Source organism: Miscanthus floridulus, chromosome 19 (genome assembly GCF_019320115.1).
Source record: "Miscanthus floridulus cultivar M001 chromosome 19, ASM1932011v1, whole genome shotgun sequence".
In the NCBI taxonomy this organism is placed as follows: Eukaryota; Viridiplantae; Streptophyta; class Magnoliopsida; order Poales; family Poaceae; genus Miscanthus; species Miscanthus floridulus.
Genome location: NC_089598.1, coordinates 92088083 through 92159136, shown reverse-complemented (window position 1 = coordinate 92159136; position 71054 = coordinate 92088083). Strand labels below are relative to the sequence as shown.

General features: G+C 46.3%; 4 protein-coding genes, 1 non-coding gene and 1 pseudogene across 7 annotated transcripts; 1 reads left to right on the top strand and 5 right to left on the bottom strand.

The window, feature by feature from the left end:
* Positions 1-30843: 30843 nt before the first annotated feature.
* LOC136529770 (E3 ubiquitin-protein ligase GW2-like) lies at positions 30844-33113 on the bottom strand. 3 transcript variants are annotated; one of them, XR_010777410.1, is made up of 6 exons: positions 32690-33113; positions 32512-32563; positions 31874-31919; positions 31489-31570; positions 31323-31429; positions 30844-31231 (listed from the first exon to the last, which is right to left on the bottom strand). XR_010777410.1 is itself a non-coding variant. In XM_066522840.1 (6 exons), the coding sequence occupies exons 1-5, from the start codon at positions 32903-32905 to the stop codon at positions 31341-31343; spliced, it is 474 nt and encodes a 157-aa protein (XP_066378937.1). In that variant the 5' UTR covers positions 32906-33113; the 3' UTR covers positions 30844-31231; positions 31323-31340. The 3 variants fall into 3 exon arrangements, 2 of the variants coding, with proteins under 2 accessions (XP_066378937.1, XP_066378938.1); XM_066522840.1 differs by having other exon boundaries at positions 31323-31418; XM_066522841.1 differs by having other exon boundaries at positions 30844-31429.
* Positions 33114-33231: 118 nt separating this feature from the next.
* Positions 33232-33304, bottom strand: TRNAE-CUC (transfer RNA glutamic acid (anticodon CUC)). Its single transcript has one exon. It is a non-coding gene; the product is annotated as a tRNA-Glu (tRNA).
* A 1151-nt stretch (positions 33305-34455) lies between these two features.
* LOC136528012 (probable GDP-L-fucose synthase 1) lies at positions 34456-35831 on the bottom strand. Its single transcript, XM_066520902.1, has 2 exons — positions 35700-35831; positions 34456-35615 (listed from the first exon to the last, which is right to left on the bottom strand). The coding sequence occupies exons 1-2, from the start codon at positions 35719-35721 to the stop codon at positions 34651-34653; spliced, it is 987 nt and encodes a 328-aa protein (XP_066376999.1). The 5' UTR covers positions 35722-35831; the 3' UTR covers positions 34456-34650.
* A 2343-nt stretch (positions 35832-38174) lies between these two features.
* On the top strand, positions 38175-39464 carry LOC136528870 (putative GDP-L-fucose synthase 2; annotated as a pseudogene).
* A 1080-nt stretch (positions 39465-40544) lies between these two features.
* On the bottom strand, positions 40545-41781 carry LOC136526362 (hydroxycinnamoyltransferase 4-like). The gene has a single exon (XM_066519054.1). The coding sequence runs from the start codon at positions 41451-41453 to the stop codon at positions 40545-40547; it is 909 nt and encodes a 302-aa protein (XP_066375151.1). The 5' UTR covers positions 41454-41781.
* A 16594-nt stretch (positions 41782-58375) lies between these two features.
* Positions 58376-59621, bottom strand: LOC136526361 (uncharacterized). The gene is made up of 4 exons (XM_066519053.1): positions 59556-59621; positions 59095-59475; positions 58784-59008; positions 58376-58498 (listed from the first exon to the last, which is right to left on the bottom strand). The coding sequence occupies exons 1-4, from the start codon at positions 59619-59621 to the stop codon at positions 58376-58378; spliced, it is 795 nt and encodes a 264-aa protein (XP_066375150.1).
* Between the last annotated feature and the right edge of the window lie 11433 nt (positions 59622-71054).

The window sequence follows — 71054 nt, the reverse complement described above, 5'->3', positions numbered from 1 at the left end:
ATTGATAAGGCAAGCTGATAAATTCAAGCGAATAGGACGAGTTGGCTTGCTAGTAGTAGTAGTGTCTCGTTGTGAAATAGTATTGTCAGTGAGAGAAACAGAAGGGTTGTGCATACTCCCTCTATCCCAAAATTGTCGTTCTATGAGAAGTATTCTTCTCGCTTTTTTTATAAGTCAAACGTTTTTAAATCTTAACCAAATATATAAAGAAAATATTAATATTAATATTTATAATATAAAATTAGTATTATTACATGAATTGTTAAATCTATTTTCATAATAAATTTATTTAAAAATATAAATAAGTTTAATATTTTCTATAAATCTAGTTATTTAAGAAAGATTTGACCGGCACGCCTATAAACAACAACACTTATTAGGACAGAGGGGGTACAGATCAATTACTGCAGTGGCAGTGCCGCTTTCTCGTCCTTTTAGTTTTTACCCATACTAATGCTTCTTTTCATGACAAATATCAAAGGGAATCATGCAGAGGGGGTACAGATCAATTACTGCAGTGGCAGTGCCGCTTTCTCGTCCTTTTAGTTTTTACCCATACTAATGCTTCTTTTCATGACAAATATCAAAGGGAATCATGCATTCTCATGCAAAGGTTGCATTTGCTTCAGTTGTCATAGTCGTCTAGTCGATCGGCGTGACCCATATGCAGATTCCTCAGGGAGTCTCGTCTTTACTAGAAGGCAGCTGGTACGATGAGACCACAAAGAGACGCTGTCTCCAACGGGAAGACTAGTTAAAAGAGCTAAACTTAAAATAACCTCCAACAGAGTATCTATATGAAATATTTATTTTAGATGTAAGGAGAGATATAACCTAAATCTGAGTATCCTCTTTCTTAGAGACTCATTTACAGATAGAATTATCTTTTGTGTCTTATTATTAGAGAAGACCAAAAATAGGTATTAAACTCTTTGCCTATAACGCTACCCAAACGTAGAATGGGTCTTGTATTTTGGATAACAGTTGTCGAAGACAGTCTTAGTGTGGGGTTTTGCTGAGGTGCCCGTGACTGTTATATTACCTCGTTATAGGTAAAGTTTATACCTTAGCATTGCCCATTAGTGTGTTAATGCTCCCTGAGATAGAAGAAAAGAACAGTATGCACATTGATATGCCAATTCATTCATTCATGATATAAGAGGTGTTGTTAATCAATCATGTATATTTCTAGAAAGAAATATAATTTTGACACCTCTAATGACATGCTACTAAAAGTTGAGATTGCATCTTATTAATTTTCTGCATAAATAGTGGCACATGTTAGTCTATGTAAAGGTTTAGATAATTTGAGAGTAAGGAAAAGCTAAAGCTTGTTGCTTAATTAAGTTAATGGGAAAGTTACATAGACGTCTGATTAGAAAAAGCTAAAATGCACGTGAAAACCTCAGTCCTTTGATAAGTTATATTAGGAAGAATCATGAAAGGAACAATCAACATACAAAGCGAAGGCTTAGAGCTTTCAGTGAATAAAGGCTACAATAGGTGAACTAAGAGGGCTAAAATGACAACAATTTCGAATCAGGATTTTTATTTATAATTGAAGATGAAAAATGCATTTGCAGGGAATTGGACTAAAAACATTACAAAGCTCGAATCAGCTTTGGATGAATACATGTGAAATCAAATTGACATTGTTTGGTCGTTTGGGAGATTTTGTCAAGCTAAACTCTGAACTCTATGATGTTTAGAATTTTCGAATCCATGTTAGCCAAACATGAGAACCTATCATTATTTATGGTTAAAGGGACCGTGACGTCTAAGAGGAGGGGTGAATTAGGCAATTTAAAACTAATTCTAACTATTGCCTCTAATTTCAACCTAAACAAAACCTATGCAAAGATAAACTATCTAAATATGCAACTATTTATCAATGAGAAAATTAGGGCACCTAGGTCTCATGTAATAAAATTATCTCATCCATCCTCCATCCATTCCCACCCACCTCCATACACCTAACCAAACACTACTGAATGACCACATAACCAACCAACAGGAAGGAGACTAACTATACTTTACCATCAACCTGCAAAAAACAAGATTAATAGCAATCAATTAAGGCCTCGTCCGAATCTCTTCGGATTATGAAAATTTGGATAAAATAATCCATAGGCAACCAAACGGTAGAGATTATGAAGGAGATAATAAAAATCTAGGGTCTGGTTTCTCAGAATCCCGGAATCCGCAACTGCCTTGATAATTTCAGATTCAACCCTCTCGCAACGTGAAAAGGCAATGTTTTGCCCACTTCATTCGCATCTAGCAGCATCAGCCATCGTCGCCACGCACCAACGAACTGCGCCACCACCTCCGCCCGAGCTGCGCGCTACTCTGCCTAGGCCGTGCAAATGACGCCGCCACCGCCACTGTTCCGGCCATCTCGCCCTCGCAAGCTGCGCAGGAGCTACGACAGCTATGGCCACCATGACAAGCTAGGAGTCGCCACGACACCGCCGCCTCTGCATCGCAGGTAGCAAGCTCCAGGCGGATCCTGCCACCATGGCCTTCGACACGGCTGCTCACCCTCGTTGGCTTGTACCCGTACTCCTATGCCTCTTGCCCGCATGGACCATGGAAACAGATGAGGGACAACAGTGAAAGAGGTATCAGAGAGTACGGAGATAGATGAGGGTGAAAGACATTTATCTTTCTCTATGTGTTGTCATTTCTTTACTACATCTAAACAACGTTTTATATGAACTAATATAATTACCAAGATTAAACTCTTATCAACACAACAGGGCTACAAATGTTCAAGACTAAACTACATAATGTCTCTAAACATCAAGGCTAATTTCTTGAAACATCAGGGCTATGTAGTCAATCATAAACCGAGAAGGAATTAAAATACAGGTCCTCATCGAGAACATGAAGACCCAAAAGAGATATATACAGATAGAGAACAAGTAGAGAAACCAAGTTAAAACAGAGAGAGGGGACTTGTTTGTACCACGAATACCATCCATGGAGTGATGGATCTTGAATGAAAGTTCAGGGGGCTGAAGTCGTCATCATCAACCTCCAGCTTCTCTTCCTCAAAGCGGCCATGACAAAAATTCTTGGAGGAGCTATAGGGGGCTCCATTGGATCATCAACAGTAGGGGCTTAAGCCCCCCTCCCCCTGGCCCACCTCTAGATCCATCCCATGGGGGCTCAGGGGGTGCCGATTAGTACCACCAGTACCACCCACGGGTCGGGGCTACGGGTGCAGGGGCTCGAATCTGAGCTTCGACGTCATCTTCCACGATCATGATCTCAGGTAGGGCGACGGTGGGATAGGTGGCTCGTGAGGCGAGCACCCTCGCTACTAAGGCAACCGCCACCTCCTGGGATTTCTCGTACCTTGCCTTATCAGCTTCCTCTCTGTGGCCGTCCTCCTGAGCCTAACCAACCAGGTTGCACCCAGTATTGTGTTGATGCCATCGGTGGTCGAACAAAACCCGCCCATCACCAGCCTAAACCTCCCCTTGATTCTCGCGGCTAAGGCGTAGACGGTGGTGAGGTGGCCACAGGCTGCCCCGAGCACCCAGGCACCAACTAGGCTCAAGCCGAGCATGCCGGCTACCAGCGAGACAATGTTTCCCATAGTAGTACGAGTGCTCCCCTTCTCGTGAGGTGAGAGGGTTTGGGGTGAGGGGATAGCCTCTGCTCGTGAGGTGCATGTTGATATCGTCCCTCCATTGATATTCTAGGGATGAAGCTTTGCCTGGCGACCTTTTCCATTATCGGGGCCTGATCAGTGTAAGGTTGAGCTGCATCAAAAGGAGTCGTGCATGAGAGGGGGAAGGAGGCGGGGCTATAAGAAAAATGTACCCTTGGCCCATTTAGTTTGGATTTTGGTGTTTGATGATCAACATGATCATTTGGACTAACAATATTTGCTAGTGTTTTCTGATATAGTTCAAAGGGTGCAAAAGTGGCTTGGACTTAGGCAAAGTGGTGATCCGGATGATCAACACCTCAAGCAAGACATTAGAAGACATATTCAAGATCTATGAAGACAAGCAAATGTCCAAGGCACAAGATGGAACCAAGCCGCAAAGGTCACCAAGAAACAAGTCAAGAAAGGGAACTTCAAGGTGTTGGACCCAGAAGAAGTGAGGTGTTGGACTATACTATCGCACTGTCCACTAAGGGCAGCATGTACAACAGGCATCGGACCCTAGCTACAGTAGAGTCGTTGGACCATTTCAGCAGGGCCCTATGGTGTTACAGAGACAAAAGGGGCATCGTACCATTTCAATAGGGTCCTACGGCGTTCTAGAGACAAAAGGGGTGTCGGATCCTAGTTAGAGTAGAGGCGTCGGACCATTTTAGCAGGGTCCTATGGTGTTCCAGAGAGGAAAAGGGGCATCGGACCCTAGTTACAGTAGAGGCGTCGAACCATTTCAGCAGGGTCCTACGAAATTCCAAAGAGGAAAAGGGACGTCGGACCCTAGCTACAGTAGAGGCGTCGGACCATTTCATCAGGGTCCTACGGTGTCCGTAAGGTTCCAGAGAGGAAAAAGGGGCATCAGACCTGTTCGGTGCCCCTCCAACGGCTATTTCAACGGCTATTTTCAAGTAGCCATTGGAGGTCGCGGTCACCGGACAACGTGTCCGGTAGCTGCCAAACGCGAAGATCAAGTTTTTGTCCCTCTCTGGATTTTTAGGGTGGTGCACTGGACAACCTATGTGGTGACCCCTTTCTCGTGAAGTCCCGTTTCAGCCGGTCTCGGAAAAATTGTGGCGGTGCGCGCAGCGGTGCACCAGACAGGCAGTCTGGCGCCCTGTCGGGCGCACACCGGACACGGCAGTGCCAGGACGAGGCACGCCCGTGCAGCAGCAGCACTTGGACCCTGCCCAGACCCACCGGACAAGTTGTCCGGTGCCACCCAGGTGGCAGCACTAAATGCCCGAAAACGCCCTTGCAAGCAATGCTAACTCTCAAACAATTTCATAAACATGTTTAGAGTCAAGTTAGTATTTCCAAAATAATTTTCACAATCATTTTCGTTTGATCACCGTTTGTGCACTATGCCTATATGCAATGCATAGTTTTCCAACACATAGTGCACTAAATGACCGAATTGTCTAGTAAAGCTCCCTCTTGATAGTACGACCATCTATCCAAAATTCGATCACGCACTCTATTGCGTCTCGACCGACAAAACAAAATTCCTATTTATACCTTTGCCTTGATCTCCACATGGTTTTGTTTTTCTCTTTCTTCTTTTCCAAGTTGGAGCACTTGAATTGCCATCTTTTGGCCACCTCCATCACTTGAGTGCCATCTTGCTCCAACACTTGGACTTGGACCAATCTATCTCAAATACACACTTGGAACATAGGGTTAGTCCAATAGGTTTCATCAATTATCCAAAACCAAACTAGGGCTTTCAAGCGTCGGCACCCCCGTCACACGGCGGGGAGCGTTCGGCCCTCGGCTCCAGGGCACGTGCACGGCCGGCCCCCGGGCGCACTCGACTTCTCCGGCGCGGATTCATTGGGTCCTCGGCATAGGGCGGCTCCACCAGCGCAAACGGTTGTTGTCCCGACGTGGTGGAGCACGAGCCTCAAGGCACTGGCACGACCACAGTGGAGCCCCGGTGTGGGATCCATCCAGACGGACACGGCCTCCGTCACACCCCAAAATTTTGATTTTGGGCTGTGAATAGAAAACACTAAGTAAAATAAATGATTTTATAATGTTTATAAATTTTTTCAAGATTTTAATTAGGCTGGTTACAATTTTGAACACAACAAAATATGAATTTTAAATCTTTTGGAATTTAATTTGATATGTTTGTTGCATTCATGCCTTTGCATTTAATTTTATTGTGTGAAAAATGAATTAAAAAAATTCGTTATGCCACAAATAGGTTTTAATCTATTTGTCAAAATTAAAGTTTTAAAATTTTAGTTCCATAAAAAATGTTTTGGTCTAAAGTTAAAAACTTCAATCTTAATTAAGATCACGATATCACATCTTGCCCCTCTATAGCTATCTACAATTTCCAATCTAATTTCCTTTCTTCATATATCTTCATTTTCCTTTGAGCCTTTCATTCCTTTGCACGTGATTTGCTAAGCATGCAAAGAGGAATCAGCCCAACACAACATCGTAGCCATGAATGCTCTGCTCCTTTCTTCTATCTGACAATATGATGTACGTTCCTCTCTTGTCCTCCATGGTCAGCTGCTCAGGCATGCATGCTGGTGCATGCGAGTATTGAAGAAAGGCCTCACCATGTATCAGCAGAAACCGCTATCTTCACTAATAATAAATCCCACCATTATTCATCCGTTTCCTTCAGTACCACATGCAGTGCTCTGTGCTCAATATTCAAGCCTGCCATAATCGTCTGGCTGTCCATGCACCTGTGCGCCATTTTTCCTGGCCCTCCTCTCTATAAAAATGGCACCCGAAGGTCCAGAGCACCCCATCGGCCACTTCTCCTTCTTCCTCGCGAACCTGCAGCAGCGGCCGGGTCTCCTTCAGTGCCATAAGACCATGTGGCCGTGCTGCTGATCCTTGCCATCAGTTGATGGCAGCAGACGCCATTCCGTCACCTGCTGCCAGCCTGGCTCTGTTCTGGTGAGGTTTTCACCATGGCCCTCTCTGTATAAATTGTTTCAGTTTGCTTCCATGGCTGATCCCACGTTCTTGGTTCATGGTGTCTGATCGCTGGGACTGATGCTGCTACCATTCGTTGGAGCCTGTCGTCGTATCAAGCTGTTGTCGGCACCAACGAACTGAACGTGATAATCATCGAACCGTATCCACGTCCATGCAATTCTGCCTCACTTTCAGCTTCCTCATCATTGTTTTCCTTGGTGAGAAAAATCTCCACGCTGCAATCTTTTGTTCTGCACAATTGTGTAAATCATGCTACACTTGTGTCTTGTCAGAGCGTGTCTTTTTATTCGTCGCTGACCCCTTAGAATTTCATATCAGCAGCAGCAAATGCAGGCCCGCCTGCCTACAAATCCAACTTGCATGTGAACCCAGTAAACAAATCAATCGGCCAAAGTCCAATGCATATCTGGAACATTCATGCTATTCAATTCCATACATTCTTCTGACGTTATATGCATGAAGCTACAAAAGCATGTTTTCTCTCATTTGTAAATTAATAATCAGAACAATCACATCATCTTTTGGTTAGAAGTTCAACGTCCATGAATTCACTTATTCACGGATATTCATGTGGCTTTATCTCCATGTTGACATCATCATGCTACTAATTAGCCTTTTCAATGCACGTTATCTGCTACCAGCATTATATCAATTTTGATGCCATTTATGAATATCTTTTCTTTCAAGATAATCTCAGTATATTCACAAATGCCCTTGCAGCACTATGCCTTGAACATTCTAAAGTTATCTCACTGTTCATCCTTGCGACTCGTCATGCTAGTCCGTGTCCGGTCATAATTCTCATTTTATGATTTAAATTATTTCCAAAATGTTTATTTTATTAAAAATGCTACTTTTACAATTTTAGTCCATAAAACTTCAAAAGCCCATATATTTTAATCCGTAGCTGTTTTAGGTGGTTTTTACGCTCATGCGATTGTAGGAACAAGCCGTACACGTGAGCAACCGTTTATAGTATATTTTCTTATGATTGATGTATTGTTTTTAGGTTCTTTTATTATGCTTGTTCCTGTGGTTGCTGGCTGTGGAAGAACGGTTGATCAAGGTTGACCCAAAAGGAAAGATCAGTTGTTTGAACAGCTTTTGAGGCAACTGTCCTTGACCATATTGCACCTGTATTTATTTTATTTTGGGTTAGAGTAGTTAGACCATTAGTTGCATGCTGAGTCTAAACTTCAATCCCATGTTAGGGTTTACTAGAACTTGTGATATCATCCTTGAAACCTGGTTTGGATGGGTAGTTGTCATGCTTAGTTTGCAGTCTTGGGTTTGGAAAGGTTATAACTTTATTTTGATTAATGATCTATGCCACGTGGGAATGGTAATGGTTTTAGCACCATGGTGACTAGGAATCAGGCAGGATGGTTGGAAATGGTGGTGGTATGTTTGTCTGAATTTGGTAAATATTTTTTGGTGGATGTTGGAATTGGTGGAATGGATTGTGCTGGTTCCTACTTGGATTCTAAGGACCGGTTCTCGGAGCATGTAACCCGGCTTAACAGCGCAGCCACGAGGGCTACATGGCTCTGCCCCTGGCTAAGTAATTAGCTGCCCATTTCTGTGCATTGTGGATAGTTTGGTGGCACAAGAGGGGGCCTAAATCGGCGAATCCTTAGTGAATGCACAGGGGTGGGAACTACAGCTTTGTAAAGGCCTTGTAGTGTGACCCCGCTAAGCACCTAGGTAGTGTGAAGCGTGATGGGGAAAGCACGACTCGTGGTCAAAGTGTGCAACCTCTGCAGAGTGTAAAATTGATATATCCGCCGTGCTCACGGACAAGAGCGGCCTGGACTTCTTCGTGATTAGATGGCTCTATTTCGTATGGGTGGTTTCCTTGATAAGGGAATGGCTGGTTTGCTCGGATATGATCCGTGTGTTGGTTCAGATGGTTCTTGAGGGTGGCTTGAGTTCTTTCGTGATAGGCACTTGCAAGAAAATACTTTAAAGGGGACCACCCATCTTTTCTTTGTTCTTCGCCCATTTTTCTCTTTCAAGTTGTCAAAGGAGAGTTTCTTTTTCCACCTTGTAATGGGAATGTAAGCTCTGACTTTGCCCTCATAGAGTGGGGAAACTTATAGCTACCTGCTCTTTCATTGAAATGAAAGAATTGCTGCCAGTAATCTGAGAATTCATTGGTTCAAGGTGATGACACACCGCCTTTTGGCTTGGTTCAAGCTAGCTTTCCAGCTATCAATTACCGTGAGAGCTCTTGGACTGTTAGACCAAGTAAAGGTATTTGTCCCTTCCCCTTACGAGCCTGTGGGTGAAAGTGCCCCTCTAATTGCACAAGTCTCTCCAATCCCAACAACCTACTCAGATCAGAACAAAACTTTTGGATTCTCTTTCGCCTATCGGCCGGCTTTAAGCAACCTTCACATTTCCTGTTGAGATCCCAAGTCTCCAAGTGGGCCCTGTTGGGCAGATTTCACCTAGTAATTAGGTGCTAAGGATTTAAGAAAAATTAGGATGTGTCGCTTAAGCGCGTGTGTCAAACCTTGTAAGCCTTTCCTTATGTTAGCCCTCATGTCATAATTTTCCTACACTTGCGGAGTACATTTCGATGTACTCACCCTTCCTCTTTGTCCCTCCTACTACCCCATCTAGACGCGGGTGACGGCGAGGAGTACGTGGAAGATGGTGCCTTCGACCCCGACGACGTGTTCTAGGCTGGTGCTTCCCCCGGTCGACTTTCTATGAAGATGGTGTCCTTTTTCGCTGGAGTTAAATAAAGTCTATGTAATTTTCTTTCAGACCTACGGGTCATTTTGTAATGATGGTATCGTTAAAGTAAGAACATTGCTATGATACTATAATGAAGTCGATATATGTATGAATAAATTAATCCTGACATACATATGTTGTGCATTCGATTTTGTCAATAAAATCGGGTGTGACAGCCTCGCGGAGTGCCTCTGTGTGCTTGGCTTTGGCTCACCGCGCCGCCTCGCCACGGTGCTCCGGGCTCCAGCATCAGCCTCCCTCACCTCGTAGCAGGTCTCAAGTTCAATGTTCCCAGGAATGACGCTATCTGCAACTTGTTGAGGGTGGTTTGGTTGCCTTTGTGGACGCACGACAGCTAGAGCTTGATGGTCTCATCCCAGACCATGGAACTCTCGTAATCTCGTAGTCTCGTGCGATGCCCGCACGCTGGCCACAGCTGCCGCACACCAGTCGCCGTCCGCATACACAACCGCGTATTAGAATAGTGCTTGAGCCGTCCCATCAACATTCGTTGAGGAATTCCTGCTGACGTTGCTAAATCCTGTGCGAAACGAGATTGGTGCATGTTTTGTCTTACAGTAATATACTAGGATAATGCCCGTGCGTTGCACCGGGTTAACATTCTGGTGTAAAATAAGAGAAAATTTGTTTGAGCTACCGGTTACACAGGGTAAACAATCAAGTTTTTGAGTTGTTGTTTCGGAACCCGGGTTCCGAACGCCGACCCCGTCCCCCGTCCGTGCTCCGCATTATTCTATTCTGTTGTTGGGCCATCAATCGTCGAAACGCACCGGCCCATATAAAGTAGTAGCCCACACGGTAGTACGGGAGCTAGAGCAGATGGAGACAGCAGGCATAGGCTTATTCGTCCACGTACAGTGAGCGTGCCACGTGTGATACATATCTTTCTTTTTTCCTTTCTTCTATTCTATTTTTATTTCTTTTTCCTTTTTCTTTTTTATTTTTCTATGTGTTGTTTTCTTATATTTTTTATTTTCCTTTTTATTTCTTTTGTGCATTTTTTCTTTTCGTTCATTTATTTTTTTTCTTTTTCTTTTATTATGTTGCCTTTCCTTTTTGTTTTTTCCTTTTTATTTTTCCTTTTTTCTCTCTTTTATTTCTTGTTGTGTTCTCTTGTTCTTGTCATATTTTATTCTATTTTATTTTTCTTTTCATTTCTTCTATTTCTTTTTTCCTTTCCTTTCTTTTATCATTTTTCTTTTTAGGTGGTCTTCTATTATTTTTTTGTTTTCTTTTTCTATTTTCTGTTTTTATTGTATGTTTTCCTTTTCTACTTTTTCCCCTTCATTCGTTTAGTTTCCTTTTTCTTTTTTTCTTTTTCGTGCACTTTTGTCATTCTTTTCATTTTCTTTATTCTTTTACTACTTTTATTTGACTCTACTAATTTTTATTTCCCTTTTCTTTTTCTTTTTTATTTTCTTTCCTTGCTTCTATTTAGTTTTTTAGTTTTCTTTTTTTAGTTTTCTTGTTTTTTTAACATTTATACATTTTTTATTTCTTTTTTGACAGAATTAGTAATTTTGTTTATTTCATTTTCTATTTTCATATTTTTTTATTTTTGTATCTTTTCTTCTATTTATAATTTTATGTTTCACTTTTTATTTATAGATACACGTGATGTTCTTGTAGTATACTTCCTCCATACCCGAAATTCTTGACGTTTAGGACATAATTGTGCTTACCAAGGAGTGATTAATTAGGGGGTAGTTTTCCCTGTCTGCCCCTATTAAATATGGTTGCGCGTACATCTCATACGAGAAAGTTACCCATCTCAGATGGCTAGTGCATTGAGGCGTGAGAGTGGCGAGCTAGGGTCGATTCCTAGCGGCCACAATGTTTTTGCTGGGGGCTTCATTTGCATGGGATTTTTTGCATGGCACTGTTGGGCCCTGCGTGGCGCGTTTTTTAGGTCAATTTTTGCAAAGGATTGGTCGTGGCGCGCGCTGAGTCGCAGAAGTCGCTGGGCGCGTTTGTTTTCTCATTTGGGCGCGTTTGAGCGCATTTCTTGGCGCTACGGCCGTGTTGCACCACAATTTTTTCGTTGTTTGCGTTGGCGCCATGGGATTCTAATTTTAGCGCTCGCCAGCTCCGTGGTTTGAGTTCCACGGTGCGTAATAAAACTTAGTCTTTCCCCCGGCCTTGCTTGCTTGCTTGCTTAAACGCCTCATCTCCTCACTTCGTTGCTTGCTTGCTTGCCATGCTAGCTTGCTTCCTCACATTGCTTAGCTTTTTTCCTTCCACATCTATGGCGCAATGGCTGAGTCTTGCTTCAGCTTTGATCTAAACGTCCGTTTAGAGGATGATGACGACGGTAACCTTCCCTTGGATCTCAACGAGCACGAAGGTGACGACGACAACGCTGGATTTGATTTGAACGAGCCTGAAGATGATGAGCATGGCAACGGTACTACCTCTTCTTGTCTTATGCATGTAAAACACCATTTTTTTCTCCTACTGCATGTTCTTCTTCTCTTGTCGCTAAACGAGCATGTTCTTCTTTTTTTATAGGATTCGATTTGAACTTGCCACTAGATGAATTTGGAGCTGTTGATTTTGATTACGGTCAAAACCTAGCTAGTAAGCATGGCCATTATTTTGATTATGTACTATTAAAATACTTGTTTTATTCCTATATTTATATCATGCCGTGAGTACTATGAATAAGCTTGTTGTTTTCCCTATATTTAGATCATGCCGTGACTACATTTTACTATGAATAAGCTTGTTCTTTTTCCTATTTTTACATGTTAGAACAAGATGTTGAGACTCGCATTCAAGTACACCTGCCGAAGCATGACTATCCTGAACATGTTAGAAAACAAGTGTACCAAGCATTGTTGATGACAAGCAAGAATGGGAAACCAGGCAAGCAAGATACAACAATTGTTGCCGGTCAATTTGGAGTAAATATTCGATCAGTTCAGCACATATGGAAGCAAGGTAAAAACCAATTTGCTCAAAACATTCCGGTCATGGTTGCTAGTCTAAAGAAAGGTAGATGTGGCCGTAAAGCAACCCCTCTTGATTTGGAACAACTGCGCAACATTCCTCTCAAGCAAAGAATGACCATAGAAGATGTGTCTAGTAGACTTGGTATTAGCAAATCTAGGATACAAAGGTATTTGAAAAAGGGTTTGCTTAGGCGCCACTCTAGTAGCATAAAACCTTACCTCACTGAAGCTAACAAGAAGACTAGGTTGAAGTGGTGCATGGACATGATTGAGCAAGGTTTGGTTGATGATCCAAAGTTTAAGGATTTGTTTGACTTTGTGTTTATTGATGAGAAATGGTTCTACCTTTCTCAAAAATCTGAGAGGTACTACTTGCTACCCGAGGAAGATGAACCACATCGCACTTGCAAAAACAAGAACTACATCCCTAGGATCTTGTTCTTGTGTGTATGTGCTCGGCCAAGATTTAGAAATGGAGAATGTGTGTTTGATGGCAAAATAGGTTGCTTTCCACTAGTCACTTTTGAACAAGCTATTAGAGGAAGTCACAATCGTCTTCGCGGAGAGCAAGTAATCAAGCCAATTCAATCAATCACAAGGGAGGTGATAAGAGATTTCATGATAAATAAAGTGTTGCCTACAATTAGAGCCAAGTGGCTAAGAGAAGATGTGAACAAGCCGATTTTCATACAACAAGACAATGCTCCTTCTCATTTAAAAGTGGATGATCCTCAATTTTGCGAGGTTGCTAAGCAAGATGGGTTTGACATTCGGCTTATATGTCAACCACCCAATTCTCCAGATTTTAACATTCTAGATTTGGGTTTTTTCGAGCTATTCAAGCTATTTAATACAAGAAAGATGCTAAGACAATGAAAGATCTAATTCTAGTAGTCGAACAGGTAAATGATCATCCATTCCATTGTTTCAATATAAGAAAGATTGTTTAAAAGATCTAATTTCTTGAACACATGTTTTGTAGGCATTCTTGGAGTACAGTCCATGGAAAGCAAATAGGATTTTTGTAACACTACAATCTGTTTTGAAGGAAGCAATGAAGCTTAAAGGTTGCAACAATATAAAAATTCCTCACTTGTAGAAACAAAGACTAGAGAGGGAAGATAGGCTGCCATTGCAAATCCCTTGTGAAGCTTCATTGCTAGCCAAAGCACTTACTAGTCTTCCTGAAACAAATTAGAAGATGCAAGTTAGTTTATGCAAATTATTAGATGCGTGTATCTTAGGTTTGCAATGGCCAAATTGTGAGATGCATGTACTGTACCTTAGTGCTCTTTGTTTGCTGCTTCTTAATATGCCCATCCATCTTCTTCAAAACTTCATCAGTGCACATGATTCTAGTACCATCCATCTCAAGTTTAGCCACATCAGGAATGTAGAACTCGCAATCGAACCTGTCCATTAGATGGAGCCACTTTGCTGAGATGTCGTAGTCTTCATGTAGAAGGCCACAACGTGCACACCTGCGAGCGTTCCGGCGAGCTTGGAAGCAAGCATCTCCGAAGACGCCGCTAGCGTGCAACGTGCCGCAGCGAGGACAGTGCACGACCTCGTCGTCGTCTGGGACGTCCTCGACGGAGTCCGGCACGAGCTCGACGGAGTCCGGCACGACGACGTCGACGGAGTCCGACACAACATCGACGGACTCCATGGCCACATCAGAGTCTAGCGCGTTGACAGAGACGAGCGCATCGACGGACTTCATGGCCTCCAAGTCCAGCGCACCAACGGAGTGCTACGCCTTGACAGACTCCATGGCCTTGAGCGAGCAGGAGAGCGTGGCGGCGAACCCTAAACGCGATGTCGGCGCGGCCAACCCTAAACGATGGTGGTGAGGAAGCGAGCAGGAAGGGAGGCGGGTGCTGCAGAGTGGAAGGGAGGCGCGTGTAGCGGCCTTTACTCGTACGCGAGAGCCGAGAACGGGCGGCGACCAAGAGAAACGAGGCATCAAGCAATTAATGCCGAGTCCAGTGGTGAGCGGAACGGATGCGAGCGCCAGGGGTAAACCCATCCGAGCGCGGCCGAGTGAGCGTAGAACGTTAGGTTTTGCGAAAACATGACGGGATCCCAGGACGTCAAGAATTTCGGGTACGGAGGGAGTACATGTGATGTTCTATGTCCATGAGTAGAAATGTGATGTTCTACGATGTAATTTGTGATGTTCAGTAAGCATACATTGATGTTCTAGGATATATTTTGTGATGTTCGGTACCTTTTTTTCTTTTTATTTGACTCTAGTTAAATACTTCACTAACTTTATTATTTTATTTTATATTTCATGATATTTTTACGATGTTCACGTAGTATACATATGATGTTATATGATATATTTTTGTGCAGTTCGTATAGTATTAATGTGATGTTCTACGATGTTTTTTGTGATGTTCAGTAAGCATATATTGATGTTCTAGATATATTTTGTGATGTTCGGTAGCATCTTTTTTTCTTTTTATTTGGCTATAATTAATTGCTTCACTAATTTTATAATTTTATTTTATTTACAATGTTCACGTAGTATATATTTGATTTTTTATTCTATACTTTGTGATGCTCAAATATGATGTTCTACTATGTGTTTATGGTGTTCGGTAGTATTTTTTCTTTTTTGTATTTGACTATAATGAATTACTTCACTAATTTTATTTTTTGATTTTTTTATTTCATGATATATGTGATGTTCATATAGTATACATATGGTGTTCTATACTATTTTCTGCGATGTTCGTGTAGTGTTAATGGCCCTATTCACTTGTCTTATAATCCATACTTTTTGGCTTGTTTTTCAGCCGAAACAGTATTTTCTCTCACAACAAATCAGCCGGAACAGTGTTTCAGCTTGTTTTTTCAGTGAAGCGAACAGGGCCAATGTGATGTTCGATAATTATCTTTAAATACATGTTTATCATGAGATAAATATTCGCTAAATTTTTTTATCAAAATATATCCATGTGGGGTCTTGTTTTGAAGAGTTTATTTAAGGAACGCGATGGTGCAACCAGATTTTAATTAGGATACTTGGTTTAGGGGCTGCGACTTTTTTTCACTTCAAAAAATATGGGAATATGCTGACGTCATCATTTTTGTCTTTTACTGTATGTCTATTGCTTTGGCTGGCTGCGCGTGCGTGGAAACTGTCCTGGCGGTCCAATACAATCGAATTAGGCCTGATACTAGTGTAACGCGTTAGGGCATCTGATTATTTTCCTGCGGGTCGGCCACGAGATATCTGCCACCTAGGCCCCTGAGTTTTTTTGGTATGGGTTGAATTCACCGGACGCTCATTAACTTGTTAGGAGGTTTCAGTTAAGTCCATCAACTTTTAAAGTGGTTTTTTAGGTTATAAACTTTATATGGCGTATCACTTAGGTCCATATCTCTTCATGTAGGCTTCTTATGCTGACATGACCTGCTGACTTGTCTAACTAAAGCAGCTCTTGACCATTCATTTCGTCAAACACGTTGTGGACACACGAGCGGGAGCCACCGCCACCGCTGCGGGCACACGAGCAAGTCGCCGCCACGGCCACATGGGTGCGCGAGCAGGCCCATGCGTTGTCCGAGTTCTCGGTGAGCCTACACAACACCCGCGCCGCCCTCTCCTTGGCCACCTTGCTGCCGGCACCCGCGTCGAGGACACAGACCACGGGCGTGATGTGACACCCTAATATTTTGACCTAATTTAAAAACCACTAAAAATTTAAACCTTTTAAAATTTTGCATAATAACCTAACCACCTAAATAAATAACCTAGTAATTAGTAATAATAGGCCAACCTAGAAATAAAACCCTATAGTGTAGAAATGTGAGCTTGAGTGCTTGCTTGTTTGCTTGAGCATATGGTGGCATACCTTGCATACATGCATGTTCAAATTTGAATTCAAATTGTATTTAAACATAGAATAGGAAATCTGGGAAAAAGGAAAACGAAAGGAAAATGGAAAATAAGCACTGGGCTCATTCCTCCCCCTCGGCCCACGGCAGCAGCGGCAGCAGCCCACTCCCTGCTCCCTCTCCTGTCCCTCCCCTCCACGACTTGGGCCAGCCTGTCACTGCACCCGCCTCCTCTCTCCCCTCTCTCGCTCGCTGACGCGTGGGACCCAGCCATCAGGGTCGTCGTCTACCTCGGGCCAGCTACGCGAATACCGCGTCGGCGCCCGAGCTAGCCAGCCCTAGGGCTGGACAAAATACTCACGGCTCGCCAACTCGCTCGACTCGACTTGACTCGTTTTAACTTTTTCACGAGTTGAGCTGCAAGTCTAGCTCGCTATTTTAATGAGCCAGCTCGCGAGCTGCTCACGGAGCTGAAAACGAGCTAAGGCCTATCAGCCCACAATCATGAATCTAGAAGATGATGATGCTAACCTAGAAGTGTACACCTTTCTATTGGTATGTAATTCTTATTTTTAGTTGTTTCATATGAATTTTAATTTTATAATTGTTGTGGTACTTAAATGTTGATTTTATGGATTATTTTGCAGGGAGAAGATGATGATTGTGGGGGGTATAGCCCCCGGTATCCACAAGACAAGACATGGGCCGCACCATCAGAGGTGGCCCAGCCCACAAGATCAAGGCGTGCACGGCACTGATTAACATGCACCACAAGATACTGTATAGTTCCAAATATGGTACTTTCATTGTAACCCTACCCCTTCAGAGTATATAAGGAGAGGCGGGCGTCATCTACATATATCTCATATTCAATACAATACACCAAAGACACAGGTTGTAGGGTATTACGTCGATCAGACAGCCTAAACTTGTCTAAATCACTGTCTCTACGCCTTGTGTCACCATCTGGTTCCTAATTACGTGCACCTCCACCGATCAATCTACCTTTATGGAATACCCCTTGGAGAACTGTTGAACATCTTTTGTCGACAGTTGGTGCACTAGGTAGGGAGTGTGCGTGCTGATTCCATGGCGAACCAGATGGGATCTTAAGACTTACGCCTAGGCTAGATTGACTTTCATCTTGCTTGTGACGTCAACACGGAGATTTGCTGCCAAACTCAAGTCGCCGTGAAAAGACCAACGGCCCAGATCGAAGACTCGTGTGGTTGTGCAACAATCGAACCCAACTTCTACTCCCATTAAGGTGGGGCCGGTAGGTTTCCATTAACTTGGTGAAGGCATCGGACGAGTATAAGAAGGCACCAGATCCAGGCGAGTCCATGCACCGCATCTGCTACATATCGCACTGCCTAGAGCCTCTTTTTGTCGCTGCCATTCTATTTTCCGTGGAGTCCGTTGCTTCCCCATCGCCGAGGAGCCTTTCGCTGAGTCCGTGAGGCCTGATAGATTTGGTATGGACAAGTACGTACATGATTATGTGCCTTTGCGTCAGCCGAACGACAACAAGCCAGCAAGCTAGATCATCATGCAAGCCAAGCCAATCAATCTATACATGCCTCACGTACATGCAAGCCAAACCAAGATGCGACAGATCAATTTGCATATACGCGGACTGACACCACCAAACTCCGACTACGTCCCTCCTACTTCAACACGAGATCAACTCTGTTCCGGGCGTCAAGCGAGCTGCCTACGTCGTCGACCAGATAAGACCATACGCCGCTGACCAGACGTTATGTCTAAAGCTAATTCACGCTTTAATATTTTTCTAAATATTCTCTAATCTTTGTTAATCACTATATTATTTCTCTGAGCTATTTTCGTCATGTTTGCTCTCCAAACAATTTTCCGAACCCCCGAACTGTCATGTTGATGCTCGGATGCCTCCAGAGACGGCCATGTCTCCGACTTCTCCCTACACGTGCTACGGGCTCCACGCTCTGCATTATGAGTGGTCGGCTACGGTTCCTTGGTGACGCCGGTTCCTCCTACACGTGCACTTGCTACGCGCTCGACGTTATGGACTATGGGCTACCTAGGGCTGGAGACTCAGCTACACACTAACTGGTCGGGCAGTTTATATTAAATATAAATACATCTTCGCTCCAACTGATCGCCGAGCTACATACGCTATTTTTCTCCGGAGTTTATATATTTTTACATCAAGTACTACCTGTTCTTCATATTTGTATTGCAGAATTATCGTCCAAGTGATCGGACCACCTGGTGCTCAGACTTCTCCATCGATCAACTGGTTGGACCGCTAGGGTCGTGGACTTCATCGCCGACCAGTTGATCGGACTGTTCGCCGGTCGCTTCTACTCGATGCTCACTTCGCCGCTGACCAGTTAACCAGACTATTCGTCACTCGTGCTTTATCGCCAGCTACGCGGGGGGCTTCTCGGTGCTCGGACATCGCCAGATACGCCGGGGACTCCTCGGTGTTTGGACATCGCCAGCTACGTCAGTTACTCCTCGGCGCTTGGATTCTTCGTGCTCTAGGACTAAGTGGGCACACTTCACCCCACTTCACCTTGCGGACATCGCCAGCTACGCTAGCGACTCCTCGATGCTCGGACATCGCCAGGTACATCGGGGACTCCTCGGTGCTCGGAAAGTCACCAGCTACGCCGAGGACTCCTCGGTGCTCGGACATCGTCAGCTACATCGGGGACTCCTTGGCGCTCCGACATCACCAACTACGCCGGGGACTCCTCGGTGCTCGGACATCGCTAGCTACGCCGGGGACTCCTCGGTGCTCGGACATCGCCAGCAACGTCGAGGACTCCTCGGTGCTGAGACAATCGCCAGCTATGCCGGGGACTCCTCGGTGCTCGGACATCGCCAGCTACGCTAGGGACTCCTCAGTGCTCGAACATCGCCAGCTACGCCGGGGACTCCCTTGGTGGTCGGATCTTGCTACGTCTCATCGGTGTGCTATCAAGCTGCTCCATGCTGTTCGGATTAGGGTGCTGATCATGGGTAGCACGTCTGGGGTCTTAATACGCGTATGTCAGACGACGTCGGCAAGCTTTCAGACTTCTTTTTCTTTGACCCTGCTACAAGATTCATTCTTCATCTTCCAGTAGGCTCGGGGACTAAGTGGGCACACTTCACCTTGCGGTGAATGTGCGCTTTTTGATTCGGGGCTCTGCCCGTTGACTGGTTGCCTGCTCGGCCGGTCTTCTGCCTTTCTTCTACTTTCTGACCCTGGCACCACGTGACTACATCACGTACTGTCAGGTTCGGGGACTAGCTGTGGGGGTATGGCCCCTAGTATCCATAAGACAAGACATGGGCCGCACCATCAGAGGTGGCCCAGCCCACAAGATCAGGCGTGCACAACACTGATTGACGTGCACCGTAAGATATTATATAGTACCAAATAGGATACTTTTCTTGTAACCCTACCCCTCTAGAGTATATTAGGAGAGGCAGGGGTCATCTACATACATCTTATATTCAATATAATACACCAAAGACACATGACGTAGGGTATTACGTCGATCAGATGGCCCGAACCTGTCTAAATAGCTGTCTCTGCGCCTTGTGTCACCATCCGATTCCTGATTACGCGCACCTCCACCGATCAATCTACCTTCGTGGGATATCCCTCGGAGGACTACCAAGCATCTTTTGTCGGCAATGATGCTGACATTGAATATATGGACTTTTCTAAGTTTGTGGTGGCAAGCAACTAGTTAGTATGCTGAAACTGTATGATCATGGATGGACCAACTGTGTTGCATGGTTGATACTTTTGATGAACCTGATATGTATTAATAATGTATGGTTGCATAACCATGGACGTCACCTTCTAGAATTAATGCAGTATAAACATTATAAACATGTGTGTCTTATTTTTTAGTAGCTCGCGAGCTAAACGAGCTAGCTTGAGGTCGGTAACAAGCCGAGCCGAGCTACCCCTCTAGCCCGTAATATTAACGAGCCGAGCCGAGCTGGCTCGTTAGCCTAACGAGCCAGCTCGAGCTAGACCGAGCCGAGCCGAGTTGGCTCGATATCCAGCCCTACCCAGCCCCTCCGCCACCACCTCGCCTTAGGGATGCGACAAGGCTCGCGAAGATCTTTTTGTGACCCACACCACCTCTCCTCCCTCCTCCCTCTCCTCACTACTCCTCACTCGACACGCAACGGCGAGCTCACCTTGCCATACCGCCATGGATGAGCCCAAGCTCTCCCAGCCACACGCGTGGGCAAACCCACACTGTGGCGAAACGACCTAGCAGAAATAGGCACATGTGCGTGCCTCGGTGAGCTCAGTGGGCGAGAAAATATCTCACCGCCGGAAACGACATGGCCGGCCTATAAATAGGCCCGACCATTGCCGCTCCGACCTCGCGCTCCTCCCCACTAGCCCAGCATTGAGCTGGAACACCTCATCTCCCCCTCCCCTCCCCTCCCCTTTCCTCTCCTCCTTCCTCTGTTTTGGTTTTCCCCTAATCGGGAGCCGCCGGCGCCATTGACACCGCCTTCCTCCTTCTCCCTCTCTGCTGCTCCATTGTCCAATTGGGTTAGCAGGTGAGTCCCCGAGCCCCTCCTCCTTCTTTTGCTCTAGCTGGTTAGTAGTCTAGGCCCCTGTGTAGCGCGGTCATCATGCACCGCGCTCCGCCGTGCCCGTCCGCTAACCGACGGCAAGGCTCGGCCGAGCTCTACAGTACCCTGTCGCACTCACCTTTCACCCCCGAGCACGCACAGGAGGGAGAGCCTCGGAGGTGCGAAGGAGCTGCGATGGCATGGGTCCATCTGACCATGGCCGTCTGGCAGAGTGCACAACTGGGGCCTGTCCTAACTCCTAAGTGCACACATGCATGGGGGCAATGCACTCGATATTTTTGACCATTCGTCTGAGTTTTTTTTTGAAACGAATTATAATTTTTTTGAAACGAAACCATTCGTCTGAGTTACCCAACGGCTTGGTGCGGCTGTGGCTTCGGCTTCCCCGGCAGCTCTAGCAGCAGAGCCGGAGTAGCCACACCAAATGTTCTCCATCTGTCGAAGAGAAGACGTGACCATTTTAGACATACAAAGGCGAAGCTGGTTTTTAGGCTCTGACCTAAGTGCTCCGGCTCTGTTAGCGGAGCTAATGCGAAAGAGGCACACCAAATGGGTTCTTAAATCTCACATTTTCTTCCTCTCGTCCTTCCACGCTCTCTCTCCTTCCCATTCTTGGTCGCCACCATCCAGTGGTGAAGCATTGTCGTTATGACTAAAGTGGGCCATTAGCAGGGGTGGCCATGGCCCACTTTAGTCATAATAAAGCTCCGCCAGTGCCACCATCGTCCTCTCTACCGACTCTCCAACACTCTTGCCTCCCCCTGCTGCTTTGAGGGGCTCCAAGGAGCCCGAGAGCACTTCCTTACTGTTGGCATCTCATTTTTGTGCTCATTCAAGGTCCCTCTGTGCCTACCCTGTTCTCCTCCTCTATCTCCTATGGCTCCTTGCCACTCGCCGCTACCACGCTAGCCCAACCTCGTTGGACTATCACCTTGACGCCTCTGCTCTTGCCTCGTCTACCCGCCTTTCCCCGCTGCCTGACTAGCAGAGCCATTGTCACCTCTCCCATGCCGCCCCAAGCCCATAGTCACAACGCCTGTGCAACAATCTCTAGGCTGGCCTACCACCCATAGATCCTTTCCTTTCCAAGCCCGCCAGGACGGGTTATATGAAGTCTAGACCGCCAAAAGACCTCGTCAGAAATGGACCCAAGTTTTGTTCGACTTCCAAGTCGCAGGCCTGGCCGTGAGGAATGGAAACCGGCCCCATGCCTCGTGCCATATTGCAGTATTCTATATTTGTACGTACATAGGAGTATTGGTATATGCGAACCAGCCTATCAACTCTGTTGCACTTGCATTGCACTATAGTAGCTAGCTGGTAGTACTAATACACGGTGACACGCCCACCGTCGAAACAGCCCCGCGACAACGAATAGATGACACGTTATTTCCGGGCGGGCCGGCGCGCGTTCCGTACTTGAGCGCCGCCTTCCACACGACGTCGATCCGCTCCACGTCGATGGCGCCCACCTCGTGGTGCTCCGTGGTCCATCTGGATTGGGTTCGGTGACGGTGAGGAATGGTGTTCCAGACTTCCAGTTGCTGCAATATTCCCATATCACACCGTTGTCTCTAGATTGGTTGTGACTGCTAACTATAACCAGCGATCACCGTTCTAAATTATAATATATTTATCTTTTCTAGATATATAGTTTATGTTGTATATCTACGTAGCAAAATCTATATATTATAAAAACCAAGATGTCTTATATATGGACTATTTAGCATAGAGAAAGTATTATCTAAACAACTCCAAATTAATGGGTGGACTGCTGTGTGGCTCAAACGGGTACATATGGTCATAATTCCGCCTTTCTTTTCTTTTCCTTTGTTCTTTATAAGTTAATTTTACCTGTTTCTTAACTTACCTCGACGTTGATAGCAGAACCTTGGCCTCAATTGCAAATAAAGTCAGGGAGTACATAGGAGTCCAAATAAAATATTACTTGCCGTCTAACCAGGTTAAGAGGAAACATCAACATACTCATCCTAATTTAGATCAATGTTTGGATTCATTAGTTTTTATGGATCTAATCAGACCTATCTAGAAGATGATGTTTCTACCCCTCTACCACTCTTTTTCTCCACGCATGCCTCTCTAGCTAGACAAAATAAAGGTAAAGGCATTCTATACAATTCTAACATTTTCAGGGCCTGTTTGGAATAAAAGAATACAAAACCGAGGAACGGAAAAACCACAGGAAAAGAATGAGTGCAGTAGCAAAACAGAGGAATGGAAAAACATAGGTATAAGATAGGAGGAGGTGTTTGGAATGCAGGAAAATTATACTATGGAATGGCAAAAGTAGTTGGTTTGATAAATGGCATTGTTGTATTAAAAAAATGTACACATGCCTTTCTACATGCACATCGGAAGGCTAATCCTCGAATATCTGACGAGTTAGTGCGCGCAGCTGCCTCGGGCTTCCACACAGGAAGAGAAAACCAGAGGTCTGGATAGATGTTTCTTTTCCTATCAAACTTTGAATATGGTACAGTATTCCGGAGGAAAGGAATTGGAGTTTTCCTTTGTTCCAAACGTTCCTCTCATCTTCCTTTCCTCTGTTTTTTGTTTCCTCCATTTTTCCTACAAAATTTCTTTGATCCAAATGCAGCCTGAGCTACTAGCCCCGGAGTTTGAGCTGGACCATGCGCCCAAGCTCGAGCTTGAGCCGGCAACGTTCGCGCCGGATTCAAAGCTCGAGCCCGCCACGGACTCCTGCTGCGTTGCCGGACAACCCGGCGCTCGAGCCAGACCACGAACTCGATTGAGAGCCAGAGCCAGCAACAGATCCTGCAAAAAGGAATGCGGCAATAGTTACCTCACAACCTGCTACAACTACAACTGCAACCTTTTTCTTCAGCTTCAGCACGAGATGGTTCAAAACACTACTACAGGATTGATTAACCGCGACGGTGTCCCGGAGGCCTCCGTGGCGGGCTCAATTTTTTTCCGCCGCGGTAAATCCCATGATTTACCGTGGCGGACATTTTTTATTTATCGCGGCAGGCACTTTTGCCCGCCGCGCTAAATCGATTTTCCGTGGCGGGCGTCTTAAGACGCCCGCCAGGGAAAATAGGTATTTTTCGTGGCGGGCGTCTTAAGACGTCCGCCACGGTAAATCGATTTACCGTGGCGGGCACAGTATAAGGCCCGCCACGGTAAATTCGGCCCAGCTCAGAGCCCAGGTGAAAGCCCATATATGTTTTCCTACCGGGCTAGTATATAAAGCAGACTTAGGTCATCTCCACTCCGACTCCCACTCTGCTCCCTCCACTCACCCACCGCACTCGCCCGACTCCCTTCACTCTCCAGACGGCGGCGCTCCTCTCCCCTCTCCCTCCACTGTCCAGACGGCGGCGGGCCTCCACCTCTCCCTCCACCGATGGCGCCTCCCCCACTCCCCTCCCCTCCCCTCCCTCACAAAGCAGACGGCGGCGCGGCGGCTCTCCCGGCGGCGCCTCCACCAGATCCAGCTCCACCAGAGCGGCGGCGCGGCGGCGGCCATTCCCCATCCTCTGCGTCGCGCCTCCCCCAACTCAGGTAGGTTGCCCTTGCTCCTCATCTCCCTCTCTTCCACTCCCTCACTCTCTCCCCTGTATATGCATGTAGGTCCGGTCCAAGAGCGCCACCGCCTTCCCTTGGGCCGCCCAGATCCGGTGCAAGGATATCCCGGCCACCACGGCGGCTGGTCCAGGCGGGTCCGCAAGCTCTGGCGGCGCGAGGAGGCGGAGGCCGGCGAGATCCATACGCACGAGGACGACGACCGCGAGCGGGTCTGCGAGCTCCATCGGCACGAGGAGGCGGAGGCCGGCGAGATCCACACACAAGGACGACGATAGCGAGCGTGTCCGCAGCAGATCCGATGCACCTGGCAGCGGGCTCGATTGGGCCTGGCGATGGGCTCAATTGGGCTCGCTAGGGTTTTTTTTTGTTTTTTTCCAAACCATTAACCGCGGCTGGCATCCTAACCTGCCCGCCACGGTTAATCGATTAACCGTGGCGGGCAAGTTGGCCCGCTGCGGTAAAGCCATGATTTCCCGTGGCCTTTGAACCACGGCGGACAGCTTTGTCCGCCGCGGAAAACCGATTTCGCCCCCTGCGTAAAATCATTACAGTAGTAGTGAAAATACGAATGGGTTTGGTTTGGTTTTCATTCAGTCCTACTCAGCGACGTTTCGTTTGAATGACTGGATTCATTTTCCATGCGGCAAGTATAGTAAACCTGATGCGCTCGAGCCAGATGCAGCGCTGGAGCCGGAGCCTGAGCCTGAGCCTGACCCGGAGTTAGACATTGAGTTTGATCCACTACCTGATGCGCTGAATGAGCCAGCGCCAGAGTTTGCACTCGACTCGGAGCCGGAGTTAGAGCTGGAGCTGCTGCTCGCTCCACCAGATGAACCCGAACCTGAAGAGACCAGAGAAAACCCAATCAGAAAAATGCTAGCTACACTATGAAGTCTGATTGTCTGAACAATCACGTCCTTCTACGAAACATTATTAACCTGATGAGGAGCCGTAGGACATCCCGGCAGAGCCAGATGACGTGCCTGATCCTGGTACGGCCAAAAGCCTGTGCCGCGTCATGTATGGTGGCATGGCACGGGACTAACATGACGACGACCGAAAAGGCTGACGGTTGACGTGACAGGGCCTGCCGCGCCACCCATCTTGGCGCGGCAGTGCCGCGCCACGGTGAATGGCGCGGCAGGGCCAGATAAATATCGTGAGCGAGCCCGCCCGCCCACCCGCCGCCGTCAGCGTGCCCAGACGGCCGCCCGCCCCGCCCACGCCGTGGCCGCCCACTCCCGCCGTGCAGCACCCGCGCCGGCCGCGCCACGAACTCCGGCGCGTGAGGCCGCCCGCTCCTATCAAGGTACCTCCCTCTCGATTTCATGCTATTTTGATTATTATTGATTTAGGATAATTAGTGATTTAGGATAGTTAGGGTTTTATGATAGTTAGTGATTTAGTATAGTTAGTGATTTAGGATAGTTAGGTTAGTGAATTTGTTTGTAATTTAGGTAGGTAGTTTTTAGGTTTGAGGTCGTGTGTTGTAGTATAGTTAGAATTTTGGGTTTAGTGATTGATTATGTATTTATTATTTAGTTTATAGTTAGTTATTTAGTTAGGGATTTTGGGTATAGATACTAGTTTTTAAATGTCGGTACTTACTAGTGCGTGATACGTCGATTTTGATGACTTGATGAAGTTTCGTCAAATGCTTATATTCATAGTGAAGTTGTTTAATATGTCTATTAATGTTACTTTGAATATATACATGTGCTTTCATATTGTGTTCGTATTGCATAACAAGTAGTTCAAATTTTGCAATGCTACATAATGTTAATTTGAATTTTATTAATTTGAATACTCTAACCCTTTGTTTATCAATTTGTAACAGGATGGCTCCTCCCACGCAGCACCCGTTGTACCCCATTCTTGAGGTGGAGTACGACGACCAGCACCAAGCACACATCTTGAGTGACAACGACGCAGAGGTGGCCTTGCCTCCTTTGAGGCCCCGCACGCACACCAGGGGCGTACCAGTGGGACGAGTGTTATGCGCCGTACATATGGCGTGCCAGCTTCCTCGAGCTTGTCCGTGTTGTCAACTACGGTCTTCTGCTCATTGACCCAGCACTACTTACTGTAGCTGTAGACATATGCGAGTGTCTTATTTATACGTAAACATTCTTGTAACAAATTTAAGGCCACTAATAGTCGTTCTATTCTTATAACAGGTGGAGGTCTGAGACCCACACGTTCCACCTACCTTGTGACGAGATGACCTTGACCATGCAGGACGTGAAGGCTATTTTTGGCCTTCAGTTGGGGGGACTTCCAGTAACAGGGATAGTTGACAACGATCACTGGAGGGAGCTGGTAGCTCAGTTTACTGGCTTTCTCCCATCGGACGACGAGGCTTCCAAAAAAATAAGTGAGAAATTCAAGCCTATTTAATACTTGCATTGCTTTCATGCAGCCATCGGGTCTCATTTTCTTTGGTCAATTTCAGGAAAAGTTCCGGTGTTTTATCATCCTGGATCACAGAACGCTTTGATTACTTGCACCCACAGGTTGAGAAGGCTTAGATCGACAGGTTCGCTCGAGTGTGGCTCTGGCACTTTCTTGGTGCTTTCCTCTTTCTAGACGCCTCGAGCAACACCGTCAGCTAGATCTTCCTTGACATACTACGCCAGCCGTGGGAGAACATAGCGGCGTACAGCTGGGGCAGCGCAGTCCTGGCATGGACATATCGACAGCTATGCGTTGCCTATCGTCACACCTCAGGGTATGCAAACCTTGGGGGTTGCTCGTACCTACTCCAGGTTTGGTGTTGGGAACGATGGCCCGTTGGGAGGCCCCTTAATACTGGTTTACCAGTAAGTACTTCGGTTCATTATATTCTTCGATATGGTTAGATATGATGAGTTTATTAATGACTAATTCATTATTGTGTTCAATGCAGTAATGGAATGGGTAGGATACACTCCCTACAGCTCTATATATCTTGACGGAAGCAGAGTTAGTTAGAGGGAATGCGAGGCGCAAGTACAGGGAGTACACGGACGGTCTCGACGTCCTGATACAGCACCAGGTTATGCTCTCTTTACTATCGTACATGTGTCTTGTTCGATGTACACTATATCACAACCTAACTCAATTACAAAATATTCAAGTGCATTGGTGTCCTTGGGATGCTCCAGAGCTCCAGTACTATCTTAGTCCTATCACTAGAGACGAGTTAGACGAGTATCGCTACAACGTCCCTCTTATTTTCTTCCACGTGGTCGAGATTCACTTGCCCATCAGGGTCTGCAAACAGTTTAGAAGAATGACAGGCTATCCACCACTACTTTACTCCACCGACCAAGGATTATAAGGGTGCGCTATCGATTAATAATAAAGCTACAATTCAGAGGTGTGTGCAGTACAACCAACATCGTTTTGTTGCAGGTATGACCGTAAGAAGATGTACAAGATCAAGGATTGGCGCGTGACACACAACACACACATCCACTTATGGGAGAACAGGGAATGGCAGCCGGTCCATGTGGGTCCTCCACACGACCAGTACACCTTCGACGAGTACCTGCGGTGGCTTCACAGGTCTACGAGGACACATATCAAGCCCCCGTACACTGAGGAGGCGATTGACGAGGACTTAGAGGAAGATGTGATCGAAGATGTGTACGACGTTGCCACTAGAGAGGACACACAACTACAGAGAGCCCCGCTTCAAAGATACGTGGTAAGTTCCTTGAATGGTACAATTTGTTATCTATTTGGTATTAAGTATGTATACTAAAACTGTCTAACCTTGTTTCTGTACCCAGGCGACACAATTGTCGAGGATGTCCAACAAAGCAGCGTTCTGGCTTCACGAGTCTAGAGGGCAGGGGTCAGGCGTTCTCGAGGCTTTTATGGAGGTAAACATAAACTTGTTCGTCCGAAAATGTTTCGTTAGCGTATATGCATTTGGGAAATGCAATAACTTTAACGTCTATTTATGCAGAAGGTGAAGAAGAGCTGCAGGAAGCTAGCTCAGAAGCTGAGCTGCATGGACACTCCTTATGAGGAACCGTCACTATCCACGCGGTCGAGTGGCACGTCTTCAGCCTCTTTGAGGACACCAGCTGGCTTTTCTCAGTCGGTGATAGGTGCCACTTCCGCGGTGCGTACACCACCACATCATAGCGCTGGGAAGGACCCTGCAACCGAGGACGACGATGACGACGACCTCCCGGGCTTCCGCAGACAGCACGACCAGTGGGATGATTGGCCGTAGGACGAGATCGGCATGTCTCCGCTAGGTGGTGCCCCGCTTGGTACCCAAGGAGCCTCACAGGTACTAACAAAGGTAGTTTCTTTAAATACGTAGGCTCTAAGAACTAACGATCATAAAGAATTATAAGTAATCGTGTATATCATATACTTGCAGGGTACGAGCCATACGCACTGGCGACGTGACCACACCGACGTTGGCTACACTCCCAATGTGTTGCCAACAAATCCGAAGAGACAGAGACGTCCGAGGGATCCTTACACTCCTGGGTCTTAGTTTGTTAGGTCGAATCAATATTGGCGTCCAAAATTTATAGGCTTAGTTGGTTATGTTATATCGAACTTATGTCAAACCAATGAAAATGTTGTGTGGCAGCCTGTCAACTTGCGTACGGACTTCATTTATTTGCTTCATATTTGTTTCAATGCGTCGCGGCAACACTGTCGGCGGGATTAAGTAGCAACTAGTTCGGGAAGCGGCAGTCCCAGAGTATCTCGACGCCAGGTTCCATGGTCACGTCGCTGCCGATCCTACAATATAGGACCAAAAAGCCAAAAAAATAAGTTTCCTAAAAAACTATTCGGTCGTGAAAAAGATTTAACAAAAGACAAAAACAAATTCACTATTGGTTTTACGTCAAGCAATACCTAGAATAACTCCCACTATTGGCGTAGAAAATTCCGATTATACGGTCCAGGTACAGCCGCACCATGCGCCGTGGTGCGACACTGCCGCGCCAAGATGGGTGGCGTGGCAGGCCCTGCCACGTCAACCATCAGCATTTCTGGTCATCGCCACGTCAGCCTCCTGCCGCGCCACCATGCATAGCACGACACGGACTTTTGGCCGCCATGGCAATAGGCGTGGCCAAAAGTGTTAGTTAAAAAAAAAGACAATATTAGATTTAAAATTAGTTTTCAAAAAATATTAAAATTAAAAAAAATCGCCAGAACCGCTGCCTGAGTTCGCCGATGAGCCAGATCCACCGAATGATCCCGAGTACGAGCCACCAACACCGTCTGAACCGGACCTAGGCCCTGACCCACAACTTGAACACCCACCACTTGGCCCAACATTAGGCCCACCACTGAACCCAGTCGATCCACCTAACCCAATTCCTGAGCCCAAACCCATACCAACACCGGATGAACGGTACGAGCCTCCATTCGACCCAGAGCCCAAGCCCGTGCTAGAACCAGAGCCACCAGAACCGGTGTTACAATCTGACCGGATTTGCACCAACTCCAACACCGACACCGACGTTGATCGATGTGCCTAAGCCCACAGACCCCGAGCCCAAACTAGACCCTGAGCCTAAGCACGATGAAGTGCCCGATCCACAACCAGATGCTGAGCCCGCATTCCCAGCTCCCTAGGTAGAGCCTGAGCCATAACCATACCCAGAGCTCGTGCCGGACCCGTGCCCAGATGCGGTATATGAACCACCATTTGGTCCGGACCAGGCACCGTAACCCGATCCCTGGCCCGAGCTAGATGCTGACCCAGAGCCACCTAGCCCAAGATCAAGCCCAATGCCGCGACCTCCACCGGCACCAATGGCCAGGCCCAGGTTGCTTCTCACTGGCCTGGCCTTCGCAACGCCTACTGAGACTAGCAGCACAATAACAAGAACAGTAAGAGCAAGAGCTCCGTTGGCCGCCATTGCTGGTCAGTGATCACTGATCAAGCTTGTGCTTTGTGATGGCTGGCTTATGGTATGTTGTTCAGGGAGTGGTCTAGATTTATAGCCGCAGTTTTTGAATAGTGTACTTGCTGCACATGATGCTTACTGTAAAAGGTGGCTTGGTTCCTGCACAGGCGCATGTGAAGGTGACCTAATGTTTTGGAGCTTCGCCATTGGCAGTTCGTCTTGTCCTAGGAAGTGACGAGAGACTTGTCTCAATCAGTGGTCGCCATTGCAAATTTCCTTCCGCTAGAGAGTTCTCAATACTGGGTAGAACTTTCTAGATTGAGCATGCCTCATGTGAAGGCTTTGGTGTCCAAAGTATACTTTGGTTTGTGGCTTGTTTCTAACTAGTAATCGTCATGGGGAAATCAGGTAAGAAGTCAGAAAGGTTCCTTCAATCTGCAACCTTATTCAGACAGTGATGAGAAAACTTCCTGATTCTAATACAACAAAAAGGATGTTTACTGACACAATGGAGTTCGTCAAATTACTGCAAACACGTGGAATTTAGTTACTGAACATGTATTATGTATCTGGTTTGAAGAATTCCTAAACGAGCAAAAAGGTTGCAACTGAGCTGAAAAAAACATTCAATGCTACGGATATCATATTCTGAACTTAACAGGCAGTAGTATGACGAGAAAATGCGCTAACCATTGTTGTTTTGGGGAAAAAGAATACAGAAAATACAAGAAGTTAAAAAGGCAAAAAGAATACAAAGATCTTGAAGCGTGCCAAGTGCACCGCACGGAATCCAAGTGATTGGTGTCGTATTATTGGATGCTGACGTGGAGTCCTTGATCACCACTGATGCAATTAAGGCATAAGACTTGGAGCCTAATTTTTGTCTTCAGAGCCACCTACAGAATCAACGTACAATTCTACACAGCCACTAGCAGAATATTTTGCTTCATTATACAGTAGAAGACAGTCGAGCTGAATCAGACTCTTTTCTGAACAAAATGATATTCCAAACAATTCAGTTAGGATGAGTCATGGCAGTCAATCATGGAAGCTCTCCAAGCCCAGGTAAGAAAAACTTACACGTAGGACTAGCTAATTCTAAGGTCGAATAATTTCATCGGTAATCTGAGATATCGAATGTACTCTCAATTTGGTCTCATTGACGTTCGGTTCTCCCTGCACAAAGTCTGATTGTATAAATAAGTAGTACTACAACAAATTCAGAATCTACAGTTACAAAACATACCTCTTGTTTGATTTTCTTCCCAATTGTCATTTGAGCACCTTGGTATTCAATTGCATAAGCCTTGGTTTTGCAGAAAGGGCAGCTGCGTTGTTAGCTAAGGACCCAAGAATTGAGATGAAAAACACTGAACAAGACAACAGTTTCATCTACAATATGTATCATTAATTCATTGTGTCTCTACTTAAGGTCACATGTCTAATACTTCAATCAAACTGAACATTTTTCAGGACTAGTGCCATGCAATTGTGAAGTGTTGATCATCTCTGAAAATCTAGGTTCAGCAGAAGAAGTTTCTTGCGCGTCGATTGGAAACCTATAATGTACTACGGTGTACATATCAGATGTCAAGCCAACTGTTCAAATAAAAAGTCGCAAAATAGGATACTGGACAACTTTAGAAGTCTTGGATGGCATCAGCTGTAAGAAGCATTCTGCAGGCAGAAGCAACATGAAACAATTCAGTGGCTAGAAGCTTTAATAAGGATATAGCATTCATTAGGCATGGGGGAAACTGAAGGAGCAAAGTCTTTGTACACAAAACCAAATAGCAACAGGACAATATAATCAATACAGTAAAAGCAAATGCCTAATATACTAAAACTGCACATGGTCAAGGAAAAGCACAATTACTAATGTTCTCGACCTGAATCCTCCTCTTGGGTTCTTAGCTATTTTACATGATCATAGTGACTTCTGTAGCTGATGGAAAACACCTCCACAGATGAACTGAAGTAAATTACGGACATGTGGCAGTGTCACATATAAAGAAAAAAAAGGTTGACAAGAGCTGGTGCTGTTTTTCCTTTTCTTGAAACGAAAGATATGGCAGGGCTGGTGCTCTTTACTACTATAAGTTGTTTTGTGCAATGTCACTATTGTTAGAAAAAAAATGAATCCAAATATATAGGACGCTGCTTGCTTCCAAAATCGAAAAGTTAGTAACCCAACAAATACACACCACCTATCAGTATTGTGGTATCGCTGAAGCCTGAAAGAAAAGGCATTGAGAAGATGGAAACTCACCAGTGCAGATCCCTTTGCCGCAGCACTTGGATGTATTCAGACTCGGGTAGAACTGCATGAACAGCAAAGAAAAATAAACTATTAAGAAAAAGTGTCACTCGCGCACAGCTACTAAAAAAAGAGGTGCCAATTATCTGCTACAGGGTGCAATTCTGGAGGAACGAGTGATCGATCATACAAAGAAGCAAATGGGACACTCCTCGGTTAGGCCGCCACCGGCGTCCTCGGCCGGGTCAAAGCAGGGCGCGAGGTCGCCACTGCGGATGAGACGACGCAGGCGGCCGGCGTCAAGGTCGGGCAGCTCGCGGACGAGGCGGCGCGGCCGCGTGAGGTGCTCCTCCACCGCCGGCAGCCGCCGCCGACGGAGCTGCACCCCGGACACAACGTTGCCCATGCCTAGGTGCGCGCGCTTGCAGAGGAAGCCGCGGCAGGAGAGCAGAGGACAGGTTTATAGCCTCGCGGCAGCTGCAGTTCTGCATGAGCAAGCATGATCGGTGCAGGTGTGGAAGGAGATGAGGATCATGGAGCGTGGGTGGCTGCGCTTTTTGAGCTGAGGAGGCAAAGGAGAAATGGAGCGAGGGAAGCAAGGCATCGTTTGCCACCGTGTGTGTGCCGTAGTGCCGTTGCTGTCCAGAGCTGATGAGAGTACATGTCGACAAAAACAAAGAAAAGTGTACGAGTCTACCAGAGGAAAAAGAAGAAACCACCACACCAAAAAATTTCCGTTGCCGGGACTCGAACCCGGGTCTCTCGGGTGAGAGCCGAGTATCCTAACCAGCTAGACTACAACGGAAGCTTGCTCCAGGCGTATACATAATTTTATTTAAATTTAAGAATTCAAATATTAAACTTGTTCCGTCCATCTTCGGCTTATATTGCATTAGTTCAAAGATCTGACAGTCGAAGGAATAAGATAAATCATTAGGTAGAATGATTTGACAATTTGAAATATTTGCTGCTATGGGCCCATGAGGATACTGCTGCTTTGAAACTACTGATAAAGAAATGGAAGACTTTCCGGTTCTGATGATAGATTGGGCTTTCCTACAATCCTACCTAGTCATACAAAAGGGTCCACTGCTGTCTTTTTCTCAGCATTAACTTCGACGCCCCGTTCACGTGCCCTTAAACCCGACTTGATCCACTTCTTTTTTCATCCGGAACAGTATTTTCCTCCAGCATTCCTCCAAACCATCCAAATTCCTCCAGAATTCCTCCGAGCCATTGGCCTGTTCGCTCGGAGGAATTCTGGAGGAATTTGGATGGTTTGGAGGAATGCTGGAGGAATCTGTGAGAGAAAAATACTATTCCGGATGAAAAAAGAAGCGGATCAAGCCGGGTTTAAGGGCACGTGATATCTGGAGCTCATTTCATATTGGGATCCCTTTCATATTCAATACAACATATAAGAAGCAAGAAGGGGATAAGCTTCTACTATTACTATGATATAACATTACTAAGCACACTTGAGTCACTGACTACCCAATACCTTCCAGAAAATGCTCTTTCCTCCTCTGAACTTTTCTAGTTATACTTCAGCTGAAGGTTAACTTTCCACCATTTTCAGAAGACAACGTTGCTTCTGAACTGATAGAAGTGCCTACCCAAACAGAGTGGTCACCCAAAAACAAGAACAAACTTCACATACTGAACTTAATTTTTTAACTCTTGGCACAGGTCATTTTCCAAATCATAGCACTAAAATCAGTTGAAAGCAATATCTTCTTTGATCATTAGTTCCTCTCAATGTGATCAGTAGAGTACAAACTAAAGGATATGAAGTAATGAATGTTTGTGAACACAATTGTGATATCTCAGAAATCGAACAGAGCTTGCTCAGCAAGCAGTTGTTTCTAGGCCAAGAACATCAATCCATCATCATTTTGGTCATTAAACTTTCTCTATTCAATAAAAAGTGTTCCAGAACAATTATGCTTGTAGCAGTATACTAACTCGAGTACTCGACCCACAGATTATTCAGGCAACACAACACATAACAAGCCTCTTCTATGTGGGTTAACTTATAACTGACAACCGTATGATCTGATATTCAACCACCATAGAAACACTACAAATCTTGATACCAACTTTTGGAAATAGCAATGGAGAACAAACCAGCACCACTGGCATGTCATGGCTCTACTTCTTGTTCGAGATGACATTCTCGTAGTACCATTTGTAGGTTTCGACGAGGCCTTCCTTGAGGGCGATCTTGGGCTTCCACCCCATCCCCTGTATCTTGGAGCTATCCATGAGCTTCCTGGGTGTGCCGTCCGGCTTGCTGGAGTCCCACACCAGGTTCCCCTGGAAGCCGACCACCTCCTTGACTAGCTCGGCAAGCTCCTTGATGGTGACCTCACTCCCACTTCCCACATTGACATGCTCCAGGCCGGAGTACTGATCCATCAAGAAGATGACGCCGTCGGCGAGGTCATCGACGTGCAGGAACTCGCGCAGCGGCGAGCCTGATCCCCAGACGACGACCTCGGGGGCGTTGGTGGCCTTGGCCTCGTGGAAGCGACGGATGAGCGCGGGCAGGACGTGCGAGTTCTCGGGGTGGAAGTTGTCGTGCGGGCCGTAGAGGTTGGTGGGCATGGCGGAGACGGCGTCCAGGCCGTGCTGGATGCGGTAGGCCTGGCACATCTTGATGCCGGCGATCTTGGCGACGGCGTACCACTCGTTGGTGGGCTCGAGCGGGCCGGAGAGGAGCGCGCCCTCCGTGATGGGCTGCGGCGCGAACTTTGGGTAGATGCAGGAGGAGCCGAGGAAGAGGAGCTTGCGGACGGAGCCGCAGCGCAGCGCGGCGTCGACGACGTTGGTCTGGATCTGGAGGTTGGCGGCGATGAAGTCGGCGGGGTAGGTGGAGTTGGCGTGGATGCCGCCGACCTTGGCGGCCGCGAGGACCACGTAGCGCGGGCGCTCGGCGGCGAAGAAGGCCTCGACGTCGGCCTGGCGGGTGAGGTCGAGCTCGGCGTGGGTGCGGACGACGACGGAGGTGAAGCCGAGCGAGAGGAGGCGGCGCACGATGGCGGACCCGACGAGGCCCCGGTGACCGGCGACGAAGACCTTGGCGTCCTTGTCGGCGAGGAAGGACGGGTGCGGATCTGCGAGGCGAGGAGAGGGGGTCGGAGGTAAGCCCAGCACGGGAGATCGAGCTTGCGGAGGGTGAGAGAGAGGGCGGGATTTACCTGCGGCAGTGACGGTGCCCATGTCGCCGGAGGGTGCGGAGGGAGCGGCGGCCGGAGATGGTCGGATACGGATGAGACTCGCGGTCGCTGGACGGGGGAATTGGGATTTTGGAGGGCCGTTATTAAGATGGGTTCGTGGGCCGGGTTACGTACATCGAACTGCTCGAGAGTCCACCACAGCTCAGAGCTGTGGACCTTTTTACTTTTCCCCCCTTAAGCAACTGTTATCTTTTTTTCAAGTTTCGTGCATTCGCAGTCTCCAGTAGGCAGAGTGCGGTGTTTGTAGCTAATCCAGACACGTTAGAGAAACTTCAGCTGTTTTTTTATAATTAATTTGCTAAACCATTAAATTTTGTAAAACACCGCATGATAGAGCTTTTTATAAGGGCATGGTCGCTTGAACTTATCAGCCGGCTTATCAGCTAGAATCTATAGTATTTTTCTCTCACAACAAAACAGCTTCAGTCGACTTTAATACCAGCTGAATAGGCCCTTCAGTGCTCCAATTCTCTTGAGTTTCAACTAGATACTGAGACAAGTGAACATCCCGTCGTGCGACTACTACAAGAGAAGAGAGAAGAGATCAGATCAGGAAGTAGTTGTGTGAGGAAGCTAGTACTCTGTCCGTCCCGTTTTCTCGAAGAGTTAAATCTTTTGAAGTCCAATCAAATATATATAGTATTTAAGATTTATAATAAATATCACTAGTTGAGTATTAAGTAGATTTTATAATAAATTTATATGGAATTATAAATTTGATGCTATTGTTTATATTTCAAGTTAAATTTGTATTCAAGAAACGATACGTACGTTCATTTATTTTGTGACGAGGGAGTACCCAGTTACAGGAGGGCACGTGAGGCCGCGCGGGATCCAAAGAACGAGATGGGAAGCGTGCACGTTGCTACTTGCACGCGCGTTCCTTCCTCGTCAACAAATATGGCTCTCCATGCGGGCCTAAATCAGTGCGTGCACAAGCCCATCTGATACAGTCGTGGTCCATAAAAGGCCAGTGAAAAGTCCAAGACAGGTCCAGCCCGCATCCCACAGCCACAGGGCCCAAAGATGACGCCGGCCTCAGCACCGGAGGGGCCTGTCGCTTTTGGTCTGGAAAACTCACACATGCTCAGCGTTCAATCCTCCCACCGTCCCACGTGATAATCGTGCCAGTGTTGAGGTTGTATTCGATCCATCGAGAATAAGGCATGGTACTCTCCTGATCCCGACACGAGTGGCTGAGGAGCTGCAACTATTTAACGCGACGTCGTCATTGGTCCCTTACCTACGCATCATCGCACACTGGTAGCATTTGTTATACGGAGTATATACACTGACTTGAAGACGCTGACAGCACGCCCTATCATGCAGATGCACGTATGAACATCCGTGTCAACTTTTTCCTGTAGAAAGGTCAAGGCATCCTTAGCCCTAAATCGCCTCGCGGATCCTCCTAAAAGCACGACATAGCCAGATATGAACACAAAACACATGGTGGGCGTTTTTTTTTAGAGAGAACCACACACTGTGTATGTCTAGTGTGTTGATGCCTTTTCGAGTGCGTGTGATGTCGTTTCGGGTGGATGCACGCTCTCTAGCTGAATATTATTCTCGTAATAAAACATGTGTGGACTTGAAGAAAAAACATCTGTGGACGTTTGTGTCGTAGGCATTTTAAGGTCCTATTTGGAGAGCTCCGCTCTTGGATTCTCCGGCTCTGTTTCTTGATTATTCAATGAAGTTGAATTCTTAGGATGACAATTGAGGGTGTATTTGATAGGGATCTAGATTCTCTCAAAAGACGTTTTAGATGATGAATCATAATCACTTCGATACATCGTTTGGCTCATAGGTCGGATTCTAAAAAGAATATTTTTTTTCACAAAAAATTATATAAATGTAATATGTTTTAAAAAAAATAGAACTTTTTTGTCGGATTCTGAATACACTAGGAGCTGATCCCACCAGAATATAACATGGAGCAGGGTGAAAGAAGTTTTTTTAAGCTCTCAATTCCTAGTGTAAATGGAAAGTGATTCTCTTCTGATCCCCATCTAAATCAGTTAGCATTTTGAGCACTTGGCTGGTTAAGAGTAATTCTCTTCTGACAAGCTAAAGTTGGAGCTCTCGGCCCCTAATATACTTGGTCAACTGTGGTGGATCTAGAGAGACTTCTCTCATTGTCTTCCGTCTCTATTCTCTCATTTTAAGCTTTCATAAATAGTGCAAATTTGTAGAGGAGACTTAAAGGTTGGCCGGAAGGTTAGATATTCAGAGGTGGTGTGTCATGTTAATTATGTGCGGTATTAGTGACGAGAGAAGATCACCACCAAAACGAATTAGAAAGCCACTCTCAGACGCGCATGCGTCGTGTTTGTAATAGAGAAAACCGTGACATTCCTGGTAATCTGTTTAACAGAAAACACTAGTACTAGGTTTTCTCAGTCTAAGAAAATACTATAAGTCAGCTCCACCAAAATTCGAATCTATTTAAGGCCAAGGCACCGCACCGCAGAAACACACACCTTGCTACCTCAGCTCTCAAGCGCGTAGAATTCAGTTCCATATACGGATGCCTTCACACGGCGGTGCTCTGCAAGTGCCAAAGGCTGCCAACAACAATGGCACGTCGTCGTTCCTCGCCGACAGGTCGGCGAAAGCTTCCTCGCCGGCCACAAAGGTATGCTGGGCACCGCCATCCACCGTCGCCTGGCCGCGCTGGGCTTCACCAACATCGTCGGCCGCACCCGCGCGGAGCTTGACCTGACGTGCGAGCCCGCCGTCCACAAGTTCTTCGACGCGGAGCAGCCCCGCTACGTGATCCTCGCAGCGGGCAAGGTGGGCGGCCTCCACGCCAGCTCCGCCGCGCCGGCCGACTTCATGACCGAGAACCTGCGCATCACCATGAACGTCCTCACCGCCGCACGCCGCTGCGGCACCGTGCGCAAGCTGCTCTTCCTCGCCACCTCCGCCATCTACCCCGTCGACGCCCCCCAGCCGATACCGGAGTCCGCGCTCCTCACCGGCCCACCGGCGCCGGGAAACGAGTGGTACGTCCGGTCGTCCATGGCGGCAAAGCTTGCAACAAGAGCGTGCATGCATGTACGGTCGCAACATGCAACTCGATTTGACAAGATTTTACGCCGACTTTATTTCAGGTATGCCATCCCCAAGATCGTGGGCATCAAGATGTGCCAGGCCTACCGCGCCGAGCTCGACGGCATGGACGCCATCGTGGCGACGCCCAACAACCTGTACGGGCCGCGCGACCCGTTCCCGTCGGAGAGATCCCACGTTATCCCGGCGCTCATCCGCCGGTTCCACGACGCCAAGGCCAGCGGCGCCCCCGAGGTCGTGGTGTGGGGCTCCGGCCGCCAGCTGCGCGAGTTCACGCACGCCGACGACGCCGCGGACGCCGTCATGCTGCTAATGGAGACATACTCCGGGCCCGAGCACGTCAACGTCGGGAGCGGGCGCGAGGTGACGGTGCGCGAGCTCGCGGAGACGGTGAGGGAGGTGGTCGGGTACGAGGGGCGGGTCGTCTGATGAGGCGGCTGCTGGATAGCTCCAAGATGGCGGCGCTCGGGTGGGAGCCCAAGGTCGAGCTGCGGGATGGGCTCAAGAAGCTGTACGAGTGGTACCTGCGTGGCCTCGCCACAGACTTCGAAGCATGAACTCATGATATGTAGACAACTGCGCGGCTTCACTTTACAATAGTTAAACGATCACGATGCACGCGCAGATGAAGAAAAAATTTGTGAAAAAACACAGAGCCTTGTTTGGTTCCACGCCGCAACGCGCCACGCCACAGTTCTGGAGCCACAGATATCTACCTCGTACGTGTTTGAATATTGATGATTCAACGAAGGTAGCCACTCTCGTAAAAAAAAAAAACAAAGGTAGCCACGGAAATCATTAGTTTAAAAATGTGAGATTCTTGCCACATAGTGCGGCGGCCATTTTTAGCGCCGCAACAGCAGCATCGCCGCAGGTGCGACGTGGCTGGCGATGGCCTACAACCTAACACGCTCACATAGTACACTTGCAAGATGTTTCCGGGAGTCGACATCCACCGTCGCGCGATCTACTGCACATCATCAAGGCCGAAGCCGACCAATGGATTCAGGCCGGAGCACGCGGGCTACGTGCACTGGCGCAGGGCTAGGACGTCGTCAAGATAGCCATGGATTAGGAACGTTGTTTTTTTTCATAATGTAGCGTACACAAAAACTAACGGCCGAGAGCGGAACTCTTGTATTATAAACTCTTTCTTCTAATACAATGATATGCACACTCGTGTGTATTCGAGAAAAAAAAGTATAAGACGAATATTAGAAAATTTGTTTGTCCCCTACTTCCAATAATATTCAGAGATCCACATTCGTATATTCCATATTGCTGATGACTTACAGTTGGAGTGCACACACACAGGCCCTGTTCGCTTGGAGGAATCTGGAGGAATTTGTGAGAGGGTGAACAGTGAATTTCAACCGTAAACAATAAATTCCGACTGAAATTTCTACTAGCCGAACGGCCCCACACACTGACTAATGGTATCCATATAGTATAACTCATGGCTCTCCAGATTGTTTGGAAAATATAACGCAACCATGATGAGAGATTACAAATATTGGAAGTGTATTAAATATAGAGTTAAATGCACCAGAGATCCATTAACTTGTGAGAATGTTTCAGTTAGGTCCATCAACTTTCAAAGTGGTTTTTTTTTGTCCATAAACTTTAATGTTGTATCACTTAGATCCATATCTCTCCACATAGACTTCTCGTGCTGACGTGGCTGCTGACTTGTCTGTCTAACACAACTGTTGACCGTTCGTTTCGTCAAACTCATTGTGGGCGCGCAAGCAGGTGCCGCTGCCGCATGTCGATCATGGAGTAGAGCCGCGTCTCCGTCTCGGGCGGCAGCGACCGCGCGCGGCACACGCACTGCCACACCAGCGCCACCACGGCGCGGAACGTGGACGCCCCCGGGCACCGCGCCCTCAGCGCGCCCACCTGCGCCTTGGTCATGACGATGATAGCGCTCGCGTAGTCGTCGGACGCGGCGGCGCCGGCGTCCACCACCGTTGGCTCTGGCTCCAGCTTGTACTCCGGGTGGTCGTACAGCACCGCGCGCGCCGGGCCCGGGCGCGCGGCGAGCAGCCCATAGTCGAAGCACGGCGGCACGGGAGCGTTGGCGTTCGCGGTCGCGGCGTCGGCATCGTCCCCGCGCGCTATGCTCACCCACGTCTCGAGGAAGTGCGCGGCACCCCGCGCGTCACACACGGAGTGGTGCATGGACAGGGCGAGGACGCCGCCGCCGCAGCGCAGGTACGTGACCTGCACGAACAGCAGCGCGCACGGCGGGTTCGGCGCGGGCATCGGGGGCACCAGCAGGTCCCGCATCTCACAGCACGGCATGAACTCGCGCATCAGGTCGTCCAGCGCGTAGTCCGACCGCGTGGTCACGAACACCGCGCCCTCGCCGGTGCAGTCCACCTGGACACGCCCGGTGGCGCCGTCGACCCCGAGCCGCCCCGCGAGCGGGTAGAACGCGACCAGCGCCCTGGCGAGGCTGCCCTTGACGACGTCCGCCGCGAAGAACCCCAGGTCACCGTTGGGCCGGAAGAAGTAGACCGTTGGCGTGTACCCGCGGCGCGCGGCGAGGTCCAGGTTGGACAGCCAGATGCTCCCCGCCGGAGTCTCTTCGGCAGGGACGACCACCTCCGACGTCAGCACCTCCACCGTCGGCGCCATTGCCTCGTAACAAGCTCTCAGGGTGGTGGTGTTGAGAAGCTGGTGAATGATGATGGTTGCTCGGTGGTTTAAATGGAGGTTTACTTGTACCTTGTATAGTAAGTGCGACGGTTGGAGAGTGAGAGCCAAGATTGACCGGCTGAGGAAAGCGCGGGTGGCAGTACACTCCGTTGCCGTCGATTGTTGAAGGGCGAGGACGTCTCCGTCTCGGGCGCGCGTGGGTGAAGGGCGCGGACGTCCACCGCGGCGCACAATCGCCGATGGCGTTGGCGTAGAGCCGCAGCTCGCGGCGTCGCGCCTCCATCTCGTCGGCGACGGACTGGATGTGCTGCAGGTAGGGCCGCAGCACGCGTGTCCGGTCGTGGCGGCGCACGCGCAGTACGAGGCCGCGGCCGTCCGCGGCGTTGGTCCACGCGGCGCGCGCCCACGAACGTGTCCCGCGCGGTGTGGCCGGGCCCCAGCTACAGCGCGAAGTCGTTGCTCTTGGCCGCCGACGACAGCACGCAGGCGGCGTCCGCGTCCTCGGGCGGCACGGAAGCGCGATGCAGCGCTGGGCGCGCACCTCGGCCGCAACAGCGGCGAGGCCATGCTGCTGCTGCTTCGGTGTTGCTGCTGGTGGCGGTGGTGTCGTCATGGCTGGCCGGCGCCCTGAGGAGCGAGGAGTGACGTGGGTGACGCCCTGATGGAGACCGACGGGAGCAGCAGGGGCGACGCCCTGACGAAGACCGACGGAAGCGCGATGCTGCTTGCGCGCCCACAGTGAGTTTGACGAAACGAACGGTCAACCGTTGCTTTAAACGGACAAGTCAGCAACCACGTCAGCGCGAGAAGCCTATGTAGAGGGATATGGATCTAAGTGATATAATATTAAAGTTTATGGATCCAAAAAACCACTTTGAAAGTTAATAGACCTAACTGAAATATCCTCACAGGTTAATAAATCTCTGGTGCATTTTACTCTTAAATATACATGTTAGGCCATTAAAAGATAACCACCGAGTGTCCCAAAAGGAGAACAGCAGGACGGTGGCCCCGATCGACGGGTGCCGGTTGTGGTGGTGATCGCATGTGCGTGGCCATGGTGCTATGCTGCACAGCTCTTGCATTGCGCCACTGTCCTGGAATCTTCCTGGTAGTCCAGACATCAGCTTGAAAACGGCCCGGGACCCGGGAGGGGCGGCAAGGACAAGGAGAAGGACGGAACACATCAAGCGCACACAGTCAGTCGGTTTTCCACCACACCCAGGCCTTGTTTAGATCACTCCCAAATTCCAAGTTTTTTCACTCTCTCTCCATCACATCAATTTTTAGCCGCTTGCATGGAGCATTAAATGTAGGTAAAAAAAATAACTAATTGCACAGTTTAGTTGGAAATCACAAGATGAATCTTTTGAACTTAGTTGGTCCACGATTGGACAATATTTACCAAATAAGACGAAAATGCTACTATTCATCGGTTTGAAATTTTCTTCAATCTAAACAAGGCCCCAGTCACCCAACAAGGTCTCTGTATCTCTCTTTCACGGTGGACCTGCGTGTTCAGAAAACACATGCAACAAAAATGGAGACGGCCGAAAGCACAAAACGCGTGTTCTCTCTTTCCCACCCTGCCGTGCCTGGATATAGGTGCTACGTACGTACTCCCGCTGTCCTTTGTGGTTAGAATAATCTGAATTTAACAAATAAAAGATTATCACGGACAGTATTCACTAGTACAGAAACAAGCTGTACTCTGGTTAGGAAACCCCTTCAGTCTCGGTTTTCCAATCGGGAGCACGAATGCGGGACTAAAGGGTCCCTCATTTAGTCCCGGTTTTTCGTCCGGGACTAAAGATCAGTCTCGGTTGGTAATACCAATCGAGACTAAAGAGGCCTCCCGGCCTGGCCACGTGGGCCGCCCGGGACTAAAGGATTTTTTTCTTTTTTTTGTTTCTATTTTCAATTGATGATTCGTTTTGGTTTTCGAATACGCATTCTACGCTGCTAATAATATACGTATTCTACACGCTTATAATGTTCGAATATTTTGTACAAACTAAAGTATGAAACTAACGTATATATTACATGCATATACATATACTGTACGTTATTTTATGTACATATAATATGTATATATATATTACAAATAAAGCTTGCATTGTATATTCTATCATATCCTTATGATAACAAATTCACTCCATCTGGTTTGGCTTCCATATTTCGTTCACGTCATTATATAACTTGTCGGTGGGGTTTAAGACCTGGCCATTAAGAAATACTGCTATGGTCTCTTGAATTACTTTCAGTTGGTCACGTCGTATGACTTTTTCGTTCAACCATAGAGTCTTCAATAAAAGTTAAAGGAAAAGTATTAATATATATATATATATATATATATATATATATATGGGTGTGTGTTGGTCACGTGATTACTTATATATATGAGCAATAAAAGAAATTGTGAATATATGAATATATTTATATAACATACTTTGAGGATCTCTTAAGAAGTTCTTTTTGCGTACGCCGTGATGAACTCGTAAACATAGTATCCGCAGTAGTTGTTCTCCTGTTCTTGCCTCAGAACCCACTTTTATGAGAAAAAAGATCCGGTGAATTGAAAGCATGCATGGTGTTAATTGAATTATATATATATATATATAAATGTAACTGGTACTTACTTTGTGTGCGATTACATCCAGTGACGCTTTACAATGTTTCATGTGGTGGTCCTCAATGAAACTTTTCCAAATACTGTGCCCAATAAAATAAAAAATTAATTTAACCTTTAATAATTATTGTAGTTAAGAGATCGGAGTATATATAGTTGCTAGAGAGACCAAATTACCTTTGGATAATATCTATCATGTCTTGGTACTCTGTTTGCTCTTTTCTTAACGAGTCTAAGACGCTCAACCGACTATTGGTCATATCGATGACCATCAATATCCAGTGATTGCTACATATATTTTTATACACAAATATGATCGACATTAACTAGAGTCAACACACACACACACACACACACACACATATATATATATATATATATATATATATATATATATATATATATATATATATATATATGTGGGAGATAGCTTAGCTAGTAAGCAAATAATTGAATAAATGTCCATATGATCGACATTAATTATTTAACACTCACTTGAAGTTGTAGGGGAAGAGTATGTCCTTGTTTTATTGGTTAACTAAGAACCTTATGAGATTTTTCTTGAGTTCAGCTTTTCATTGAGGCGGGGGATTAAGGTGTTTAAATATGACATTTGGATCAACGAAACCAACATCATTATCCTTTCTCTTTCTGAGTTCTGTCATCTCATATCTGCATATATAAAAATATAGTGTGAGGATATATAATTTATATATATACATGTAGCTTTATATATACACTTTAATAGTAGAAAATAATCACACTTACAGACAATAGCAGCTAATGAGACTTTTGTCGAGAGAGTCCAGGTGGCGTAGTTGGTGTAATTCTAAAAACTCGACATATATAACGTCATCGCCACGGAAGTAATGTTGGTTTCTAACTCTGACAGAAATAAAGGTCTCTCCCCGTTCACACGCCGCCATATACCACTTGTTTAGCAGGTACATTTGCGTACCCAGTTCATCTAAGGCCTCAGGGTTGTATAGACTCTTTCTATGTTTAAATTTCTTCCAAGGATCCACTTTCAGAGCAAATGGTCCTTCAGCGAGCACTTGGGCAAGGTCCAAACCGGTATCCACGTAAAACCGAGCCAGATCATCAAAATCGACGTCTAGTAAGTCTAAGTTTGAACCATATTCATTAGGAATGACAAGAGGGGGGACTGATTGTTGCGATTGTTGTCCGAGTTGTGCAACACCTTTCCATACTCTAGTCTTTTTCTACGCCGCCTCAAATGACTTGGTGAGAAAGCGGTCGTAGTCCGATTTTGGCAGGGTCTTTTGAGATTCTCGCTTTTTCTAGTCCACCCTCTTTCTTAGAAGATCTAGAGGTAGGTAGAAGTACAGTTTCTCTGGGTTCTCCCTCGCTTCTCGTTGTTTTCTTACTTTTTCAAAGAAATTGTTCACATCTTTTTGTACTGCAGCATTTAATTCCTTTTTACTTTTCTCGTAAGACAGTTTTGAGGAATAACTGGATTAGAGGAGGCTTTCTTCTTTGCCGGCTGGTGGGCCAATGGCTTCATTTGTAGGGCAGACCTCTTAGGAGCTAGCTGCTTCTTGGTCATCAAGGGAGGCGGGGCAGCCGTTGGAGACCTCCTTGGAGGTGGCGGTGGTGGCGGCGTTGCCACCTGATTGCCCGAAGCATTATGATGATCTGGAGATTGAATAATTAGATTTAGGTTGGCGGAGGCCCTGCTGTGTGAGTACAAAAAAGAATAATTAGGTATAAGAAATTGTTATTATTAACCATGCATGTCAATAGAAAATTAGTGAAAAAATTGTTTCGTTCACTTTTGTCTGCACCTATTGTCTGGCAGTTGAGGAAGCGGCGGTGGACTAGAGACCCCGGGAATAATGATGTAGCGCTTGCGCCATAGTATGAATGTCTTCTCTGCTTCTCCTAGAGTCTTCTCCCCATCACCTCCTGGAATGTTAAGAGCCAGATCACTAAAACCTTTGTTAACTTTATCCACTGAGACGCTAACATATCCAGGTGATATTATTGCCCCCATAGATTCTTGGTGTCTTGGTAGGATCTAGAGAAGAAAAAACACCGAGAGCCACCATGATTGTGGCATTCCCTTTTGGAATATGTAGCTCACATGATGTAAACGGTGCAGTGATGTCATCCACGGGGAAACGTAGCATTGCGTCATCTTGATTTGGCAACTCCGTGGAAGCGCAACTGCTTTTCAATTGATTAGGGGGGCTAAATTAATGTTGATTCCTGGATCTGATACCTGCCTTTGGGCATTCATTGCTATTTGCACTTGCTTTATGATTTCATCCTGCATTCTAGCTTGCATGTCTTTTTCGTGCTCCTGTGCTTGAAGCAACGTCTCCCATGACTCACGAACATATTCCTCCAACCTGCTGATCCACGCTGCTTCCTCATCCTTTCTTCTCTGTCGGCTTTTGTAGGTATCTCTGTCGTTAGGGAAACCATGCTCCCAAGAAATGTTCCGTCCTAAACCTCTCGTTTGGCTACTGTGTTCAGCAGTCCTGATGGCATACGTCAGTTCATCCTTCTCTCTATTGGGCCTGAACGCACCAATAGCTTTAGCTTGTAGAGCATAAGAAAATCTTTGTGTTGCTCTTTCGAGTTTTGGGCCATGAACCAGCTTTTCGGTCTCTAGGTTTAGTCTTCCCCCATGAGCGAAAAACCAATTCTTCGCGTGTTTGGGCCAATTGAGTGATTCTGGTGTGATACCCTTGGCAAGAATGTTCGCTTCTATTTTTTCCCACTTGGAAATGGTAGTTGCGTAGCCACCTGATCCCATGCCATGGTGGTATACCTTCTGTCGGGCATTCTCTTGGTTCCTTCTCACCCATTCCTCACCCTCTTCCGATGTCTTGTACTATGCAAAATCATTCTAGTAGGGCCTCAACTTCGCGAGTGGGACACTAGTATTGAAATTGGGCCTTAGGTTCTTCTTAACGTATTTCGTGTATAGGGATTTCTTCCAAGTCTGGAATTGTGTGGCCATCTTCTTCATAGCCCACTTTCGAACTAGCTCCTTCAATTCATCATCGTTGATATCATCATAATCATCCGCTTGCAACGTGAAATGTTGAAGGATATCATCCCAAATTAAATTCTTATCAAGATCAGAGACAAAATTAACATGAGGCTCGTTGATCTTTTGCTTTCATTCACGGGCACTGATCGGAAGTTTATCCCTTACAAGGCACCCACAGTGTTGCACGAATTTCCTTGCAAGTGGACCAAGTGGTTCGTCTGTCTCAATATTGAATTCCGATATTATGTAGCGCCCCTCCAAAGGCTTTTTTGGACCTCGAATATTTTTGCTTTTCACCGTTGTGGTCGTCGATCCAGAGGGCTATGTATAAAAAAAGAATAAATAAATATCATGTGTACACATAATAGATGATAGATATTCAAATATATATATAATATTCAAATATATATAAATATATATATACCTCGCCAGTATTTTCTTGCACAATATTTTCTTGGTTATTTTCAAGAGCCAGGTATTGACTCCTGTCATCTACATCCTGCTTGTCATCATTGGCAAATTGAGTGCCGGTGTTGATAATATCCATCATTTCTTCATCCATGTTGTCTCTCGGGGCAGCCATCTAGCTTTTACATCACTAGATATATCTATAAAAAATAAAAACCATATATCTATAAAATAGATCGAGTCATATGCTTAAAATTAATTAAATAACTACACTTGAAATTCAAGTCTCCAAACCATAACTCACTCTAGGCCATGTGCTCTATGCATTTTTCTATTTTTTCTATGCCAAAAAAATATGCAGATCACACACACACTCACTCACTCTGACTCACTCACTTACACACACAATTTAATAATCATCACTCACATACATGTACAACATGATCATCATTATATCACACACATATATACACTATATACTCATCAACTCCGGTGAGGACGAGGAAGGAGAGGATGTTGACATCATACGGCACGCGTGAACGATGGTGGCATGTTGTTGAGTAACTGATAACAGATGTTTATAATGCGATAAGGATGACATGTCATTTATAATGCGCAATTGTTGAGTAACTGATAACGGAAGTTTATTCATTACAAGCTCATTGAAACGGTAACTAGTTAGAAATATTCAATCTTAGCTAGGATATCTGGTTCGTCGAAAAATCCAATTTTCTCTAAGAAATCCAGTTTGTATCCAGTTTGTCGGAAACTCTAGTTTCTAGAACTAAGAACTATTCTTGTCAAGCCACGCGACAAGGATGCCATGTCATTTGTAACACACGATTGCTAGGTGATTCTCAAAACAAATTAGAACACTATATACACGAGTTCCACTATTTACCATGATCAGACTGCAGCGGCACACCATGAGATTTTGACAAACAGTAATTTGGATCAAGCTCAGCAAACACAATGGCATCAAATTCACATTTTGCCAAAGGCGACAATGGAATGCCAAAGAAGCGACGCCAACAGTGAAAGCAGTTTCACAAACATGTAATCGGATGAATTTGCCCCCCCTAGAACTAGTCCAAATACCCACATGTAATCAGATAAATTAAGCACCTAAACCTAAACCTAAACATCGCTCCGCCATACCCAGCAATACTCTAGGAACTAGAATTTAGAAGGGCATTTGCGTTAGCTACGAAACCTTCAGTTAAAGTAATCATACATGCTATACTACGGCATAGATCCAATGAGGATGGTATGGAGACGAGGCGCATGGAGCTAGGGATGACGCGCGAGTGATGAAGCGGTGATGACGAGGACGAGGCACTTCGACGAGGACGAGGGATGAGCGGCTAGCCAGAGAGAGGAGGCACGCCCGTGCGGGCCAGAGACAAAGCGTGCGTGTGATGAGGCAGTGCCGGAGGTAGGCGCGCACGTGGACAACGACGACGACGGAGGTAGTTCTAGATCAGATCTAGGTGAGGACGAGGATGACGGTGGTAGATTTGGATCTACGCATCGCACTCAGACGGAAGAGGCGTGAGCCAGGCCATCGGCAGAGACGGCGAGAGAGGTGCGTGTGTGTGGAGGTGGTGCTGGAGGCGATGAGGAGCAGTGGCGACGTGGTGGCTCTTGGCGAAGAATAAGAGATGATGGAGGGGGAAAGAGAGGAGGCGCTATATAGGGGGACCTTTAGTCTCGGGTGAAGCCACAGCCTGGGACTAAAGGTCCTTTAGTTCCGGGTGATGGTTAGGTGAAGCCACAGCCCGGGACTAAAGGTCCTTCAGTTCCGGATGATGGTTAGAACCGAGACTAAAAGTCTGACCTTTAGTCCCGGGTGCAGCCACGGACCGTGAGTAAAGGGAATTTTGGCAGGCCGCGAAAACACAGCCCATCTTTAGTCCCGGGTGGTTGATCAACTCGGGAGTAAAGGTGAGCTACAGTTTGGCTTCCCGCCGGTTTCTAGAAGTTTTTCCTTTTTTATATATTTCTTTTATATAAATATGTAGAGAGTTGTTAATTGCCTAGTAAATAAAATATTAGCAAAAAAATTACAAAAAGAATTCCTGGACCTTGTTTTGCATTATTGTACATAAGAAAAATCTGTAACCTAAACTCTTTTATTTTACCGTATAAATATTTAATATAGTGTAAATAATAATTATAATTTTCACCATGCAAAAATGTACTACTTAATTAAAATCATCAAAACTATTGCTTTTCAACAGGAAATTAGTTTTCACATCTTATTGACGTTGAAAATTCATTTAAACCGTAGAAAATATGAAAACACGACAAAAAAATCTGAAGTCACAATTATTACATAATAGGTCTAATACATCACCATATCAAGCCGGGACTAAAACAATTTTTCACAAATTTTTTCACATCAGATGCATTGCTTTTGCTTTTTGCTTTGTGCGACATGGAAATCCCACCATCAAACACAAATTTAATCTGAACATAGAAAAAAAGGAAACACCTAATAAACATCTCTGAATTCACAATTATTACATAATACCTCTAATACACACTATTAAACATCACTATATATATCAAGCGGGCACAGTAGTGAACTTCTTCTTAACGTATATCCCTTGGTTATGATCGCGTCGTAACCATGGAGTGTCCTCATCATTTAGCTGGATGCTTGGGTCTTTGTTCACTGTGAAGGGTGGAATTCGATCATCCTTTTCATAATCTTCTGATATGTCTGACTTGTCTTCAATTCCGACGATGTTTCTTTTCTCTGAAAGAACTATGTGGCGCTTTGGCTCATTGATTGGGTCGTTGTTGTTTTTTCCTCTTTTCGGTTTTGTAGACATGTCCTTGACATAGAACACCTGATTCACATCCTTAGCAAGGACGAACGGTTCGTCTTTGTACCCAATATTGTTGAGGTCCACGGTTGTCATTCCATATTGGTTGTCGACTGCTACCCCGCCTCCAGTCGCCTTTACCCATTGGCACTTGAACAAAGGTACCTTAAAAGTAGGTGCATAGTTTAGTTCACATATCTCCTCTACGCGGCCATCATATGTTTGCACATTTCCCTTAGGGTCGGTGGCATCTATGCGAACACCACTGTTTTGGTTGGTGCTCCTTTTATCTTGGGCTACTGTGTAAAATGTATTCCCATTTATCTCGTACCCTTTGTATGTGAGGATATGCCACGATGGCTGCCTAGCCAACAAATACAATTGCTCATCAATACTCTTATCACCCTAACATTCTTTTTGCAACCAGTCGCTGAAAGTTTCCATATGCTAACGCGTAATCCAAGTTTTAGACTTCCCTAGAAACTCGGATCGGAGCAACTCTTTATGTGTCTCGATATACGGATCCACCAATGAGGAGTTTTGCAGAACTGTGTAGTGTGCTTTATTAAAATAATTGTCCTACGTACCAATATATATTTTCTTCCCTAGTGTCCCCTTTCTACTTAGTCTTCCCTCATGTCGTGATTCAGGAACACCAATCGGGTTAAGGTCGAGAATAAAGTCAACACAAAACTCAATGACCTCCTCTGTTCCATAGCCCTTGGCGATGCTTCCTTCTGGCCGAGCACGGTTGTGAACATATTTCTTTAGGACTTCCATGAACCTCTCAAAGGGGAACATGTTGTGCAGGAACACAAGACTGAGAATGCTAATGTCCTTGACCAGGTGAACTAGGAGGTGTGTCATGATATTAAAGAAGGAAGGAGGGAACACCAACTCAAAGCTGATAAGACATTAAACCACATCATTCTGTAGTTTAGCTAGATCCATTGGATCGATTGTCTTCTGAGAAATTGCATTGAGGAATGCACATAGCTTCACGGTGGCTAGACGTACATTTGGAGGTAGAATTCCTCTTAATGTAACTGAAAGCAATTGCATCATGAGCACATGGCAGTCATGGGACTTTAAGTTTAGGAATTTCTTCTCTAGCACATTTATTATACCCTTTATATTTGAGGAGAATTCAGATGGTACCTTGATGCTTGCTAGGCATTCAAACATGCTTTCCTTCTCTTCTTTGCTAAGAGTGTAGCTGGCAGGATTTAAGTAATGGCGTCCATCATCTGTCTTCTCTGGATGCAGGTTGTCTTGTTCTTTCAAACACCGCAGGTCCTGTCGTGTTTCAAGTGTGTCCTTAGGCTTCCCATACACACCCATAAAGCCTAGCAGGTTCACACAAAGATTCTTCGTCAGGTGCATCACGTTGATCGCGCTATGAACCACTAGGACTTACCAATAGGGTAGCTCCCAAAATATGGACTTCTTCTTCCACATGGGTTCGTGACCGTCGGCGTCGTTCGGAACAGGTTCGCTGCCATGTGCCTTTCCAAATACTACTTTCACATCCTTGACCATATTGAGTACATCCACCAGTTCGGTTGCCCGGCTTGGTCTGGTGGTCTGTCTTACCTTTAAAATGCTTACCTTTCTTTCTTAGGGGGTGATTTGCAGGAAGAAATTGACGATGGCCAAGGTACACAATCTTTTGACATTTTTTCAAGAATATACCTTTAATATCATCGAAATAGTGCGTGCATGCATTATATCCCTTGTTTGATTGTTCTAAAAGATTACTTAGAGCAGGTCAATCATTGATTGTTACGAACAACAATGCTCGTAGGTCAAAGTGCTCCTGTTTGTGCTCATCCCACACACGTACACCTGGTCCGTTCCACAAAAGTAGAAGTTCTTCAACTAGTGGCCTCAGGTGCACATCGATGTCGTTGCCAGGTTACCTTGGGCCTTGGATGAGCACTGGCATCATAATAAACTTACGCTTCATGTATAACCAGGGAGGAAGGTTGTAGATACATAGAGTAACAGGCCTAGTGCTATGACTACTGCTCTGCTCCCCAAAAGAATTCATACAATCCGTACTTAAAGCAAACCTTAAGTTTCTTGCGTCATTTGCAAACTCTGGGAATTCTCTATCGATTGCTCTCCACTGGGACCCATCAGCAGGGTGTCTCAACATATTGTCTATCTTACGGTCTTCTTTGTGCCATCGCAACAACTTTGCATGGTCTTTGTTTCTGAACAGACATTTCAAGCGTGGTATTATAGGAGCATACCACATAATCTTGGTAGGGGTTTTCTTCGTGGGACGTTCGCCCTCAAAATCACCAGGGTCATCTCGCCTGATCTTATACCGCGATGCATGACATACCGGGCACACATCTAACTTCTCGTACTCCTCGCCACTACGTACATCCATTGCCGGCTCATCTGCATTACATGACATACATACCATATTAAAACCTAGAATATAATTAGTTAATTATACGACATGCATGCCACCACACAAAGTATTAATTTATAAAAGTCTCGCTATAATGTAGACAATCCCAACTACCACTAAAAAAACTAAAGCTAAAATGCACTTCAGCAGCATAAGGATTTCACGTCCAATCCCAACTAAAACAGACACATCATGCGTTTGTTCAACATCTATGGGCTTCTTCCGTAGGATCGCTGCCTCATCAGTCGCCGTAGCCGCCTGTGCAAAAGAGTTTTGCACGTGTTCAACATACTCTTCCTCCCAGTACCAGTCTAAACATCCAGTGCCATCCCACTGAAATTAAAACAAAAAATTAGAACTTTAATCACAATCATCATGAAAATAAGTATAAATTAACCATAATAATCAAATGCGATAAAATAACTCACATTGCGATCCGGACACTTGTAGAAGATACGACCCTTGTTGAGACACTCCTTCCTCACCCAGTACTCCATCACAATCTTCTCCTCACACTTGCCGCATGCAATGAGAGCGAAGTCCGGTCTCAGTCGCTTTGGAACCCGATGAGAGGCCGAGGATCCGGAAGCAGTTGCCATCTGCTCTCTATACTCATTTTTAATATAATATAAATTTCTCATTTTATAAACAAATAAAATTAAAAAACTCTAAAATTCTCCATATCTCTAAACCATGAAGTGTGCTATGCATGCTAGAAATGAAAGCTGAATACTAGTTTTGAATAACTACTTTAATCTTCCTTCATCCAAATATGCAAACTTTAAAGTAATTTTGAACTTAAATGGCTTACAAATAAGAAAAATCCATCATAAAAAACCACATATATCTAGTCCATAAAATGAGATATGCTACTGATAAAACATGAGAGTATAAAGTTGGTAACCTTTAGAACTGAAGAATCGATGAAGGAATCGAAGAAATCTTGTGATTACCGGCGATGAGGAAGAAGAGAGGCCGACGATGAAGCAAAAACACTGAGCTCGAAGTGGTTTGGGTTCAAGGAGAAAGAAAGGGTATATAGGAGGGTATCTTTAGTCCTGATTGGAGACAGTAACCTAGACTAAAGGTCCCTTTCTAATCCTAGACGGAGCCTCCAGCCCGGAGTAGACTTTTACTCCCGGTTGGAGGAACCAACCGGGAGTAAAAGTTAACCTTTAATCCCAGTTGGTAGATCCAACCAGGACTAAATGTCCCCTGCAGCAAAAGCCTGCAGCAGTAACTATTGGGCAGGGACCTTTAGTCCCGGTTGGAGCTACCAACCGGGACTAAATGTTTCTCTAGTCCTGGACGCGAAAAATACCAGGACTAAAGCCAAATTTCGAAGTGGATCTAAAGCCGTTTCTCTACTAGTAATTACATTTTTTAAAAGCCACGGCTACAAAAATACCGGCAAGTATTAATAGAGAAGTGTAATAGTTTATTACAACAACACAAATCAAACAAAAACAAAAGGGGCTCTTGCGTTTGTACCCTTGTTTTGTATCGAAATTGTGATTTTACCCCTATTTTTTTGACTTTGTGAATTTACCCCTACTGTGCCATTCACGAAGCACCAGTTTGCCCCTGCTCCGTCATCCACCCCTAATGGTGTTAAACTTTGTACAAAAGGACACGAATGCCCATACGATTTTGCCCCTGTTTGTTATGCATAATTGTGATTTTACCCTGATTTAGAATTAGACTTTTTTATTGTATGCTGACAATTGATTAAATTTGGTCAAACATATTTAGCACAACTTGCAATTATTTGAAATATTTCGATATAATCTTTTGTGTGGGACCAAAAATCTTCAATGTATAAGAATGCATGTAGAACATCGGTTAACAAACTGTATAAGTAGATGCATGCACTGATAACCTTAGTACCTTACCATATAGGAATATCATACAATACATGTTTTTTCAGCAAAAGTAACCGCCATACAAGTTGCTTCCATATCAGAGCCCCGTTTGCTTCTGTTTTCATCACCAAAATCCATTATAGGCAACACTACTGTGCTAGTACTGATCGCTGCACCGGTATTGCCGGTGGAACAATGACCGTCCCTACGCGAGACAGCGGCGGTGTCGCAATCTGTCTCCGCAGGAAGACCAGGAGGCTGTACCTATAGCCGTGCGGAACGCTCCAAGGGCAAGCTGTCAGAGCAAGACAGGAAGTCGTCGGCCATTCCCGACGAGCCGTGAAGCAAGGCGCCGGCGTGGCCATCCTTGCGGTGATGCGGGGAAGAGCAAGCGTACGCGAGTGCCAGTCTGGCGCCTGCGTGCGTGCCCGGGTCCAGCAGCTTGGCCCCGAAATGTCAACTCAACATTTGGCATCATCTGTCCATTGTATGTCTGAAGAACTCGCTCTGCAGCTGCACGGCTTGTAAATTCAACAAAACCATAGCCCTCAAGCTGTCCTGAATTCTGGTCACGGATGAGCTTCACATTTTGAACCTGAAAAATCATGTAAATATGAAGTAAAGGGTCAGAAAATCATGAATGCATGGGCAGCATACATCTATAAACACCAATCAGGAAAAAAGTTCAGGACTATACCAAACAGCAGTGGTAAACACCTCCAAATAATATGATTTAAGGCTCGGAAGAACTAGCTGTGTTGCCTGGTATCTCTCTTTTCTTAGAACTTTAAAAGTGACACCATGGCAAATGCTGAGAGCTACTCAACATTTTAACTATCATTGCTACTGCATTGCCAATTGACTTCTCATTTTTTGGGGCACATTCTTGATTTATTTCTAGGTAAAACAACCACGCAACATTGTCCTATGGAACAAGAAACAGGTTTTCCTAACAACTCTAGATATTGTCCTCATATTATATATACAAAGATAAATAGGATTTAGATCTTCACTCATTGAGTTGGAGACTAGCAACTGAAACTTACAGGATTTAGAAGAAACTCTTCTTTGTATGCACTATATTGACTCCGCTTCTTTTCTAACTCATAAGCCCATAAGGAACGATCAGTTGGCAAATACCCCAAAAGAAGCTGCACACTATAAAAATAGTAGAATAAATATCTCATGTAGAGAGTAATTAGATAACAAAAATTGATGTAAATTGTACAGACATACTGCCAGAAGCTCCTAGAGTGCATGCTTAATCATGACGGTTCACAAAACAATGCATGATACAATTGGGGTCAATGTGGAATGCAAGCCATGGTAAACCCACACCTATCAGAATTAGAACATCAAATGGACACTGATGGTAATCAAACACAGGACAAGATTGAATATAAGATATAGCCCAGGAGGGTAAAAAAATAAGACAGTTTATTGAGAATTTTGGTGGTTTTCACTTCCACTGAAAAAGGCCATGAAACCTTTTCAAGGTATATTTCTTACACAAATTTTCATTCCCCATTTACCAAACAACCACCAGCCCTGCAGATCCCTACGCTCTTGTGACCTTAAGAAACTACACACTTTGTAACTCTATCTCCATGTCTCAATTCAACCAAAAAAACTTGACGACAGACATAAGTCAGCTATGCAGAATGAAAAAAATGACCAACAGTTTGAGCTGTGAACCTTTCTCCTTCCTCATTTACCTCACCAGCTCAATCTCTCACCATCAAATTACAGTCTAAAGCAGTGCACAAAGGACATTGGCTCACTAACACAGGACACCCGTGTTAACGGTACTATAAACAATTCGTATTCATACTAATAATTACTAAATTTGTAAAATAGAGATCTCTGTAAAATAAGACCCCAATCAAATATCATCGCTAAACCCTTGCAGCGCAACTAGGAAATGCAGAACTCCGAACTATCAACCAAAATTCGCAATACAATCAGAAGAGAATGCGAGTGGGGACCTTCCAGACAACAGGTCGGACACCACCACCGCCGTCGGGAACGCCGAGGCAGGCTAAGCGCCGCAGCTCTCCAATGTTCACCACCTTCTTCGACAACTGCACGCACCCACAAGAGAGTCAATCAAACAGGAAAAGCTTAGTGAGAATCCAAGCGATAACCAACACCCCGCTTTTCCTGCACGCACCGTGGCCTTGAAGTCGGAGAGCAGCTGCGCCCGTATCACCGCCACTGCGGGCGCGAGCCTGGGGAGGAGCGGGGCGGAGTGAGGATGAGCTGCGCCGCCGCCGGTAGTCGCGAGCCGCGCCGCCGGAGTGTAGCGGAGGGAGGAGGAGACGCGCCAGGGGGGAGTGGGAAGGAGGGAGGATGAGCCACGCCGGGGGGAGCGGGAAGGAGGGAGGAGGAGCTGCGCCGCGGCTGCACGCCCGAAGCCCCCGCACCGCGCGTCGCGTGCCAAGCCCCACGGCCCTCGCGCGCCACGTGCCGAGCCCTGCCGCCGCCCCGCGCGCGACGAGCCCCGCCACCGGGAGTCATTGCCGCACCGCGCGCTGTGCGCTGCCAACGTCGCCGCCGCCGGATGCCCCCGACGCCCCGGTCGATGCAGCCGGCCGGTGAGAAAGGCATAGTTTCCTTATGGAAGATGAATATAAGGATAAGGGGCAATTTGGTCTTTTCGCCTTTGTTTTTTCAAATTTTGAATTTTTTAATTCATTTATTCCATGACCATCTGACGGCATCCAAACCAGGGGCAAACGGATGATTCAATTCAAAATAGCAAGGGCAAAATCACAAAGTTGAGAAAACATGAGTAAAATCACAATTAGACTTCTGCATAAGGGCAAGAACACCATTTTCTCAAAACAAAATACACTCACACAACGAAGAGGGACGAGCAAGCAGGGGGTGGAGTGGCAGCGCGGCTGAGTCACCGCCCGTGTCGTTCGAGGAAACAGGTGACACGGGACCTTGAAGCGTTTCGGTTTGGACAATATCATAATATTTTGCTGTTCAAATCCTTTCCAAAAGTTTCCTTGTCTTTCTCTGCTTCTCACATCTCGATTTTTTAGCATCTTTACGTATTCAGCTAAGGAATTGCCACTTACACTACAGGAACCGCTGGATTCCCCGAGTGCCGGTTGCACTCGGGGAAGGCCCAGTTGCACTCGGGGAAGCCTTCCCCGAGTGCAACACTCGGGGAAGAGCCTCCGGCTAATCCTCTCACGGGAAAGCCGTCTTCCCCGAGTGTCAAAAATCATGCACTCGGGGAAGGCTTTGCCGAGTGCCGTGCTGGCACTCGGGGAAGACTTGACGCCGTTGGCCGGCGGCCGACGTTTTTTTTTTTTTGATTTTCTTCCCCGAGTGCAACACTCGGGAAAGATTTTTGAATTTTTTTTTTTAAAATACTCTTTGCCGAGTGCCGAAGTTCAGGCACTCGGGGAAGAAATTTGTTTTTTTTTATAAAAATCCCTCTTCCCCGAGTGCCACAGCACAGGCACTCGGGGAAGCCACCTCTAAAATTCTTTTTTTTTTTGTTTTTTGCTTTTCCATGTAAACAACAAAGCATATATATATATATATCACAAACCAAACCACAAATCAACAACAATATGTCACAAACCACATTTATATATCACAAACGACCAAATTTGTCCGAAATCCACAATATATTACAAACCACACGTTCAAAAGTACACACTATTCCAAGTTCACAAGTTCAATACAAAAAAACGACTCCGAAGGCGGCTCACGACGACTGTGAGGGGTGGGACGCCCCAGCGTGCGATCCCGGCGACGGTCCAGGTGGGGATGGCCCGACGTGCGATGCCGGCGACCCTTCGACATGGTTCGACGCCCCACCCGATTGATGCTGCAAAAAAGAGAGGAGATTGCACGTGAGTGACAAGATAAAAATATAAGGAGTGTAAAGAAAAGTTGAAAATTTCGGCAGCACCTCCCCTGCACGGGGAGGTTTCCAAAACCTGCAAGAAAAACGTCGGCACGAAGGCCGACAACCACATTTCCAGCACGAAGGCCGACACATCAACAAATCCGGCACGAATGCCGACACATCAACAAATCCGGCACGAAGGCCATCACTAGGTTTGACACTAAGCATGAGCAAAGAAAGTAAAACATCCGTACTCATACTCACCGGAGTAGACTCTCGACGATATGGTGGTGGTGGTGGCGGTGCAAGCAGCTCTGCTGGGATCTCCCAACCTTGTTTCTGCCCAAGTTGTTGCACGAACTTGAGCAAACCATCTTGCTGGGCCTCCAAAGCTTGTACCCTCTGACGCTCGGACTCCCGCTCGGCCCGCTCAGCCTCCCTCTCAACCAGCAAACTCGTCTGCTGAGCCCGAAGTTGCTGCAGCTCGGCCTGCAACATTTGACCCCAATGTTTCAATAATGCAGAGCTAAGGAACGTAAAAGTGAAAGAACGACGAATGAAACTGGAATACTTACCTGGATTGAAGCCACCGCTGTCGGCCGTTGGCTTATGGGCACGCTAGAGCTCGTGCTCGCTGCTCGTAGGCGGTTGAGAGGAGGAGTACAACCCGTCTCGAGGATGCCGTCGCCCATGTAAAACCGCCCATGCTTCTTGCCTTGCCCAATCCTCATCACTAGCTCAGGATCAAGGCGCTCCTCGGTCCTCGGATCGTAGTCCGACCCGTGGACTAACCTTGATGCCTCTGTGTACGAACTGAGGCGGGTGTGGACGCTGGAGTTGGTGTACGCCTCTGGGCCCGCATCCGGGTTGTACTCGATGTTGGACTTTGCCGGGCCCATGTGGGCCAGAGCATACGCCGTGAGTTGGCCAATTGGCTGGCCACCGTGCGCCGCCTCCTGCGAGAAAGACAACAACATGTGGTTAGGAATCCTGCAGAATTGAGCGCGGCTAGATTAGACAAGTGGTGGAGACTTACATATGTCTTTTTGTATTTGCTGAGGGTGGCGCTGCCCTGATGGTGAGGTACACCTGGCATCAGCATACGGTGCTCGCTTTTCTCTTGGTGCGCCTTCTGCCAGTCCGCGTCCAACCATCTGTCCACTATAGCAGCCCAGCAATCGGGAAAGGTGGCGCACCAGCTCAGAATCACCTACAAGCCATCAGAAGATCAAATTAGGCATAGTTAATCTAAAAAGAGATCAATAGGAGATGTTTTCTATTTACCTGTAGGTACTGCTCCCTTGTCAGAATCTCTATCTCTCTTCTTGCCTGAGTTCTGTTCATTCTTCTATTACGGTAGGTGACATTGTAGTCAATGTGCGCCTGGAGGCGGGACTCGTGATACAAGTCCGAGACACGCCTTCTACAGGAAGCGGCAGCCACCTCATGCGCCCTTAACTCCTGTCCCGGCTGGCATCTGAAGAAGTCCTGCATAAAGACACGAGGTATCCATTATTTTATTTCAAGAATGTCTAATGAATGCAATGAATTGAGGGTCGTAGAGCGAGAAAGGCTTACCCACAACTCCGTAAGCACCTGATCCGCCAAGTTTAGGTGCCCAGCGGCGGGGAAGAGGGCGTAGTGGTCGAACGAGGGTATCTCTGGGTCCTCATCCTCCGACGTCCACACCAGGCCAGGGAAGTGTTCCCTGCACAGAAGTCCTAGGATCCCATTGACATTGCGAGCCGGGACCCCCTCCTCCACAAGCATCCAGTTCCTGCACAAGTGGTTAACAATAGTTATTATTAGCTCTTATTATGATTTTTCAACATATCAAATGAAGAACATATGAAGTTACTTACCTATCCCCCTCGGGTGCAATCAGTGGGCGGCGGTCAACAAGAATCGGTCGCTTCGGGAGCTGGCTGGGACCTCGCTTATAGGGTTTCGAGGCTACAGAGGAAGTCGAACCCCCTGCCCCCTCCTCGGACGTGTGCGGAACCCCCTCCTCGGACGCGTGCGGAACAGCGTCGTCGTACATCTGTGGAATGGCGTCCTCGCCCACCGTGGGCAGAGGTACGTCGTCAGCCCTAGCAGAGCGCGAGGAGCCGAGGTCGTGGTCAGTCGGCGGCGGGGCCCCCCGCCTGGGCCTGCCCCTCGGACGCCTCTGCCTCTCTGACGGCTCCGTCTCCGTCTCCTCAGCCGCTGACGTGTCCCTCGGTCTCGAGTAAGTCGAGGGACAGCTCCTCCTAGTGGGTCCCATCACCTGCAATTAAAAAGAATAAACCATTATTAGTCATGATAAACGAGAAATACTTAGCAAGGGATGCAAAATAAAGAAAATGTAATTACAAAATAACATAGTATTACATGTATTTCTAATATTCTTCATGATCGGGATTATCTGGACGATAGGTATCGTCATCACTATCAAGAGCCTCCAAATCGTCAACAGCCTCATCCTCGTCGCTGTCTAGTTGTAGTCCGTCAAGCATTTTCAAGTCTCTCGGATCATGCACCTCATCTGCATCTTGCTCGTCAACAACCCATTCCTCGTCTACTTCCATTTCAATCTCCTCGGTTAAGTCTATCTCAAGTATCCCTGGTAGTCCCTCGTCTTGTTGATAGAACTCCCCGTCATGCGTGGGTGGGTTCAAGTTGTAATCATCATCGTTTGGGTGAGGTAATTTACCATGTGGTGATACCTTGTGCACAATATACCAACCCTGAAGACGTGGGTCGGTTTTGCACGCATATGGACAATAATAAACTTGCCTGGCTTGTTGAGCCACAATATAGACATCATCTCCTTCATAGAAGGAATCCTGTCTAGTTTCAACTATTCCAAGTTTAGGGGACTTTCTCTGTACTGTAGGTTTAAACCACTGGCATTTGAATACGACAAGCTTAGGTGCATTTTCACCATGGTATTCGAGCTCATATATTTCTTCAACTGTGCCATAATAGTCCTCCTGATCAGCGTCGGGCGTAACTACTCCAGGCGTAAATACTCCGGTATTCGTGGTCCTTGCATTGGCCCGATTCTTCTCGTAGCCTGTTGTGTGAAAGCGATATCCATTCACATCATAAGCGTTAAATGACGAGACCTTACAGTAAAAGCCTTTGGCCACTTGTCGTAATTCGGCACTTATAGACAAATCACTTTGGCACTACAAGATCAAGCAGGAGAGAAATGAAATTAGGCAACTAGGAACGCCAAACTTGGAACGAGCTAAGTTGGTCAGAAGGTACCTTTCTTTGGAACCATGTAATGAAATCAACCTTGAAATCAGGCGAACCATGTTGAAGAAGGGTATCTCGTTCATGGTCAGAAGGTGGACTTGGATGATGCCAGTATTGATTAAAAAATTCTCTGCACCGACAAGCAACAAGGTTGTTGGATGCAGAAAATTTACGGAGTATGTAACAAGTTCGTTGAGAACTTACCCCTGATACTTGTCGACTTCCTCAAGGTTCGTCAACACGTAGAGCATGATCTTGCGCCACTCTTCATTGGTCAATATCTTTTTGGACGCTCCACTTGATCTCCCACGTTGCCCTTTGAATAGGCTGAGGGTCGATTCATTTTCATCCTCGTTGTAACGAGGGGGTGGATTATGCACGCTTGGAAGGTTCTCACTATAGTATGATGTTGTGAAGTTTGACACCTCCTCACGAATGAATGCCTCTGCTATGGAAGCCTCAATCCTGCCTTTGTTTCCACATTTCTGGCGAACAGTCTTTAGACATCTCTCTATTGGATAGCACCAACGGTTCTGCACGGGCCCCCCCATTCGTACCTCATTCGGGAGGTGCAAAATCAAATGTTGCATCGACAAGAAAAAGCCAGGTGGAAAAATCTTCTCCAACTTACAGAGCAACTCGGGTGCCGTTTTTTCCAACTCCTCAACCACTCTCAGAGATATCTCCTTGGCACAGAGCTGGCGGAAGAAAAAGCTCAACTCTGCCAGCACCTTCCAGACATGCTCAGGGACGTAGCCTCGAACCATCGACGGAAGAAGCCGCTCAATCCATATGTGAAAGTCATGACTCTTCATCCCTAAGACTTTGCCAGTTTCTGGGTTCGCTCCCCTCCTCAGATTCGCTGCAAACCCATCAGGGAAACTTAACGTCTGCATCCATTCTATCACTTTCGTTCTGTGCTTCTTTTCCAAGACGTAATCAGCCTTAGGCCTTTTCCATGGTTTGTTGTCTCTTGGAGGCAACATCTGTAGCTTAGGTCTATCGCATAGTGTTGCCATGTCTACTCTGGCCTTAGGGTTGTCCTTTGTCTTGTCAGGAATGTCCATGAGTGTTGCCCAAAGTGCTTCGGCGACATTCTTCTCAGTGTGCATTACATCTATGTTATGTGGAAGGAGAAGGTCATCAAAATAGGGAAGCCTCTCCAATCCCGGCTTATGAGTCCACATATGTTCCACACCATAGCCCACAAAGCGATCTTTCTTTGGCTTATCTTTCTTTGGATTACCTTTCTTTCTTTTACCCTTCTTTGGATTATCTTCCTGCGCTGGGACCACGAGAGCGTCTATCTGAGCATGAACCTGGGCACTAGTCATCTTCTGAGGTGCACTAGTCATCACCGTGGCACCTTTCGTGAAGTTCTTGGTGTCTCTTCTGAATGCATGGTCAAGAGGGAGGAACTGTCGATGCTTGTCGAACGACGAGAACTTGCCACCCTTCTTCAACCAAATGAACTGTAGAGCTGCCTTGCATACCGGGCATGGATACTTCCCGTGGACACACCAGCCGGCGAATATCCCATACGCCAGAAAGTCATGCATGGAGTATTGGTACCAAACATACATTTTGAAGTTCCTCCTTGTAGCTCGGTCGTAAGTCAATACGCCTTCATTCCAAGCCTCGATCAATTCATCATAAACAGGCTCCATGTACACACCCATTTTGTCTCCCGGGTGTCCAGGAATTATCAACGTCAAGAATATGTTTTGCCGTTGAAGTAGGTCCCCGGGGGGGAGATTGAGGGGGATAGCGAACACGGGCCAACAAGTGTATGGGGCCGACATCATTCCATAAGGATTGAACCCATCCGTTGCCAGCGCAACACGTACATTACGGGCATCTTCATCTTTGCCACGATGCTTGGCATTAAAGCTTTTCCATGCTTCACCATCTGCTGGATGTATCATCTTGTCTTTATTGTATCGAACACCATTCTTGTGCCATCTCATCTGTTTCGCGGACTCCTCTTTCATGAATAGCTGTTGGAGCCTCGGTATGATCGGAAGGTGTCGTAGGACTTTCATGGGGATCCTCTCATTCTGCTCCTTCTTGCCATCACCTTTGTCTACCTCCACATATCTAGAGGATTTACACTTTGGACAGTACTTTGCATCCTTATGTTCTTTCCTAAATAGGATGCACCCCTTTGGACAACAATGTATCTGCTCATACGGCATCTTCAGTGCCCGAAGGAGTTTCGTTGACTCGTACAAGTTTGGAGGCAGCTGATGACCCGCCGGAAGCAGATCCCCAATAATTGCCACCATATCATCGAAGCATTTGCGAGTCATGTTGTGCTGTGACTTCAACCCCAATAGGCGCCCAATGGCATCCAGTTGAGAAATCGATGTCTTCTCATGTAGGAACTTCTGTGCTGATTCCAACATGTTCAAGAACACCTTAGCGCTTGGCTCTGGCTCCTCCTCCCCATCCTCCTGCTCGTCCTCCGTACGTCCTTCAGCGAACATCGCATCTGCATAGTCACCTAACCATCCTGCTACCCCGCCATCACCATCAAATGCCTCCAAGCCTCGTCTCACGACCTCCTCTCTAGGACGGTAGGGTTCACCATGGTGCACCCACCGGGTATAGTTTGGCATAAATCCATACTTGCAAAGATGCTTCATCATGACTTCCCTTGTTCTTCTTTTCTTGTTTTCACATTCACTGCAGGGACAGAACGTGTCTCTCGCTCCCTTAGCTGCCTTAAATGCATGGTCCAAGAATTTCTCGGTCTTATCCATCCATTCACGGGTGATTTGAGACTGACTTGGGCGTCCCGTGTACATCCACTCACGGGTATCCATCCTCTAGCATATACACATAACGGAGTAAAGTAACCATAAGTCGCATCTGCACGGCGTGCCTACTGTCTAATAGGTGAGGATAGGTCCTAATCCCACCCGCGGATGCGTAGATGAGGTTAGTTTCCATGCTCTACTCTGATCCGAGACAGAATTTCGGCAGCACCTACCCGCTGCTCTCCCGATACACGTCCTGGAAGGGAGAGTGTGTATCTAGAGAACAACAGGGAGGTGGTGCCGAAACTCCATCTCGGATCCGAGCAGAACATGGAAACTAACCCATCTACCCATCCGCGGGCTGTCCAATTACACCTGGACAATCCGAAATAGATACGGTCATAGATATGCGGAGATCCGCATACCTCCAATCGTATCTGTTTCGGACGGGAGATGCCTAACTGGGCTACACCGATCTACGTACGACAACGGTAAGGAAAAGAGCTTAATTATACCTAGGGTGGCGGTGGAGAAAGGCTAGCGACGCAGTGGCGAGTCGGTGCAGTGGCGAGTCGGCGCTGTGCAGGTAGGACCGCAGCGCCGACGAAGACGATCGGGGTCGCCTAGGTGCTCCGATTCCCCTGCGACAGGTCCTGCTCTGCAAAAGAAGAAAAACAGCACTATAAGTATAAAATTTCGGCAGAACCTCCCCTGGATGGGGAGGTTTCGATAACCTGCAAGAAAAACCGTCGACACGATGGCCGACGTCCACATTTGGGGCACGATGGCCCACACATCCACAATTCCGGCACGAAGGCCGTCAACACATAAACGGCGCGATGGCCGACAACCAGAACGGGACGGTTCGTATACCTTGGGCGTTGGCGGGACGTGCACGCGGAGAAGAAGACGCCGACAACGGGACAGAACGTGGCGACGGAGGCACCTCCTCCCCTTCTTTCTCCTTCTCCTCCCCTTCCCCTTCTTCTTCTCCTTCTTCTTCCTCCCTCCTCCTTCCTCCACCTACCTCCTCCTTCTCTGCTCCCTGACCAGCGCCAGGGGCTGGGCTCCACACAGACAGACGGACGGACAGGGGCCAGCGGCTTGCCTCGGGGCTGGGGAGGGGGCGCGCTGGCCGGACGGGCCCCGACGCGCTGGGACAGGGGCGCGCCGGTGGGGCCGCGCCGCCGTCTCGAGCTATTGGTGGCGCACCGGCGGGGCCTGCGGGGCTGCGTGGGGGGCGGCGGTGGGGGGGGCTCGGGGCGGCGGGGGGCGCGCCGGAGAGGCCGCGATGCCGTTTCGGGCTACGGGGGCGCCCGGGGGCATGCGGGGGCGGGGGCGCGGGGGCGCGGAGGGGTTGACGCGGGGCTGCGGGGGCGCCCACAGGGCCGTGACGTCGTCTCGCCTGGCTCGGGGGGGGCGCGGGGCGGGGGCTGCTGGGGGGGCGCGGGCTGGCTAGTGGCGCGCGGGGCTTCGGAGGCGCGGTGGCGCGCGGGCTGCGGGGGTGCGGGGGGCGGCGAGGGCGGAGAGGATGTGGAGACGCGTGGGCGGCGGGCGGAGAGTGTGGCGTGGAGGCGAGCGCACGGCAGCGGCAGAGGGAAGCTGGCGGAGGCGTGCGGGGTAGCGCACGGGCGGGTGGGCTGGCCGGTTTGGTGGTGGGGTGGCCTGGTTAGGTTAGATAAGGCCTGTTTGGGCCTTTTTTTTTTAAGTCTTCCCCGAGTGTCCCCTGTCCTGGCACTCGGGAAAGAGCCTCTTCCCCGAGTGCCAGAGAAGGCACTCGGGGAAGAATTTTTGTTTTTTTTGTTTTTTTTACCTCATTTTTTTTGTGAGGCCTTCCCACATTGTTTAAAACTGCATGTTCATATTTGGGACAATTTTGACTTATTTTGTTATATTTCGTTAGTTTTTTTCGTTTCGTTGAATTTTTTTGCATACTTCGAATTTGAACTGCAGGTGCATGAAATAATGGAATTTGGTGATTCAAAAAATTATATTAATGATATTTGGTGTATGTTGATGCCTTATCCAGGAACTCGCATGAAATGTCGACCATCTTGTTGACGTAACATGACGAACAACTTGTGGGAAAAGTGTATTTAAATTATATAAAATCCGAACGAAGTCCGAAAATCACGAAACTTGTCTGGGCGTCGTGTTATCGCATGTAGAGGCTATGATAAAAAATCGAGAAGGTTTCGGCGAAGTTGCAACGTCGGATGCCTAAAACCCAGACATCTCCGCATGTGATCAGATCACATGCGGAGATGTCTGGGTTTTAGGCATCCGACGTTGCAACTTCGCCGAAACCTTCTCGATTTTTTATCATAGCCTCTACATGCGATAACACGACGCCCAGACAAGTTTCGTGATTTTCGGACTTCGTTCGGATTTTATATAATTTAAATACACTTTTCCCACAAGTTGTTCGTCATGTTACGTCAACAAGATGGTCGACATTTCATGCGAGTTCCTGGATAAGGCATCAACATACACCAAATATCATTAATATAATTTTTTGAATCACCAAATTCCATTATTTCATGCACCTGCAGTTCAAATTCGAAGTATGCAAAAAAATTCAACGAAACGAAAAAAACTAACGAAATATAACAAAATAAGTCAAAATTGTCCCAAATATGAACATGCAGTTTTAAACAATGTGGGAAGGCCTCACAAAAAAAATGAGGTAAAAAAAACAAAAAAAACAAAAATTCTTCCCCGAGTGCCTTCCCTGGCACTCGGGGAAGAGGCTCTTTCCCGAGTGCCCCCGAGTGCCAGGACAGGGCACTCGGGGAAGGAAGCTTCTTCCCCGAGTGTCCTGTTCTGACACTCGGGAAAGGGCCTCTTCCCCGAGTGCCAGGGAAGGCACTCGGGGAAGAATTTTTGTTGTTTTAAGTTTTAACGGCGTGGGCGGGGTGGACCGTCAAGTAGCATGTTTCTTTGCCGAGTGCTGATCTTCCCCGAGTGTTGCACTCGGGGAAGAGTGCCTTTGCCGAGTGCTGCTCTTTACCGAGTGCCAGGTTCTCTGCGGCACTCGGGAAAGCCTCTCTTCCCCGAGTGCAATTCTTCCCCGAGTGCAACACTCGGGGAAGATCCTCTTTCCCGAGTGTCCGATTTTTGGCACTCGGGGAAGCCAGAGACACTCGGGGAATTTTGTCTCTCCCGTAGTGTTAGAGGGCTGTAGTGTAGATCTTCTCAATAGCTATAAATTTTATAGAAAATTTATTTTTCATCATATGAAAACAAACTGCCTGTTTCTGTAGGGGAAGCCTCCCCTCCAGTTTCGTCCAAAAAAAAAACTGCCTGTCTGCCTCGACACATTTAGGGCGGGAGCAAGATACAAATGGGGGCCCTCCAATTATCAAATTCATATGCCTAGTATAAGTAAGGTATACTTTCACTCAAATGTATGTATTATGTGGCTTAATAGCTTTATCAAAAACTCATCAAGAAGATCAAACAAAAAGAAATCCAAACGGGAACGAGCCGTAGCTCGAGTAGCAATGCTGTTGGTGGTGTAGCGGCCGGTCGTGGGTTCGAGCTCTGCTCGACCCATGATTTCCCACCGGGGTTTTTCTCTATTTTAACAGGGCCTCTCTCGCGTGGAGCTACAAAGGGATTACGACGCGCCCGTCGTCTATGGAGCCTTATGGTTTCGGTGATCTCTTCAAGGACGCGATCTTGGAATCTAGGTGTAGTTGTAGGATCTGTTTGTGTACTTGAGGTGTACGTATGTGTGAGTGTGTGTGGTGTTGGTGTGTGTATCTGATCATGAACAGGTACTACAGTTATACCTAGATGAGAGGCGAAAAAAAAAGAAATCCAGACCTTGAGCAAGAATTAGTCATGGCGTGGCCGTGATATGTAATGCGTAATGCCTTTAGCCTAAACGGGACAAAAATATAAATCACCTGGGTACAAACATCTGGAACTGCACCTGCTACATATACTGGCTCCGCTCGCTTGGAGGAATTTGGAGGAATCTAGATAAATCTGAAGGAATTTGTAAGAGGAAAATATTGTTTCAGATAAAAAAAGAAGCGAATCAAGCCGAGTTTAAAGACACAGGAACAGGGCCATTGCAAGTGCCGGAGACAAAGGGGAGAACAGGGGGACAATAGAAAAAAAAAACAGAAACTCAGTCACAGTAACATGTAGGACTGCATTACAAGCAGTAGGATCACTACTGACTAAGGGCCTGTTTAGTTCTCCTTCAAAACGCCAAATTTTTCAAGATTCCCCGTCACATCGAATCTTTGGACGCATGCATGAAGCATTAAATATAAATAAAAAATAAAACTAATTACACAGTTTAGACGAAATCCACGAGACAAATCTTTTAAGCCTAATTAGACTATGATTGGATACTAATTGCCAAATAACAACGAAAATGCTACAGTGTTGTTTTGCCAAAATTTTCGGCAACTAAACTGGGCCTAAAAAGATTTTCAGACACAAGATGGTTACAAAATATAGCAAAAAAGCATGCGTGCGGATGCGACACCTCTGACTGAGTGACAACTCACGTGAAGACAGCTAGAGCTGGCGGAATGGACATTTAGCTTGTATGGCCCTGTTCGCTCGGAGGAATCGTGGAGGAATTTGGATGGTTTGGAGAAATGCTGGAGGAATTTATGAAAGAAAAATACTGTTCCGAATGAAAAAAAGAAGCGAATCAAGCCAAATTTAAGAGCACGCGAACGGATTTTAGGGTCTCGTGTGATCACACCGTTTGTACGTCGTGATCGACGGGCCTATATGAAAAAAAGTTTTAATGTAAAGTTGATGTTAAATAATATACAATGGTAGGAAAACTTCAAAATATCGCTCAACCACCACTTAAATGTTGTAGAAGGAAACTCGTAGCTTGTCGCACTTAAAAAAAACGCATAACTAATTAGCCCAATTTCCGCGTGATTTCTTAAAAAACTATTTGTAAGGGGTTTGGGAAGGAAAAACCGAAGCAAGTCTTCTCTCGTAAAATCTGCGAAGAGGCTACTTCGAACCCGCAGCCTGGTATGTTGCATTAAAAAAACAGCGATCAACGACTATAGCCTAACAAAAGGGTCTGTCTACCCCGCTGCCAGGCGCTACCCCAGATCTTTGACATCACTGTCGGTTTAAAAATCCCCCTCCACTGCCGGATTTTAAATCGACAGTGGCATACCGGCAGTGATAGAGGTTGACATCATTATTGGTTTTTATAAACTGACACTGATGTGAAATCGGCAGTGACATGAAAAACCAAAAAAATGCACTGAAAAACGCGCGCTTCGTGGCCACGGGCACTTAAACCTCTGACCTCCCGCTTCACGTCTTCGGCCCCTAACCACTCTATTTGTGTCCAAATAAGATTTTTGTCCTAGCCATTTTATGTTCATCTGATTTTGAAATGGTTATTTAGGACCCTAAACGAATTCAAATGAAAAAGTTGTCAACTAAAAGTTTTATAACTTTTCGAGATCTACAACTTTTATTTTGGTAGTTTCTCCATCCGATGTCATTTACAAAATTTGAATTTCAAATTTGAAAAATTAAAACTTAGTTTTCTATGACAAGAAGATTTCAAATGGAAAAGTTATCAATTACAAAGTTTCATAACTTTTCGAGATCTACAACTTTTGTTTTTGCTGTTTGCCCATCTGAGGTTGTTTAAAAAATTCAAATTTTAAATTTTTAGACATTCAAACATAGTTTTTCTTGATAAGATGATTTTAAATAAAAAAGTTACCAACTGCCATGTTTCATAACTTTTTGGGATCTACAACTTTTATTTTGGTAGTTTTTCCATCCGAAGTCATTTACAAAATTTAAATTTCAAATTTTAGAAATTCAAACGTAGTTTTCCTTCACAAGATGATTTCAAATCAAAAAGTTGTCAACTACAAAATTTTATAACTTTCCGAGATCTACAACTTCTATTTTGGTCATTTGATAATTTACTCATTTGACATAATGGTTGTAATATTGTTCGTAAATGTTACCTAAACTATAAGAGATATATGTATATTTTATGAACAGTGTTACTACCACTTTATTGAATGAAGAAATAACCAAAATAAAAGTTATAGATCTTGATAAGTTCTACCACTTTTATGTTCATGACTTTTTCAGTTAAAATCATTTAGTGTTCCAAAATAACGTTTGAAGTTGCTATTTTTTAAAATTCAAAATTCAAATATATAAAACACAGTCACGTAAAAAGATGGATAAAATAATAGCTATATCAAAATAATAAATTGATAGAGCATGATTTTAGAAAATTTTAAGAAAAAAATCATCAAATATGAAGTCAGTATAATGGAGAAAGACTAGTTACAAGTTTTGGCCAGAGATTAAAAAGAGAAATCAGAGTTCTTCAATAACTTCAAATTTTAATTTCAATCAGCATTCTGAAGTAGTAAATGATTTTAAATGAAAAAGTTATCAACTATAAAGTTGCATAACTTTTCTAGATCTATAACTTTTGTTTTGGGCGTTTCACCATCCGAGGTCGTTTCAAAAGATTTAAATTTTAAATTTTAGAAATCAAA

What these genes read in the sequence shown, in the direction of transcription:
- LOC136529770 (XM_066522840.1), bottom strand. Translation starts at nt 32,905, where the DNA reads ATGGGCAACGTTGTGTCCGGGGTGCAGCTCCGTCGGCGGCGGCTGCCG. An exon ending in CGGCAAAGGGATCTGCACTG is followed by an intron (nt 31,920 to 32,511) that starts GTGAGTTTCCAT and finishes TTCTGCCTGCAG; the next exon opens with AATGCTTCTTACAGCTGATG. An exon ending in GGAAGAAAATCAAACAAGAG is followed by an intron (nt 31,419 to 31,488) that starts GTATGTTTTGTA and finishes GACTTTGTGCAG; the next exon opens with GGAGAACCGAACGTCAATGA.
- LOC136528012 (XM_066520902.1), bottom strand. Translation starts at nt 35,721, where the DNA reads ATGGGCACCGTCACTGCCGCAG. An exon ending in GGGCACCGTCACTGCCGCAG is followed by an intron (nt 35,616 to 35,699) that starts GTAAATCCCGCC and finishes CTCGCCTCGCAG; the next exon opens with ATCCGCACCCGTCCTTCCTC.
- LOC136526362 (XM_066519054.1), bottom strand. Translation starts at nt 41,453, where the DNA reads ATGGCGCCGACGGTGGAGGTGCTGACGTCGGAGGTGGTCGTCCCTGCC.
- LOC136526361 (XM_066519053.1), bottom strand. Translation starts at nt 59,621, where the DNA reads ATGCTGATGCCAGGTGTACCTCACCATCAGGGCAGCGCCACCCTCAGC. An exon ending in GCAAATACAAAAAGACATAT is followed by an intron (nt 59,476 to 59,555) that starts GTAAGTCTCCAC and finishes TCTTTCTCGCAG; the next exon opens with GAGGCGGCGCACGGTGGCCA. An exon ending in CAGCGGTGGCTTCAATCCAG is followed by an intron (nt 59,009 to 59,094) that starts GTAAGTATTCCA and finishes CAAATGTTGCAG; the next exon opens with GCCGAGCTGCAGCAACTTCG.